The 72,089-nt window shown below is 35.3% G+C and overlaps 1 protein-coding gene and 1 pseudogene across 1 annotated transcript; both read left to right on the top strand.

Moving 5' to 3' along the window:
* The first annotated feature begins 15,481 nt into the window (after positions 1–15,481).
* Positions 15,482–15,564, top strand: LOC115958698 (annotated as a pseudogene).
* Positions 15,565–35,687: 20,123 nt separating this feature from the next.
* LOC115955218 (G-type lectin S-receptor-like serine/threonine-protein kinase At4g03230) lies at positions 35,688–44,450 on the top strand. Its single transcript, XM_031073283.1, has 10 exons — positions 35,688–36,237; positions 37,850–38,311; positions 39,008–40,944; positions 41,447–41,905; positions 42,413–42,532; positions 42,670–42,881; positions 42,973–43,183; positions 43,301–43,538; positions 43,682–43,832; positions 43,941–44,450. The coding sequence occupies exons 3-10, from the start codon at positions 39,702–39,704 to the stop codon at positions 44,241–44,243; spliced, it is 2,937 nt and encodes a 978-aa protein (XP_030929143.1). The 5' UTR covers positions 35,688–36,237; positions 37,850–38,311; positions 39,008–39,701; the 3' UTR covers positions 44,244–44,450.
* The last annotated feature ends 27,639 nt before the right edge of the window (positions 44,451–72,089 follow it).

Below are 72,089 nucleotides of genomic sequence, written 5' to 3'. Positions count from 1 at the left end.
TATTTTAACTAATTACTTTTCAAAATATACACATGATTCTCTATTCTATATTCAATTTATTTAAATATTTATTATTATTTCCATCTTCCTTTCTTTATTTTTCTTTTGTTCTCTCAACAAATGAACAAGGGCACTATATAGCAAAATGGTATTTTGGTTAATGTTTAGGGAAGTAAATGTAGGTTTTTTTTCCCCCCATATAGGGCTGTTGTCCTGTTTTAGAGAACCCATTACAAATGCTCTCTCTCTCTCTCTCTCTCTCTCTAAAAGGATAGTTGGGGGCCTTTTGGGGGGGGGGGGGGGGGGTGGAGATTTTAATTTTAGATATCTTCATTGAAAGCAATAAAATGTGTCAATTGAATTATAAGGCTTTAGGCCTAACATAAATATTAGTATATCAACATATTAGACATCGGGCAAAACAATGTTAATGTTCTTCAACTTTTGTTAATTACAATTCAAGAAACTATGTAAGTCTTTCTTACTCATGTCACACCAATTGAGACCATGCATGCCGTGGTAAGCTCTTGGGATATATGCTCTGTTAAATATACCATGGCACAAACTAGTATTCGGTGTAATGGGAATATATAACAATCCCTCACATAGGGATGAATCTTAGGTGAGTATATAGAGTGATGCTTCATTTGTGAATTGTTTAATTTTGATAGCATATTTGCATAATATTTATCAAAAAATATAATTTTTAGTAAGTTTTATGTTAAATATGTTACAAAAAGCTAAAAGCTAGTTTATTTTTTAAAAACAAGAAATTAGATTATTGAAAAAAAAAAGAAAAAAAAAAAAAAGAAAAGCTGAAACTGTAAGGTTGAATTTAATCAACTATGTGTTGGCTTTATTCTGTGACAAATTTGCTTGTAATACAGCACTTAGAAACCCTGTATTTAGGTGGGAATCATGTAAGGGTAGTGTGTGGGAAAGTGTGAAGAAATGCTCAAGAATATGCAGTGAAGCAGGAACTCGCGGCTGGATCTCGCGGGAGGCTCATGGCTTGCAAGCCGCCAAAAGTTGCACACGCGCAGAGCATGCAGGGAAGCTGAACAGTCGTGCCACCTGGAGCACTACAGGACAAAAATCTAGACTGGCCATTAAGTTTGCTCGCGGCTTGAACTCACGACTCAGTCAAGTCGCTAGCCAACCCTGTTTTGGAAAAACTGACTCTTCGCATTCCATTCTCACACTAGTATAAATATCCCTTATTCCCACAAAATATGGGTGGCCATTCAAAAAGAAAAACTCTAAGGGAGGTTTCTTCAAAACACCCACCCAATTAGAGAGAGCTACTCATTCTTAGAGAGAAATCTTTGTAGTCTCTTCTCATTCCCTCTCTCATTGTCATACCTATTGAGAGGAGATTTCTAACCAAACACTACCCATACCCATTTAGAGTGTTGAGTGTTTTTGGAGCTTTGGGAAGCATTGGAAGATGCCAAGGATGGCGGATGCGATGGATTATAGCGGAATCCGATAAGCTAGAAAAGAAAAAGGTTCGGCGCAACCTCGTTGGAGCAAGAAGCTTGGAGGGCTTAGGTACATCGGGTAGATTAGGCTTAGAGTGTCTATTACTGTTCATGTATCCCAACTATATTTTCTAGTGGATTATTGACCGCTTGGAGGGCGGCAGAGAGGTTTTACGCTGAGGGCTTCGGTTTCCTCTTTGATAACACATCGTGTGTTGTCCTTGTATTTGCATCTCTCTTCCCTTTGTCTTTACCTTTTATTTTCTGCTATAGATGTGTTTTTAATTGGCTTAGATTGTTTACCAATTCTGTTTATAACTTTTGTTCATTTTCCCCACACTAGTTGTTTGACATAAAACTTGAATTGGTTATTTTGTAATTGGGGGTCTAAACGTTCAAGAGTGTTTATACATATATTTGAACTTTCAATTGGTATCAAAGCGGGTACATTTGTTGTGGTTTAATTACCTAAGTGTGATCCTTGACCCCTTGTGTTTATTTGTCATGGATTGTGCTTTGTATGCCTCTTTGTATGATTAAGTTGGTGATGAATGTAACATGCCACGTGTTTGTGAAAATGCCTCTATGAGTGTTAATCCTCATAAGTGTGATGACATGTTATTTGAATCTATGGGTGTTGTTGACAAACTCTTGAAAAAAAATGCTAAGAAATTTCAAAAGAATTTGAGCAAGTTATTTTGTGAAAATGATGATTTGATTGCTAAGCTCAATGAATCCAACAAATTGGTTGAGAAATATAAAAAACTTGCTGAAATTTCTCTTGAAAAGCTGAAAGAGTTTGAATGTTTGAATATGGATTTGGAAGCTAAACTTGTTTTGTCTAACAAACTTGTTGATGATCTTAAATGTGAAAATAAGTCTCTTAAGATACATGCCAAGTGTTTGATTGCTGAACCTATTGTTAAAAAGGATAAAAATATTTGTTGCAATCATGTTGTAGTACTCGATTTTGTGCCTAGTGTGTGTTCTACCTTAAAGGACAAATCAGTGTACCTTAGAGTTCCAATTTTACACTATGTGTCCTAAACTATTTATTCTTAAAGAATGTCATTTCTTAATTTTAGAATCAAATGTGAGACCAGATCATAAATATTCCAAGTGAGTTATTAAATACAAAAACCAAAGAGTCTAGAATAAATAAATTGTAAAAAAAAAAAAAAAAAAGTGTTTTACAATAATTTTAGAAAAATACATGAACAATTTACATTTTATACCTAATAATATCCTTGTAAAATTTTTTAAAGAGTTAACAAAATAAAAAAATGACTATCAATAGTATTTAAATTATATTATGCATCTTATTATATATCTTTATGTGTATCCATATATATGCATGAGATTACAAACTAGTATTATATAAAACAAAATAATACAAGAGTCCACCAGCAATAAAATCTGACCATTAAGGATGAAAGATGAACTTTCAATAGTTTAAGGACCAAAAAAAAAAAAAAATAATTTAAAGTTTAGGAATAAAAAACAAATTTTTGATAAAATTTAAAGACCAAAATGGTATTTTACTCAAAAGGCGTAAATGCACTTTTAGTCCCTACATTTTGGCTTTTTTCATTTTAGTCCCTACATTTTAATTTTACCACTTTTAGTCCTTAAATCAATTAACATGTTCCATTTGGGTCCTTTCAGTTAGCCCACTACTACAAATTGCTTAGGTGCGAGACGGAATTATTAAAATAATAACAATAAATTTTATTTTACTATTAAAAATGCCACATCAACTTATAAATTAAAAAAATTTATTTATTAATTTTAACTAAATAAAAAAAATTAAAAACAGATCGTTTAAAAAAGAAATTAAATTAAAAAAAAAATTCTTTACATTATGTTCTTCCCAGTCATCATGAAGAACATGTTCATGTTCTTCCTCAAATAATATGTTTGGTTGTCGAGGAAATTAAAAAAATCAAGAACATGCCAACATGGAACACATAAAATCAAAAGGCACAGATCTACAAAATACAAAAACCTTCAAAGATTCAAAACACAAAGAACACAAAGCCAAACCCAACCCTCAATCTCTAGCAAACTTAAAACATCACATGAAAAATCAAACCCTCCATACAAACATCAAACCTAGAAACAATCCCATAAATTTCAAACCCAAATTCGAGAAACCCATAAACAAACCTAGAAATTTTAAACACACCAATCTAATAGAGACCCACTGATCTGTGAGAGATTGGAGGTAAACCACCACCGACTTTAGCCCTTCCACTATCACCAATTAATCCATCAAGCCACTGCAACCCACACCAGCGTCAAACCCATCCAAGGATCCACCCCCACCGACCATTGGACCAACCACCACTTCACAACCATTGATCCAAGAGAGAGCTTTAGAGATTTTTCAAAATCCACAATCTGAGAGAGAGACTTTAGAGATTTAGAGCTTTAGAAATATGAAAGAGAGAGGGAGATTTTGGTCTAAGAAAGAGATCATTAGAGATTTTCGTTTGGGTAAGCAAACCCAGATCTACAATCTCTCTCTCTCTTCACCCAACCTCCAACCTAATCACGCTTCTCCTCACTTGAATTCGACCATAGATACTTCCCCATCGCGAGTCCAGCATAGAATGGAATGTAAAACGCCGTAGCCGATTCCGGCTCCATAACCCGGCATTTATGGTTCAAGAGTTGGTTGTGGAAAACGATTTCTGAAATGAACTAGTCCATCCAGTACCACGCTAGAGCTAGGTTCTTCAACATGATCCCAACCAACCCAGTTGCCACCGGAACTAACCCATCGTTTTCCAAAGCGTTGCAGCATGAGGTCCATGGGTTTAACCAATTGCAATTTGCAAGAATCTTTACGTTAAATGTTGCGGGGAGGTTGTACACATAGACCTGACCTAACCCGCATTGGTCTTCCAGGTCGGGTGAGGAGAAATTGGAAGCTTGCGACAGCTAGAATTGATGGTTGTCATCGTGAGTGTGGGTGTAGGGGTGGGGGAGAGAGAGCAAGAGAGGGATAGAGCAGAGAGTGAGGATCTGTGTTTTTAATTTAATTAATTTAATTTATTTAATTTCTTTTTTAAACGATCTATTTTTGAATTTAGTTAAAATTAATAAATAAATTTTTTTAATTTATAAGCTGACGTGGCATTTTTAAAAATAAAATAAAAATTTTTATTATTATTTTAATAGTTCTGTCTGCCACCTAAGAAATTTCCAGTAGTGGGCTAACGGAAAGGACTAAAATGGAACGCGTTAATTGATTTAGGGACTAAAAGTGGTAAAATTAAAATGTAAGGACTAAAATGAAAAAAAAAAAAAAAAGTCAAAATCTAGGGACTAAAAGTGCATTTATGCCTACTAAGAATTAAAAACGAAACGTGATTTAGTGGACTGGCAAAGACCTTTGACCGTTTGACGTATTGCCAGATGCTTGCTGTTAAAATTAACCTTCTTCTTTTTTTTTCTTTTTTCTTTTTTTTTTTCTTTTTTTCTAAAGAAAGTAAAAAAGTGCTTTTACTTGATGTTGCTTTATTATTCCAAGAAACTACCACTCAAACTGGAGATTAATGGTATTTCTCTCTTTAACTTAAACTAGTATGTAACTCGCGCTACTGCACGGTAATGGATATATTATTAATCATGAGTTTATTCATGTTTGAAAGGCTCAGTTAAGTCTAAATTCATAGGATTTCAATAAAGGGAAAAATAGATCTAACCATACCCATTCTTCTTGGACTTTGGGCTGCCTTAAAGGCTTGGCCTTTCCACCTACAAACCCAGAAATAAATAAAGAAACATTAACAAAGAGTGCAGTCAAGATCTCATAGGGAAACTATACTTGAAATAAATTAATGATAAATGATATCAAAATCGAATCAACAAAGAGTCAAAGGAACCTACCCAAAAATGGCTATGGCGGTGCGAAAACAGAAGAAATAAAGTTTCACAAAAGAGGGTAGAAATAGACCTTTGCAAGAGTTCTGCTATATGTATGGAGTGCCTCATTCTTGTCCCCTGTAGACAAATAGAAAAATAAAATAATACAATTTTACATTCCAAACAACAATCATAATTATAATAAGAAAAGGTTAATACAAATCAAATTGTTGGCGTGCAATACTCAATCCAGTTTGGAGTATTCATTAAATTAGAAAGTTAACATTGACACCCAAACCAGTAGATATGAAAATTTGAAGGAAAAAAAAAAGACACCAAAATCAAAAGGAATTAAAAAACAAATGATAATAAAAAATAAAAATAAAAAATAAAAAATAAACTTAATAAAATTTAGAGAATGAATTGAAATAAGAAGAGAAGAAGAAGAAAAGAACATCACATAGGATGACAACCAAACCACATTTAAGCAAAGAAAATTCCTTGTTTCTTGGCAATACCTTCAATGGCTGTCAACCCTACGCTAAATGGGTTTCAAACGTCTTTGATCATGCCCTTTATTTCTTCGTCATTCAAGCTTAATCAAAACCAATAACCCAAATACCTAAATTAATAAAATCAACCCAAAATAACAAAACCTAAATCATATTTGATACCAATTTTTATTGTTTAAAGATACATGTATCAATAGTGGTTCAAGTAGTATTGGTGGCAAAAGGCTATGTTGAAGGTGGGAGATGGTCTAACATGGTGGTGGTCCTTAATCTCTCCTTCACAGTGCCTTACGGCACTCTCCCTCCCCCTGTCTCTTGTGAAATTAGTGATTTCATTGGGTATAAAAATAGCCTCTTTGGTTTTCATGTTTGGCTGCAAAATCAAGAAAAAAACTTACTCATCTATACAACATATGGAGTTAATCTATGAAAAGAATTTTCAATGCCATTAATCATCAATCATCAACCTGACAATAGTAAAGCTTTACTGAAAGCCTTTTTTTTTTTTAATTGCACCCAGTGGGTCTTGAACCTATGACCTCACCCTCCACTAAGAACTTATAAGGGGGGAGCTGCTAGGTGGATAGAGAAGAATTCAAATATGCCCTTAAAGCAATTAAAGATTATTCTTCCTTTAAGTTTCTTCATAGTGGACCTTTATTTGAGGAGGAATCTAGAGATATCAAATCATGATAGAAAAAGTAGGGAAATAGAGCACTCACCTGTACAACATGTGCAGCTAAACTTAAAAAAGAATTTTCTACACCATAATAAATTGCAACAAATAAACAGGGAAAAAGATGTCACACTTAGGCTCAAATGTAACTGAGCCATAAACTTGAAATTATATAATGCAAATTAGAATTTTACCCGTTAGAATATACATAACTCTTAATTCTTTTAATCGTTTGGCACAAATCAGCCTAATGGTAACTGCTCCATATATGCAAAGAAGGAAATGCCTGCAAATAGTTAAAGAAGCATGTAAAATAAATAAAACCTAAAAAAAAAAATCTTAAAATAAAAATCAGAGAAGAACAAACAGATACAACATATTGCCTTACATCTCAAATAAAGTTACAATAATTGATACAAAAATATAGAAGAAACATCAAGGAAACTTCTCACTGATTGATGCTATTTAAAACTTGGAACGAAAGTTAAGAAAATAGTTTGGAACTTCTCCACTACTGTGCCATGAGTTTCAAAAGTTTTATATAGAATAGAAAGTATGTCTTCTTTTTCCTAATCACCTCACAATCTTGGACATGAGTATTAAATGGTCAAATTTCCAAACAGAAGAAAATTAAAGCTTTGTTCAAAGGCCCATCTCATAACATTAGTTGTAGAGATAGATTTGCTACCCCTCATTAACAACATCTTCTAAGAAGGAGGCACTAACTAAAATAATGAACTATTTTATGTAGCTAGAGAAGCCTATTTACCATAGCATATATCTAGAAAGTATAAACTCTGTTGCAAATTAGATAAGAGAGTGTACCTTGGTGTGGTGAAATTCAAAACAAAGATCGGAAGTTCTTGAGAAAACTTTTAATCTTCACTCCAATTCTACTAACGCCCAAGAAGTGTGGTCTCTCAATCAGTTTCTATGAATTTGTTTAAAGGAGAATTAATGAGTGTCCAACACTCACATACACCATTTCGTGTATATTCCAAAAAATCTGTATGTTTCTCACCTTGCAACTGATTATCTAATTGGGCCGGCCTTTTGGACCTTTTCAATTGGGTTTTAGTATGTGGCTTGGAGTGGGACCAAAAGGAAATAAATAAGACACTAACTCCAATGGGCCTTGGGTTTTTCTATCAACTCTTGACAAGTCCAAAGTTATCATTAATTATATTTAATATCACTATATAAATATAATTGCACTCTAGACCTTATTAATAAATTATATCCCAAAACTTTATTGTACATGTAACCCCTTCATAAAATATTAGTAGTAATACAAAGTCATAAATGAAGACTATTACTTTGTAGATTACTACATCTTAATTATTGAGTACCCGGTTTAATCATTTTAAGTTATTCATTATATATTTATGAAGTCCAATTCCATAAATATATACTTTAATAATTTTTTACTAAAGTGGTTAGGTCTAACACTCTAAATAACCATACTCATTAAACTTATTTCAAAGGAATATTTTATATCTCTGTTAAGAGATTATGAATTCCATCTTGAGAATATATGTTCCATCAACACTAAATGTGGTTGCCCAACATACTGAGGTTTTGACCGTTACTTTAGATCTCACTCTTGATATATCAAAAGTAACCTACACTTCATGATCAGGTCCATTACTCTCTTAGGATTAAGAGTTTAAAATAGAAGTCGTGAGATTTATTATTCAATTAATAGTCATTAGGAAAATAATAAATTTCACAGTAGTCCAGTTCAATATGTCTTAACTCTTAAAGTATATCAACATATCAACTAAAAATCTCCACTTCTATAATCAAGACAAATCATCTTAGTTGATATGTTATAGTCTTCGTAGATGAAATGCCTAATTTCATCACCGACTACAAACTATAATTCTGAGTTTACAAAGAACTTATGATTTATATCTTTTGTGACTTTTCACATAAATCATATACTATACATCTCATGGACTATATGATAATATCCAAATATTCATGTTACCATTATTTCAGATAATAACAAAACAAATTTATTAATCACAATAGTAAGTCATACATAATGTCATACTTAATATCATACATAGTATTATACAATAGGATTTAAGGGTGCTAATCCTAACAAGATGAGCTTCAGAGAAAGGTTGAGATCTGAACTTCCTTTATTTTCATTTTTTATTTTTTTGAATTGAACTAAAATTGAAATTTTTTTTTTTTTTTAAATTTAGAAATACTGACATGGGTTTTTTAATTTAGAGAATGTTGACATGGCATTTAAAAAATGCCAAATAAAAAATTTTATTATTATTTTATTAGTTACATCAGTATTTACTGTGCACATAGTATATTCTGTCTGCCACCTCAGATTTTTCTGTTACTGGATTGACGGCAGGGACCAAAATAAAAATGATTTTCTGAAATTAGGGATTGACTTAGGAGCGAAATCAATTTAAAGATCAAATCGAGAATCAGTCCAAAATATAGAAACCAAAAATGCATTTCCGCCATCGATCAATTCTAATAGCACATCTTTCTCTCCCTTCCCACAAGTTGCAAAATTGTTTACAAGTGCCGACACATGTGAGAGAATTTGCTGTCGTACGTGTAAGCTAGGACTTATGATTTATTTTAAGATGAAGGGAAAGATGAGATGATTGCGTGACTGATTTACAGGTTCTGTAAACAAATACATTTAAATTTAGAACATCTGATATTAAGGGCGGTTTAGATATTGTTTATTGTTAAAATTAAAAATTAAAAATATTATAGTAAAATAATTTTTAAATATGTAAATAATATTATGAGATCCAATTTTAAAGAAAAATTCGTTAAAATTCTTATTTAGATATCATAAACTGGACATAGGATTTATAGGGAAAAAAAAAGAAAAAAAAAAACACGTAGATTGGTTTCCTTTTTAGTGTAATCCAAATTCATCCTAAATTATTTTAGATAACTTAAAAAAAAAAAAAAAAAAAAAAAAAAAAAAAAAAAAAAAAAAAAAAAAAAAAAAGCGCTAACAATGTCAACAACCGACATCCGTATCTCAAGAAATGAAAACTCTGATGTGAAAGATAGCAACCCACGATAATATGAGTGAAGTTGCAAAGAAAGAACAAGCTATACAAACTCTAGTTTATCAAAAGGCAATACGAACTCTTCACAAAAATAAAATAATTGTTTAAGTCCAAACAATTGCCCAAGGACAAGACTTGTATTGTAGTGTGGTTTGTGTGATTGAGTCCACTACTTTTGTGCACAGGAGGACACGTTGCTTTACAGAGTACTATTTGATTGAATAATTCTAATAATACACCTTTCTCCTTTCACACTTGTTGCAGAGTTGTTTCCAAGTATATGTGAGAGAATTTGGCTGTAGTGGCAAGGACTCTATGATTTTTGATTTAACACTGAGGGAAAGATGTGATGACTGTCAACTGGCGTGACTGTGGGTGAGGTGACATTATTTATGGTTTCCGCTATCAATGGTTTCCGTTGTGAAGGTTTTGTTGGGTTCGTGAATTTAAATAATAGTTTATAATTTTTTTTTAAAACCAAAACGTACTTTTAATCCCTATATTTTAGACCTTATTACAATTTAATTTTTAAATTGATTTAAGTCTAGGTCAGTCCTTGATTTTCAAAAATCATTTTTAAAATAGTCCTTACTGTCAACTCAGTGACAAAAAATACTGAGGTGACAAACGGCGTGTCTTACTTGCTAACATAGCGCTGACATGGATATTAAAATATTATTAAAAATACCACGTCAGCATCCATGTCAACGTTTTAACGACAAATCAGCATTTTAATTAATAAAAAATTAAACTAAAAAAATTCAAAATCAAAAACAAAAAAAGAGAAAACTTTTTCAGATTCTCTCTGTTTGTGTCTTTTTTTTTTTTTTCTTTCTTTTTTTCAGATCCTCTCTTTCTCTGTCTCTTCCATTTTCTCGTTGGCCAGGCAGACGATGTGAGAACGAACTCCGGCGAGACCATGATGGACTCGGTGGTCCCCAACGAAACCTCCAGCCGGATCGAGCAGCAGATCGCGACGATCACGCGCTTGTTGTTCGTATTGGTTATGCCGGAATCTTTGAACCTGGCCGACCTCGTTGTGGAGACTAGTGATTGAGCTGAGGCGAGGTCTTTGCAGTCCACGGCGACGATGAGCGGTTCAAAGCGGAGGACGAGTTCGGACTCGAGTTCGGACTCGAGTTCGGAGCAAGTTGGTGAGTCGGGGAAGAGGAGGGAGATGACCGAGTTGGGATCGGCAGGTTGTTGGAGATGAAGAGCCAGGAGCCGCCTTTGGATTTTTTGTTGTGTTGGGTTTGGTGTATGGGTTGGGAGAGGATAGAGATACGATCGGAGCAGGAGCTGGTGGTGAAGTAGCAAGGGTGGTTGTTGAGGGTGTTGATGAGAGGGAGGATGGGAGTGTCCAACGTGCCTTTCGGTGATATGTTGGTGTCTGATGATACTAGTGACGCTAGCATCACCGCTTTTTTCTGGGATTTTATAGGGGTGGGTGGTCGGTAGTGGAGGTGGAGATTGGTGTGGCCGTGGAGATCGGTGTGGCCATGTTTGTGTTTTGGAGATGGAGTTGTCTCGATGGGTTTGGTTTCGTGTTTGTGGGTTTTTTTTTTTTTTTTTTTTCCCTTATATGGATTTGTATATTTATTTCTTGGATTTATTGGGTTTGATTTACTAGAGATTTATGGGTTTGATTTCTTGGATTTATTGGGTTTGATTTACTTGATGTTTATGGGTTTGATTTCTTAGATTTATTGGGTGGTTTATGAGTTTGATTTCTTGGATTTATTAGGTTTAATTTACCAGATGTTTATGGGTTTGATTTTTTGAATTTATTGGGTTTGATTTGGGGAAGAACATGAAGCATGAAGTTCATGTCCTGGGGAAGAAGAAGAACAATGTTCTTCTGAAAAATAATGAAAAACAAACCCATTTTTTAAACTCAAATTTTTAAACTGACAAAATTTTTTTTCTTAATTTAATTAAATTAATGTTTATTTATTTATTTATTTTAAAATTTACGACCTGGATTTTTGTTTTAATTTTTTATTAATTTAAATTTGACGTGGCATTTCAAAAATGCAAAATAAGTTTTTTTAATAATATTTTATTATCCATGTCAGCAAGTAGGGCACGCCGTTTTCTGTCACTGGGTTGACGGTAGAGACTATTTTAAAAATGATTTTTGAAAATCAAGGACAGATCTAGGACTTAAATCAATTTAGGGACTAAATTGTAACAAGACCCAAACTGTAGGGACCAAAAGTGCATTTTCGTATTTTTTAAAATATGTGTGAATGAAAAAGTAAGAAAAAATATGTGTAATTTATATATGGGTCCGGTTAATGTGTGCCTTTAGGGCACACATTAAACTTTCTATTTTTGAAAATATTTTCTCGAGAATTGAAAAAGCTGTCATTACTTTTTCAATTCACGAGAAATTTTTTTCCAAAAATGGAAATTAATGGTACTATGTTACTAAAAGTCGAAATATAGCATTTAATGGTACTATGTTCAAGTTGAGCCACATCAACAGCAAGTTATTACCATTTTTTTTTCCTGAATTTACTAAAAGTTGAAACATATTATTTAATATTGCTACGTTCAAGTTGAGCCACATCAACAGCAAGTCATTACCCCCTTTTTTTCCTGTTTTTCTTGAATTTATCCTACTTACTAAAAGCTGAAGCGTAGCATTTAATGTTGCTACGCTCAGGTTGAGTCACATCAGCAGTCATGTCATTACCATTTTTTTTTTCCTGAATTTATCTTACAATTTAGAAATAGTTTTTCTAAATTTAAAAATCTATATATGACTAAAAGCTAAAACGTAATATTTAATGTTACTACGCTCAGGTTGAGCCACATTAACAGCCATGTCATTACCATTTTTTTTCCTGAATTTATCCTAATTACTAAAAGCTAAAGTGTAACATTTAATGTTGCTACGTTCAGGTTGAGCCACATTAGTAGCTATGTCATTACAATTTTTTTCCTGAATTTATCCTACAATTTATAAATAGTTTTTCTAAATTTAAAAATCCTAATAAAAATGAAATAATTCTCAACCTTATCTCTTTCATGGTTACAATTTTAGACGGTAACCCTTTGTGTTCCATGATTACAATCTCAAACAATAACCCTTCAACTTCCTAATGAAAAACTTTGGCTTTCTAATACTAAAAATCTATATCTGTTTATATATAATACAAAACACCACTCCTTAGATATAATATAAAACACCATTCCTTATTGCACTAGCCATGTTTACATTTAAAGCACTTGAAAACAAGTGTAGGTTTGGATACAAGTCCATGTCCACTTTTGGCACTGTAGCACGTTTTCAATTTTTTTTCCCCCAACTACAGTTGTTGACCAAGTCTTCTATGAATAGTACACCTGTGCACTGTTCACGTACCCACAAACTTCATTTTCAGCCACTTTTTCATTAAAAATGGGTCTCACAGTACTATTTACACATTTAAAAATTATTTTGCTACAGTGTTTTTAGTTTTCAGTTTCAGGAAAATAAATTCTATCCAAACGGACCCCAAGTGACTCTTCTTTAGTGGTTTAAACGTTTTGATATTCTTAGTAATGTTGGTGTTTGGTAGCCTATGTTAATTTAAAGAAACAATGTTTTGATTCATTAGAACGGTCTGAATCTTGGGTAGTAGTTACAAACTTGTTTCATATTCCTAACCATTAAAAAACTATATATATATATATATATATAATCTAACAGTTTATCGATATCTTTTTCTCCCTATACACTCCTCTCTCTGTTTCTCTCTCACACTCTCTTTTGAAAGCCTTCTTCTCTCTAGGCTGCCTCACAATACCTCTTTAAGAACAAACCATCTTGGATGGATGGGAAAGTCCCTCTCTAGTTTCCGCACATCCAAGTGAGTGTTGCCCTAAAATTTCCCAATTAAATTTCTGATGGTGGTTTTTGTTGTTATATTATTGCAATTTTAATGTGGTTTCCTTCCCTTTGTAAATTTGGATTTTTTTTTTTTTTTTTTTAAGGTTTCTGTTTAGGCACTGATTTGTGAGCCTTTGATTTACAGATAAATTCAAAGATTCCATAGGGATTTCAAGTGTATTTGAAAGTTTTGGGAAAACTAAGAAATAGGTATGATTTTTTTATGGTTCATTTATGGTGGGTTTGTGCATTAACAATAGAGTTTGGGAATTTCTCTGCAAATTTAAAAAATTTCATTGAGAATGAATTTGGGTCTAATTTAGAGGCGGCTTGGTGTTCTTGAGTGTAAATTTGGAAATGAATAGTGAGTATATGAATATAAGGTCGTACCTTGGAGATTTTTACTGATTTGCTTGAGTATTGGTTGTGGGATTAACATTAAACTTGAACTTGGTCCTAGCCATTTGGTATTTAATTTTGAAAGACAATTTTAGGCTTTGTGAATTAGAGGGGTTGATGTAGTACAAATATGCAGAGACAATAGAGTGTGCAACTGAATGAGCTATCTTAATTGATTCCCTTACTCCTTGCAGAAATATACTCCTATGATTGGCCACAGCCTTCACTTGCAATGTTGAGGTTGAATTACTTGAAATAGAGATCATGTCTATTGATGAAATAGAGAAGTAGAAACAAAGCAAAAAAAGCACTATTATAATAGTTAGCCTTTTCTGTTGTTCACTGCCACTGTTGTATTAACCAGAAATAGTGATCAAGCAATCATGATACATATATGTCAAATGGATCCATAAAATAATCAAATCAATTAAATATGAGTTAATAACTTTTTAATATTCCTTATTCTTATTCGAAAAAGAAAATAAAATCATTTGTATTCCCATCTTCATAACTCAAGTTGGATAACTTGCTAATAATCCAAGGAAACCCTTGACTTTAGGTATTTCCTTTATTGCGCGATCTCTAACCACACACTTTTTTTTTTGTCAAACAGTGAAAATATGTGTTTAAAATGGTGTACCAAATAGGGCCCAAGTGTTCTTATAGTTTAAGAGCTTGCTTGGGAATTATGCTAAGGACACAACTTTTGGCACAATTTTGTGCCACAACTCGCCGCAAGACAAGTTGTAATTGGTAAATATGTGTTCTCACATGACTCATTGACATACTTTTACTAATCACAACTCGCCATGTGACGAGTTGTGACACAAAATTGTGCTAAAAATTATATCTCTATCATAATTTGCTTGCTTGGTTTAAGAGTGAGTCACATTCCATTACTCATCACTTTATAACTCTTTTTTTTTTTTCTTTTTTTTTTTTTTTTTTTTTTTTTTTTTTTTTTTTTAACTTGAAAATCTTCAATATCCATCTCACCTTTATTTGGCTCATAAATAGGGATAGCAATTTTGCTCCACCCCGCTTGACCTACCCCTCCCCACTTCGCCCCGTGCGGGTTTTCCCCACCCCGCAAAGGTGGTGGGACGGGGATGGGGCGAGATTTTAGACCCACACCACGGGGCGGGATGGGGATGGGTTTACACTTTTTAGACCCACCCCGCCCCACCCCGCATTAATAAGGGTTAAATTGTAATTTTTTCATACCCTAAAACCCTATTATTTAAATAAAGATATCATTATTATACCTAACGTAGTTCTACCTCTTTTTTCTCTCTAGCAAAGTTGGAAATAAGGTACCAATTTAACATTTTTTTTTTTTGGTCTTTATTAGAAACAAATTTATATACTATTGAATTACTTGTTTCATTCATGATTCATACATCTTTCTTAACTTACTTTTCATCATGAACATAATATAATTTTTTTTTAATGAGGTACGGGTCTAAGGCTCTAAATATTTGTGTCTATGTCATTGTTTTTGTAATTTTGTGTGGGCATTTGGCTGCTTAACAACACTTCTTCTTTATGCTTGTCAAAATCCATATCTATTTTACAAGTTGGGTTTTTGTTTTTAAATTTTTGGAGAATGAGATGATGAGGAATATGTTTACCTATTGGTTTGATTGCAGATATGATGGCATCAATCATGTTAGGAACCCGGTGGTTCCTAACGGAGATTGATGGGAATTATAGAAGAATGGATGGGGATTATAGGGAAATTGACTTAATTCAAGGTAGTTACCCTCCATAGAGAGAGAGAGAGAGAGAGAGATGCACTAATGCACTAAGAAATTGGTTTATTTTTCATTTTTCCCTCATATTGGATTACAATCATGTATTTATAGGAGACTAGCTCTAATCTCATTGGCCCACATGGCCTTATCCTATTGTTTTTATTATTCCCCATATGCATTAATAATTCCAACATGTGCTAAATGTGATTAACAGGCTTGGAATTGTACCTAACTAAGTACCTAACTAACTAAATCTCAATACAACAATTATTATCCATATGCTTATAGCATTCCTAACATTTCCCTCCCCTTAAGAACACCTTGCCCACAAGGTGTTGTTGTAATCTTCATGAGGGATGATCGGCCACTACACCAATACCTCAAGGCATCTTGACTGTTGAACATGCCAACAACTCCAAAGAAATTAATCATAGGCCAAAATTTGAGTAAACAAGTTTTAGTTCGAATTAGACCAGCAAATCGAATTAGACTAGCAAATGAACACTCCCAGTAGAACCTTTACCTTTGATTTGTTGGATAATTGAAGCCATGCACAACAATCCCAACAAGAAAGTTTACTAGTACACCATCACATATGAGAGTGTGTCCCTTTGGAGCAACAAGACCGAATTCTATCATTCTTTGTTGTCTGCAGTATACATCATCTTCTTTTTTTGTGTAGACCATAGCCAAAGCACCAAGGAACTTGAAACATTTTATACCTTTCCACGTAGCCAATATTTCCTTGTCCTTTGAAAAAAATTCACCACTCCATGAAACAATTAAAATCGAAAAGGAACAATTAATGTGCGGAACATAAACAAAAGCTTAATACAGAATTAGCAAACAATCTATGCCAATTAAAATCACATCCATAGCAGAAAATAAAAGGCAAAGATAAAGGGAAGAGAGATGGAAACACAAGGACAACACATGATATGTTATTGAAGAGGAAACCGAAGCCTTCGGCGTAAAACCTCTTCGCTGCCCTCCAAGCGGTAAACAATCCACTAGAAAATGTAGTTGGGATACATGAACAACAATAGACCCTCCAAGCCTAATCTACCCAGTGTACCTAAACCCTCGAAGTTTCTTGCTCCAACAAGGTTGCGCCGAACCTATTTCTTTTCTAGGTTCCCGGATTCCGCTACTTGACCATAGCATCAACCAATGTAAATTGGTTCCTTCCTAACTACTTTCCAAAACACCAAACAGCCCTCTCACAGTAATGGATATGGTAAGAAAAGGTTTTGTTAAAATGCCTCTCAAGGATTTAATAATGGAGAGGATGAAAGTTAAGGAATTTGAAGAGTCTCTTATGTAAAGATTGTTGATGAATCAATCTTGTTTTACTCTAGAGTTTCTCTCTCAAAATTCTCTCTGGAAGCTCTCTTTCTTTCGTGGGTATAAGGGGTATTTATAATAGGGTGAGAATGGAATGTGAAATGTCAAGTTTTTCAAAACAGGGCTGGCTTGTGGCTTGGCCTTATGACTTGACTGAGTTGCGAGATCCAGCCGTGAGATAACAAAACGGCTACTTGTCCTATTTTGTCCTGTAGTGCTCCAGTTAGCATGACGCTTCAACTTCTGGCATGCTTGGCACATGTGCTGCTTCTGGCGGCTTGTAGCCGCAAGTCACCCACGAGATCCAGCCGCGAGATTCTGTTTTCTTGCACACTCTTGAGCGTTCAACACTCTATCTCACTCACTATCCTTACAAAAAACCCACCTAAATACAGGGTTACTAATTGCTGAAATACAAGCAAATTTGGCACGGAATAAAACCAACAAGATGGTTGATTAAATTTAATCTTAGAAGAGTGGGTACACTTTTATTGGTTTCATTACCATAGTGTGATCCTTAACCCCATATTAAGATGGGCCGGTCTCAATCCCTAAATGCACCTCCATATTTTGATGGTAGTAATTATGCTTTTTGGAAGGTTTGTATGAGAGCATTTTTATGTTCCATTGATGAATCAGTTTGGGATGCTGTTGATATAGGTTGGACCAGGCCTGAGAAAGCCAAATCCACATGGGATAAGGTAGCACTCGCCGCATCTAATGCTAACAGTCTGTGGTGTGTCCACAAATGAGTTTCATAGGATTTCTCACATTACCATTGCCAAGGAAGCATGGGAGATATTGGAGACCATCTACGAAGGCACGAAGAAAGTGAAAGACACCAAACTGCAGATGCTAACCACTCGGTTTGAGGAGCTCAAAATGAGTGAGGATGAGTCGTTTGACTCTTTCTATAGCAAGCTGAATGAGGTGGTTGTTAGCAAGTTCAATTTAGGGGAGAAAACGGAGGATTCTAAAATAGTAAGGAAGATCCTTCGGTCATTGTTGGAAAGTTTTTGTGCCAAAGTGACAGCGATTGAAGAGAGTAAGGACCTTGATGACATCAAAGTCCAAGAGTTGATTAGTTATCTTCAGACTTATGAAATGTTGCTGCCCACTCAACAGAAGAGCAAATCTCTTGCTCTTAAGGCCATTAATGCAAAGTTGGAAGTCCATGACTCATCAGATGAGGACGTGGTTGACAAAGATGTTGCATACATTGTGAAAAATTTCTGAAAATTCTTGAAATTTAAGAATAATGGTAAATTTGGTAATAAAGGGAAATTCCAAAGCTCAGGAAAGGAGAGAAGGGAATTTAAAAAGAAAGATGGAAAAGAGTCCCGATCTACACAAGGTGTCACTTGTTTTGAATGCAACGGGCATTGACACTTTAAGAAAGAATGTCCGAATTATTTGAAATTAAAAGGCAAGGTGTATGCCATGACACTGAGTGACTTGGATTCATCCAACTCAGATTCTGAGGAAAGCTATGACGAATAAGGGAATTATTCTACTTTTATGATTATTGCCTATGTTGAGTCTTTAGATGAGTTGAATTTGCTTATACGAGAACTTGGAGAAAATAATGATGAAGAATTATTCGAAATTGTGAAGATGAAAGCACAGCCAATCTTCAAGAAAATTATAACTCACTCCAGGAAAAGTCGGGTGAGTACATATGGGTGGTCAAGGCAGCTGTGAGAAAGATGAAGAAGGCAGAGGAGGACTATAAAAGTCTCCTAATTCGCTATAAGGAGGCTAAATATGAGATAGAAATACTGAATGGTGAGCTATCAAAAGCCTACAAAAAAGTGAGATTTCTTGAGCAAGAGGTTGTTCAAGCAAATGCCAAGATAGAGAGGGTCACTACCAAGAAGCTAGATGATGTTATTTCATCTCAAAAGCATTTTTCAAACAAATCTGGGTTGGGATATAGCGGAGGGAGTAGCTCATCTGGCAATTTCACCAAAGAAGTAAAGTTTATAAAGGCCAAAGAGCCATTTGAAGTTGACCCTGCTGCTGAGAAGCCCAATATGGAGGAGAAGAGGAATGTGGAGAACCAACGAATATTGAACAACCCTCGTAGTCAATCTGTGGGTAGGTCTAAATCTCTAGCCAAGTCTCGTCCACAACCACAAATAGGTCCTAGATCGAACTATGTGTGTCATCATTGCGGACTTTAAGGGCATACTCGACCAAATTGTCAAAAGCTGAGAGCAATGAATAGTGCAACTACTCCAAGGTCACGAGGATCTAGAAATGACAGGAGAAATTGGGCTGGTGAACCATCAAGAGATCAAAGTGGTGATCCCGGAATGATGGACGTGATGAAGATGATTGGTGCTTTCACCAACTGCTTGGAAAGCTTCACACGAAGGTTTGAAAGCCCTAACTCTCGTACCCAATCCTATAAGAAATCACCCCAAATGCAAGTGACGTGTGGGTGAAAAATGGTACTCATGCATAAGTATTACAACATGTCCATGCATCAATACTTCCTATGCTTTGTGACTTTGTTTGGTTGTTTGCTTATTAATTGTGTTAGCTGAAATTTGTTTGTCTGTTTTTTTTTTTTTTTTTTTTTTTTTTTTTTTGCATACTTTCGTTCATTTTTGTTAATTTTGATCAATCTTTTCCTTCTTCTGTGTAAAAAATCCAAAAATCACATAAAAAGTAGAAAATCAAAAAGTTTGATCGACATTGTTGAGTTTTGTCTTAAAACTTGTTTTGCCTTGTACATTTGTGCTAATGGCTTTGTGCATTTATGAGTGTAGCTTGTTCCTTTGCACTCTTATCACTGTGGAAGAAATTGTGAAATCTATATGACTGTTGTAAATAGATCTTTAAACTTGCCATGAATGATTAGTGAATAGTTATGGTAATGTTGAGACATGCATAGACTTGTGCCTATATATCTTCCCATTCTTTATTTTTTTTGTTTTTGCTAAAAAGAGCTCACCAAATGTAAATCTCCAAATGAAAAGAGATATTGAGCTACGAAAGCCTGTCGCACATACTAGTATTTGACTAGGAAAAAGGGAAAGCAACCAAAAATAAAGTGTATGATTATTCAAAAAAGCCAAAGGCTATCTCATCAAGGTGAAATATTAAATATCACTCTCACAATAAAAGGTGATTGTTTAAAAGGATCAAAAAGATCAAATGTTATGATTGAAAGTGGAGTCAAATGCAAAGCTCCAAATTATGTAATCAACTCTTGTGGGAGGTCATATATGCATACTTCTATAATTGAGATGGATCACATGATCTAGTGCTAATTGTGTATACCTTGTTTGAATTGATCATTGAAGTTTCAAATTAGACTAAGAACTATCTCATTGTTGATATCTACACACAATACACAAGTTTATGTTGAATGAATGTCATATTCATTTATGTGATTGTACTTGATAAAATATGTTTTCACATGCTTAATCTTTGTTGATTCAATCACAAAAAGATTTTTTAGTGTTTCTGAAAGTTCAAATATGTGTATAAACACCTTGAACATTTAGACCTCCAAATTACAACTTAACCAATTCAAGCATTATGTCAAACAAAAAGTGTGCGGAAAATTAACATAAGTTATAATATGGAATTGGAAAAACTATCTAAGCCAAATTAAAATCACAACTCACAGCAGATAATAAAAGGCAAAGATAAAAGGGAAGGAAGATGCAAACACAAAGACAACACGCGATGTGTTATCGAAGAGGAAACCAAAGTCCACGGCGTAAAACCTCTCCGCCGCCCTCCAAGCGGTAAACAATCCACTAGAAAATATAGTTGAGATACATGGACAGCAATAGACCCTCCAAGCCTAATCTACCCAGTGCACCTAAGCCCTCCAAGCTTCTTGCTCCAACGAGGTTGTGCCGAACCTTTTTCTTTTCTAACTTCCCGGATTCCGCTACTAGACCGTAGCATCAGCCAATGAAGATTGGTTCCTTCCTAACTACTTCCCAGAAATCCAAACAGCCCTCTCATAGTGATGAATATGGTGAGAACAAGGTTTGGTAAGAACAAAATTTGATAAAATGCCTCTCAAGGATTTGATAATGGAGAGGAAAAGAGTTGAGAAATTTGAAGAGACTCTAATGTATAGATTGTGGGTGAATCATTCTTGTTTTTCTTTAGGGTTTCTCTCTCAAAATTCTCTCTGGAAGCTCTCTTACATTTGTAGGTAAAAGGGGTATTTATACTGGAGTGGGAAAGGAATATGAAACGTCAGGATTTTCAAAATAGGGGTGGCTCGCGGCTTGACCTCGCGACTTGACTAAGTCGCGAGATCCAGTCGCGAGATAACCGTATGGCCAGTTGCCCTGTTTTGTCCTTTAGTGCTCCAGCTAGCATGATTGTTCATCTTCTGGCATGCTTGGCACGTGTGCTGCGTCTGGCAGCTTGCAGCCATGAGTCACCCGCGAGGCCAAGCCACGAGTCTCTGTTTTCTTGCACACTCTTGAGCAAACTTCACTCTATCTCACTCACTACCCTTACAACAAGCCCACCTAAATACAGGGTTACTAAATGCTGAAATACAAGAAAATTTGGCACGGAATAAAGCCAATTAGATGGTTGAATAAATTCAACCTTACAGTTTTAGTTGTTTTTGGAAAGTGTTTTGTTTTCTCAAAAACTGAAAATTTCAAAAAACAGTGTTGCCTTGTCTTGGCGACTTAGTCGCGGGTCAGTCAAGTCGCATGCCACAATCGCGAGCTCGCGGGTAAATTTTGGCAACTTGTTTGCGAGTAAAAGGTCCAATCGCGAGGGGTACACAAAGATTTTCACGGCTTAACTCGCGACTCCCTCGCGAGTTAGGCTTCCAGTAGCGAAAAACACTTAGCAAATTTCTCAAAACTTTTGGATTGAAGTGTTTTGGCGGGTGATGTTGGCGACTTCCTGGCAACTTACCTCAGTCACGAAAAATGTATGTTTTGCATAGTAAGGGTAGTTTTTAAAACCATTTTCAGTTTTCCTTCGAACTTTTTATGACTATTCACTTTCTCTTTCAACTGAAACTGACCCAAACACTCCGTGTCACTCTCTACAAACTCCATTTTCGCTTCATTTCAACTCAAAATCTTCAAGAAAAAGGTATGGGTTCTCACTTTCTCACTCAGTATTTCTTGATTTGTGCATTTCTCTCTTGATTCTATGAGTTGTTTTTCTGATTTGTGTTGGGTTGGTGTTTCAGTGTTGAGCTTTGTCCATGTTTGACTTGTTGAGGCTCTTGATTTATGTGAACTTGTTTAGGTTGCTAGATTTGTTCATTAATATTTGTCTTACTTTATGCCTAGGGTTTGTTGATTGACTTATACCCATTTCGTTTGAACACACTTTATTCAGTTGATTCAAAATGATTGTGTTTTGTTTGTTGGGTTATATTGATTTGATTCTGTGTTAGTTTATCTAGTGTGTGTATCTGTCTTGAGTTTTTTTGTGCTATTTCATACTTATCAAAATATATGTCTCATTGACATATGTCCTTTGGGTGATGCTATACTCAGCAGTATTAGAACTTTTCTGCAAAATGTTGGTTGTTCTTGAGTATCTACCAATGGGTACACTCGTTTGAGTTATTGGTTTAAGTTTTGAGGCTTTTCCTTTATACCTGACTTTAAGCCATCTTTGGTCTTGTTGCTCTACACTTATCTCTTTATGACACTAACAGAGTACTGATTTTTTTGTACACATGTACTGTGCTTTGTTGTTGTGGCCTTTTCTGCTTGTCTACAGATGGCTACTTCATCCCTAAAGAAGAAAACACCTGCCAAGAAAGTAGATAAGAGAATGAAAATGGACCATAATCTGTTTAAGTTTGTTTTCGATTTTGAGAGATACAAGAATTGTTTCTTAAAGGCAGGAATCGTACAAGAAAGGTATGTGGATTTGGAGGATTTAAGAGACACCTTTATCCCTAGTTGTTTTGAGAGGAGAGGATGGGAAAAGCTGCTAAGTGATTTCCTAGTTGTATGTGAACCCCTGATTAGGGACTTTTACTCCAATGCTGTGATAAGGGAAGATGAGTTGAGCTGTTGGGTTAGAGGAACAGAATTCACCTTAGATGCACATGACATTGATGATGTGCTAGGTCTTGAAGGGTTAGAAGATCATGATTTCGTCAACTATAAGGATAGGATGCTTTCTATTGAAACTGTACAACAGAGGATTGGTGGACAGAGAGAAGGGAAATGACTAAATACCACAGCCTTTCCAATGGACATGAGGTGTCTCACTATTATCATGATGTTTAACTTGTATCCTATAAAGAAGTTGACTACAATTAACAATGCTAGAGCAATTTTTCTAATGGAGCTCAAGGAAAAGACATTCATTGATATCAGTTCCCACATATTTGATACTATTGTGGATGAGACTAGAACCACTTCTAGGCCTAAATTGATCTTCCCTAGTCTATTCATGAGGATTTTCAGAAAGAAGGGTGTTGCAATCCCTCGAGACATCAGTACCATGTCTACACCTTCAGCAATTAACAAGCAAACCTTCAAAAGGATAAGTGTTCGTCTTCCAGGTGAAGAAGATGAAGGTGATGAAGGAGAGGGTGTTCCAACGGAGACTGAGGCAGAGGTAGCAGGTTAGGCATCAACTTCAATACCCAGAAGGAGTGGCAAGAGAACTAGAGCATCAACTTCTTTAGATATACCTCCAGATGCATTTCAGGTCATTCTGGAAAGACTTGATGGAATCAGAGAGGTCCAGATTGAGCAGTCTGAGAAGATAGCAGCCATGTAGGACCAACTTGATGTTCTCTCAGCAAAATTTGACAGCATCACCACACATCATGGGCAGTGACCCTTTGGCCATTCTAGTCAAAAAGGAGGAGAAGTTTTTGAGAAGCAGCTCTTAAGGGGGAGTACTATTTTGAGGGAAAGCAGTCAAAAACAGTGTCTATCTTATTTATTTTGTTTATGTTTATGGTTAAAGTATTATGTTTTGGATAATTGTTGTTACTATGGGTTGGTACACTGTGGTTATGGTTATTGTCTGGTTTAAACTCATAACTCATGGATGTTTTTGAAACTTGGTATATATTGATGTTTTTCAGTATATAATGTGGTTTGTACCTATGTTGCTTTTGTAAGCTTTTAGGGTTTGTTTTCATTATCTGTAGGCTTTATGGTCTGTACCATGCTTTATGCTTTGTTAAATCAGTACTTCTAGCTAAATGTCATGCATTTTCTTATTAAGTACTGTCACTCTTGTGCCCTTGTAGGATTGTTCCTAGATGCATATACTTAGTGTATTATGCATTAGTTGAGTGTTGGGCATGCAAGTGACTTGCATTGAGCTTGTTAGCTTGTATGTCCAAGTGTTCATTCCAAGTGTGAATGAGCATTGTGGTCACTACCTTGTAGTGATTACTTGTTTGATCAAGCCATGGTTTGTTTCTTAACTCCATCTTTGCTTGATCACATCATGCCTGCTTTATATGCATTTCATGCTTTTCTGCATACAATGATCATGGTGTATTGTTATGTTTTAGGAGATTCATGTTCATATGATTTAAGAGCTTCACAGTTTCTAGAGTTAGGTGTGAGTAAGTTATGTTCAACTATTTCCAACTCACATGTTATGTCTAGAGTTTGTTTTAGGGTTTTGTCACAAAATAGGCAAAGGGGGAGATTGTAAGGTTGAATTTAATCAACCATCTTGTTGGCTTTATTCCATGCCAAATTTGCTTGTAATTCAGCAATTAGTAACCCTGTATTTAGGTGGGATTTTTGTAAGGGTAGTGAGTGAGATAGTGTGAAGAAATGCTCAAGAGTGTGCAAGAAAAACAGAGACTCGCGACTGGATCTCGTGGGTGATTTACGACTGCAAGCAGCTAGAAGCTGCACACGTGCCAGGCATGCCAAAAGTTGAAGCATCATGCTAGCTAAAGCACTGCAGGACAAAATAGGACAACTGGCCGTTTAGTTATCTCGCGGCTAGATCTTACGACTCAATCAAGCCGGGAGGTCAAGCTGCGAGCCAGCCCTGTTTTGAAAAGACCTGACTCTTCACATTCCATTCTCATCTCAGTATAAATACCCTATATACCCACGAAAGAAAGAGAGCTTCTAGAGAGAATTTTGAGAGAGAAACCCTAGAGTAAAACAAGATTGATTCATCCACAATCTTTATATAAGAAACTCTTCAAATTCCTCTACTCTCTTCCTTTCCATTGTTAAATCCTTGAGAGGCCTTTTACCAAAACCTTTTCTCACCATATCCATTACTGTGAGAGGGCTGTTTGGTGTTCTGGGAAGTAGTTTGGAAGGAACCAATTTCACATTGGTTGATGATATGGTCAAGTAGTAGAATCCGAAAAGCTAGAAAAGAAATAGGTTCGGCGCAACCTCGTTGGAACAAGAAGCTTGGAGGGCTTAGGTACACTAGGTAGATTAGGCTTAGAGGGTCTATTGCTGTTCATGTATCCCAACTACATTTTCAAGTGGATTACTTACTACTTGGAGGGCGGTGGAGAGGTTTTACACCGAGGGTTTCGGTTTCCTCTTTGATAACACATCGTTTTGTTGTCCTTATGTTTGTAGCTTTCTTCCCTTAATCTTTGCCTTTTATTTTCTGTTGTGGATGTGATTTTAATTGGTTTAGATTGTTTACCAATTTTGTTTATAGCTTGTGTTCATTTTCCGCAGACTTGTTGTTTGTCATAAAGCTTGAATTGGTTATGTGGGAACCAGAGATGAGACTGTTGGGCTTGGACTCACTTGGGCTCACAATTTGTTTGTAGAGTGGGCTTCAAGATTTCCTACTCTAGGTCGTTCTCGACAGAGAGACTCAAAGCAATATTCATCCTCTCTTCCTCACTGACTGTTTTTTCTCCTTTTTTCTGAACCCCCTCCTCTTCCCAAACTTCTGCTATTTATTGCTAAGGTTAGTCGGGAGATTATGATTACAGCCACCGCTAGTGCTATTGAAGGTCCAATATTATCTGTTTTAAATGGGTGTTTAGGTGAGAGTGGGATGCAATAATTATGGCCTCAGAACTTGGTTCCAGCTTAGTCGATTGTGCTCGGTAATGCTATTCCCCGAGCATTTCATGATTTTCCCAGACAGGGTTCATATGTTTGTTCGAGAAAGCTTATGCCGAACACTTCTCAGGATTCAAGCCCCAAAACTTGTTTTTACATGAAGGCAGTTTCAAAAAGGGCTTAGGGCAATGGGGCTGTTCCATTGGGCCTGGGCCCAGGGCCCATATAGGTCTTGGGATCTCGGTGCCATACAGGTTATTTTGTAATTGGGGGTCTAAACGTTTAAAGGTGTTTTATACACTGTTTGAACTTTCACACTTAATTGTAGCCTACTTCGATTCATCAATTGAGAGTGTAGTATCAATAGATAGATGATGTGATAACCACACTCCACTTTGACAATCCCATGTAGCACACAATTTTGCAAATATATTAGCCAATGGCAACTATCTACTAATATGAAAACTAATGATCATAAATCTTTTTCTTTTTTCTTTTTTTACTTTCTTTTTAATTGGTGTTAGGTTTTAGATTGAAAAATTCCATGACAATGTAATAAATAATGATCAAGTTTGTAATATGCAGATCAATGATCAAGATTGCAATGTGAAGATGCAACGCAAAGAGACATTTTATCAGGACTTCAACTGCCTTGATTGATCAAACATCAAGTTTTGATAGACTTTCATTCTCTTCTCAATTGATTGAAAGATGATTTTTGATAGCTAATCTTATTTGATTGTGACTTGATCAATTGGAAATCATGAAAAAAAAATCTAGTGCGTTTTAATTAAAGGTGGGTTGCCTTGGTTTTCATACCATACTTGCATAACATATAAAAGACTTTCTATAAACCTAACTTCACACAAGGTTTAGAAAGATTGTGGTCGTACACCATAAACAGTGATAACCTAAACCTAATTTGTTCAACCTGTAAGTTCGAAATGTCAATATTCACTACAAAGTTGCTACCATATTGGTAATCAAAACTGAAACCACAAAGTTTATCAACCCAATATACATATCATTGTAGTATTCAAACCTTCAAGAAGAGTCATTGGAGTCGATCAAAAATTCTAGTAGTGAACATAGATGGGTTGTTCCAGAAGGGGTTCATGTACAAAGAGTTCAGACATTCTAAAACTGTTATAGGTCAATAGGGTACTGTCTAGAGTAAAGTGAGTTTAACTAGATTTTCTTAGTTGGGTTAGGTTACACTCAGAATGTTTTTTTTCCTTTGGAGTTTTTTCAAATAGTTTTTCACTTCATTACCAAATTTGAGTTACTATTGTCTCTTTGTTTACTCTTTAGATTTGGTACTTGTTGTGGTTGTGATTAACTTAACATCATTAAAAATTTTAATTAAATTGGCATAATTGCTAAATAGTTAATTAATTGACTAAAGTACAATTTTAGCCCTTAAAGTTTGGGGTTGTTTTCCGTCTGGTCCTTTATATTTTTAACTTTTCATGTTGGCCCTTCACATTTGATTTCGTTTTCATATTAACCCTGTCATCCATTTCTGATAATAATCTGACCATTAAGTGTCAAATAAGTGGCATCAATTAAATTACATTAGTGGTATTACTAGATTACTGATTGAAATGATTGATTAGGGCAATATGAATACTAAATCAAATTATAAAGACCAAAATAAAAATAATTCCAAAATTTGAGAGTAAAAGATGTACTTTAATCTAAGTAATGAGTTTACATAATATTTCTCATTAGGCATTAATCCTGAAGCAAATAGGGAACTTGAATCTAATCAAAATGTTAGATCATTTGAGAAGTTGATGAACTAGGTCCACGATATTAAACAAATAGGCATAAAAAATTAGAGCCAAGCTAAATTAGCATTGAACTGAATTTTAGTTGAAGGATCTTAGTTTAAATAATAATAAATCCTTCCAATTTATGTTCTTCTTGAATTGACAGATACAGAAGAAAACAAGATTAAAAAACAAGAAGTTAGCTGTCTTTGAAGTAAATTAGTTAAGCACAATGGATTAGAAACCAAATAAGGATTATATCTCCTGAGGAAGTCCATAATTTTGGGGTCACGACTATTCTATATATATAATAATAGATGAAGCAGAGAGAAACTCAAATTGCAATTCCAAATTAGAACTCTAATTTTGTGCCATGTGTCTACATCTATGTGGTGATCAGTTCACAATTATCCTTCCAATTGTTCAATTAGAATCTGAAATTGAAGTTGAATTTTGCTCCATGTGGCTAAATGTATATGGGCCTATTCTCATTAAAATCACTTCTATGTATCGGTTCAAGTGATTTACTGTGCTAATTAAGTTTTTTCTTGATTTTGCAATCAAACGTGAAAACCAAAGAGGCTATTTTTATACCCAATGAAATCACTAATTTCACAAGAGACAGGGGGAGGGAGAGAGTCGTAGAGATTTCTTTGGAAAATTTCATTTAATTCTTTTAATAATGATTGTTTCCTCCTTTGGTTCAGACCTGCCAGGTCCAAGCACTACAGCATTTATGATCGCTGTGTTGCTCGCTTTGACCATCATTGTGGATGGATGGTAAAATATCAAAATATTTTGTTTATTATCTTTTAATCTTTTGTAGTGAGATGGCTTTTTTTTAATTGTTAAATATTACTTTCAATTTCTACTTAGCTCTTCATTGGTGCAGAATAATTGTAAAAGGGAGAGAAACACTAGCTACTTTATGGCTTTTCTTTTGTGGTGAGTAATATTTATATTTTGAAATTTACATAGAACATGTTATCAATTGCGAATGAAGTAGATTCGTTAATTTTCCATTGCATACATGCATATTTCCATCACATCTTAGTATTTTTATTTTATTTTTCAATTTGTCTCTTTAAAGCTCTCTCTCTCTCTCTTCAAAAGCAAGTTCAGATGTCTCTCTAACTCACCCTCTCTCTTTTCCTCTCTTACTAGTGGTGGTGGTAGTCATTAGGGGTGTCAATGTTTGACCCAACCAAAGAACTCGACGCGAATTCGACACGGGTTTTTGCAGGTTAGGGTTAGGCCTTAGTGGGTTTGGGTCATAAATGGATTGACCCAAAAATGACACGATAAGAAACAGGTTATAAGCGGGTCAACTCTCGTGACCTGCAATAGACACATTTGACACGCCAATTTATTTGTGTCAACCCGAAATGACCTATTTAACATAACTTGTTTAACTCGTATAACAAATAAATATTCATTTTATTTTAGATTTGTCAAATACTTTTTATATCCAATTTATATTTTAAAAAAAGAAAAGTAAGTAATTACAAAAACTTACAAAGAATATAATTGGAAATTGAAACTTTACAAACCCTAGATATCTAAATCCTAAATATCTAAACCTTCTCATATTTTTGTAAAAAACTTATTTCTAGATGGATGTTATATGTTTGTTGAACTATATTATTTTGAATGTGGGTTGAAGATTTGAAATATATACTCTACTATTGGGATATAAAAAATAAAATATTTCTAGATAGATGTTACATTTAATATTAAGCAAGTTGAAATAGGTTGTGTCACATTCGTGTCAACCTAATACAACCCATTTATTAAGCGTGTCAAGTACGTTGGGTTAGGTCAACCCGCCTTATTAACAGGTTGGGTTAGGGTTGAAAAATCATGACACGATTATTAAATGGGTCGGGTTCGGGTTGAGTCATTTAGTTGAATACTTCTACTTTGACATGATGCGAACCCGACACGCTAACCTGAATTAACACCTCTAGTAGTCATCCCACGATGAAGGAGTAGCGACAAACGGAGTGGTAGTCGACGGACTGGACCATAAATCAAAATCTCTGAAGATCTCTAAAGCTCTAAAGCTCTAGAGCTCGAAGAGTGGTGTTTTGCTTACCCAAACAAAAATCTCTAAAGCTCTCTCTTAGATTGGTGGTGGTGGTTGTTGAGGTGGAGATCGGTGGTTGTGGGTTTAATCTGGGCTTAGATCGGTGGGGTGTGGCCATGGGTCTTCACTCTTCAGCCATGGGTCGGTGGGGAAGATGGGTTTTTAGCCATGGGACTTAGGAAAGAAGAACAAGAAAGCTATGGAGATTTGGCCATGGCGGCACACCTATTCCTGATTTGCCATGGACGAGCCACCCCAAACCCTATCTCCTCTGCCTACAGCTTCACTTGTGGTCTAATTTTCCTCTCCTTTTTGTGTGTTTGTTTCCTGAGAAAATTTCTGGGTTTATGGGTTTGCTACTTGGGTTTATTTATGGCTTTGTATCTTGGATTTATTTTTTGTTTTTCTAGATTTGATGGAGATTGGGTTTGGTTGTTGGATTTGGATTTGGGGTTTGTTAGAGATTGGTTTGGTTGCTTCTTGGATTTGGGAAGAACATGAAGAAAATTTCCTATTAGTATTTAATTTAATTTTTTCTTCTTGTTTTCATTTGTGTTCTTTTGATATGGGTTTGAGTTGCTAGGTTTGTGTTCTTGTGGTTTGAATTCTTGGTTGCTGGGTTTATATTCTTGTGATGGGTTTGAGTTCTTAGTTGCTGGGTTTGGTTTGTGAAGAACAAGTTGAGAAATATTAAGAAGAAAATTTTAATTAATTAGATTTAAGGTTTTTCTTTAATTTTTTTTAATTTTCTAATGTGGCTTTTAAAAAAAATTAAAATGCTGACATAGTATTTAAAAAATGCCAATAAAATATTTTATTATTATTTTATTGGTCATGTTAGCATTTACTATGCGCATAGTGCATTCCGTTTGTTACCTCAGATTTTTTTATTATTGGATTAATGACAAGAACCAAAATAAAAATAATTTTCAAAAATTAAAGACTAACCTAAGAGAAAAATCAATTTAAAAACTACGTCGAAAATCAACCCAAAATATAAAGACTTAAAATTCATTTTGGCAAAATAGTATTCTGTAAAGCGAAGTGTCCTCCTATGCACAAAAGCATTGGACACAAACTATACTACAATACAAGTCTCTTCCTTGGCCAATTATTTTTTACTTTAATTATTATTTTATTTCTGTGAAGAGTTCGTATCGCTGTACTTTCTTTCTTTGCAACCATACTCATGTAATTGTGGATTGCTCTTTCACATCTGATTTTTCGTTTCTCGAGAGGGTGGTCAGTTGTTGATATCATAAGAGTTGCAGAGTACGTTAAGAGAGAACATAGGTGAATAGGCGTAGCTTGGGGGTAGGGGGGCTCCCCTAGCTTTTTGAAATTCCTATTTACATACAATAACAATAAAATTATAAAAGCTTTTGTTAACGGTTGTTGTACTTGTTTAGTCTGCATATTATTATTGAGAGGAGAATTTAGCCTTTTGCCTTTATTTGACAAAAAATTTGGCAATATGTTCCTATCTGTAAACTATATAGGTACGTGCTCATATTTCGAAACTCGATTACCTTAAAATCGAGTTTCAATGAAAAACTCGATTGATTTAAAATCGAGTTATGCCGGATCAAATTTTTTTTTTTTTAAAATATATATATATATATATATATATATTGCATAGAACTCGATTTTATGGAGATCGAGTTCCAAAACACCACTATAATGCTAAAAAACGCAACTATAAAGCTCCCTCAAGCTGCCATGGGATAATCACACTTAGAAAAAAAATTTCAGGAAAATGCCGCTATAGGGCTTTAACGTCACTATAGGGCTAAAAAAAGTTACTATAGGGTTCCCTTAACCTAACATGGGATAGTCACACTTAGAAAAAAATTTGCAAGAAAACACTGCTATAGGGTTTTAAAACGTCACTATAAAGCTTAAAAACACCACTATAGGGCTCCCTGAACCTGGATGGGTAATCACACTTATTAAAAAAAATTTGTAGAAAAACGCTGCTATAGGGCTTAAAAACACCACTATAGGGCTTAAAAACGCCACTATAGGGCTGCCTTAACCTTGTATGGGGTGATCACACCAAAGTTTTTTTTGCATGGAACTCGATTTCTGGGAACTCGAGTTCCATGCAAATTTTATTTAATTTATTTTTTAAGTTTGATTGGGCATAACTTGATTTTCTACAAATCGAGTATTTAATGAAACTCAATTTTAAGGTAATTGAGTATCGAAACAGGGGCACACTCCTATATAGTTTGAAAACAGGGACATATTGCCAAATTTTTTGCCAAATTGGGGCAAAAGGCTAGATTCTCCATTATTGAGATAACCCTACTTTAATGGGGAAATGGAGAAAGACATCACCATCTGTATAATATGTGTCAGCCAGCTTATGAAACATCAAACCTCTCAACAATTTTTACCATCTCCATATTTTTTACCATTTTCTCTAGGGGTGTGCAAAAAACCGAACAACCGAAAAAACCCGCTTCAAACCGATCGAAAAACCAAAAAGTTCGGTTTGGTTTTCGGTGGTAAATTTTAATACATCGAACCGACCGAATCGAATCGAAATATATTATTATATTATATTTTATATTAAATATATAATATTTTGTAAATATTGGCTGGCAGCTTTGTGTTGGGCAGTGGACCTTTCCATTAACCATCATTTCATTTTAATACAACTCAGTGATTCACAATTAGGCAATGGCCTCCATCATTTCATTTCAAAATTCAAATGATCCGGCCAAGTAAACTAAGTAAATATAGCATTTTAAAACCCATTAGATTAATCACCTATTATTAAACTAAGTAAATATCTAATTAAACTAAATAAACGAAAACTAATTAGAGTATAAAATCAAAAGTTGGAAAACCCTACCCTACATACCCACATTTTTTAGATTTCACTCTCACGCTTTCCTCTTTCTCACGTTTAGGCTTCAGACAACCTCACTCCACGGTCCCTACCTCTCACGCTGAATCTCCCTCTACCGTTGCCTCCACACACCGCCCAAATCAAGCATCGGCCAAACACCCAAGACCCACAGACACTGGTCCACCCAGATCTCAACCCACCCCTCCCTCATCACCGATCCACCTCTCCAATCGCTAGCCATGCACAGACGAGTTCCGATCTTGACAACCGACCTAGGCCATGCTCCACCAAGCTCTCTAACACAATGGCCGATCTGGCCACCACCACTGATCGCTGATCTGGCCGCGCTTCTGCCATACTGAGTCATAGGCAGTGCCTCGGAAAGGACAGATGAGCCACATGCAAGGAAACCGACCTGGCCACCACCGCTCCATGCACTCCGATCCTCTCTTTCCCTCAATCTCTCACCCTTTCTTCCTCCTCTCACCGAGTTTGTGAATAAAAGATGTTTTTATTTTGATTTTTGGTTGTGTTAAGTGTATATTTTGAATTTTTTTTGTTATAAAACTTGTTTAGGAGTTGAGAAAATGGTTGGGAAATTGTGAAAAATTGGTGGGAAAAAAAAAAAGGCCCAATTGGCGCAAACTCCAAGCCCAAAAACTGAAACCGACCGAAATCGAAACTAACGGTTTTTCAACTATTTCGGTCGGTTTCGGTTGAGACTTTTACAAACCGAAATTTTCGGTTTCGGTTGGCCAGATAAAAAAAAAAACCTACCAAACCAAACAGTTACAGCCCTAATTTTCTCCTTGTGATTCATTCCCGCCATATGGCTTCATTGTTTGATCAATTTGTCTATTTTCTAAATTCAGAATGAAAATCAGTTTATAAAGTATAAATTGCAGATCCAAATAATAAGTGATTGAATGTGGGGGAGAGATCAATAGCAGGACAAATAAACCCGTCGTCGAAGGAGGAATGCGGCGATCTCTGGTGGTTTTGCTTCAGTCGTGTCTCTCTCTTCTTTTCATATGGGTTTAGGACTGGTATTTGGGCCAAAATTGGGAATTAACCCTGTTTCCCAAACAATATAATTAGTAGGCACTGTTACAAAACTATATTTTTTACTAACATCTCGAGTTTAAAAGACTCGATTTAGGGCCTATAAATTGAATTTCAAAGACTCGATTTTCATGGTCTGATCATGTCTGATGTGGTGTTTTTCCTTGTGGCATCCACCTGGAAATCGAGTCTCTAAGACTCGATTTATAAGCCCTTTACAAAACAAGTATAATGTTTTAAGCACACCCTTTACACCTTCTCATCAGAGAAGAAAGAGAGAGAAAAACTCACCAAGCACAACACATAAGAGAGGTTAAACCAAATTTTTAAAAAAAAAAAGTTACAAAGAACTAATCCACCAAGAAAACCCATTCTACTTAGCTTTTTCAACCCACGACAACCCACAACGATCTGAACCCAACCCACGGCTAGCCACGAGCACTGACGACCACCGATGGCCACCCATGCCCCATGACCACACACGGCCCACGCCGAGCTGAAGCCACCCACGTTGGTCTGAAGCCACCCATGCCGACTTGAAACCCACCCACCCATGGTCCCACGCCGATCTGAAGCCACCCACTCCGATCTCGATCTTCAACTGACTACAACCCATGTTTCTTTTTCTTTTCTTTTTTTTCCTCTTTCTCTCTTTCTTCTCTGATGAGAAGGTGTAAAGGGTGTGCTTAAAACATTATACTTGTTTTGTAAATGGCTTATAAATTGAGTCTTAGAGACTCAATTTTCAAGTGGATGCTATGTGGAAAAAATGCCACATTAGACGTGATCAGACCATGAAAACTGAGTCTTTGAAACTCAATTTATAGCCCAAAATTAAATCTTTGAGACTCGAGATGTTAGTAAAATATATACTTTTAAAACCATGCCTACTAACTATATAGTTAGGAAAATGGGCTTAATTCTCAATTTTGGCCCTAGTATTTGTATTGTAAACTCCATGTATGTTTCTATTTGTATATTAAAGGCATACTGATTTTTTTTTTTTTTTTTTTTTTTTTTGAGAAAGTAATGGTAAACCAATTGATGTATTTCCTAAAAAAAAAAAAAAAAAAAAAAAAAAACCAATTGATGTATTAATTTGGCAAAATTGTAAAGTTTGAGTAAATTGGCTAAAACAAAAGTTAAAAGCGGTGTCAGGGCCTCTCCTCTAAAGTTCAGGGGGTGTATGAGCATTTTTTCCTATTTCGTTTGATATCCTCATTAATATTTTTTTTTTTAATTAAATGTTTCTAAATTGACATTTATTTGTATTCCATATTTCTTTTGACAAGTTAGGTGTGAGAATGAGTGTTTCCCTAACACTATTCCTCTTTATGAGGACAATTTTATTTATTGAATTTAAGTAAATCCCAAGGGCACACGTAAGTAAATTCCAACATATATATATATATATGTTAAATTTTTTAATATAAAAAGTAGAAGAAATATAAATAATTTAATGATATGAAGGATGTAACTAAATTTAAATGTTGAATAAAATAATATGAGAATAAAAAGAAGTAAAAATAAAAGATGTAACAACAAACACCAAATTATCAAAACAATGCTATGTAATATAATAATAAAATTTTGTATATACTATCTTTAATTCTTTATAATGCAATATGATAACATTTAACAATCAAAGTGGACCAAAAAAAAAAAACTTAAAACACAAAACTAAATCGCATCAACCTAAAATAAAGTTCTAAATAACATAAATATTTATCAACCTAAAACAAATTTGCAAGAAAAATTAAAAAGTCCACCCAAAAATTGAGAGAGAAATAACATTTTTTACGAGGAAAAATTATACATAGAATGGAAAAGTGAATGGCAAATTTATGGTCAGAGGAGGATAATAAGAAGAAACAAAATAAATGAATATAAATCGAACACACAAATCGTCAACAAAGAGGGGAAGATTTACTGGAAAAGCTTGGAGAATGGTAGGTATTACTCTATCGTCACAACAACAGAAGGTCAAAATCGTCTTGATCTTGAGAAAGCAAGGTTGGTGATGAATTTTAGTGGGAAGATAGAGTATTGGGAACAGAGCACAAACGGGACTTGGTCGTTGTTTGCTGTGAATCCGAGTGACAATTTTAGTGTGTACAATTTTTGTGGAAAATTTGGTAGCTGTAATTTAAACGATAATAAATTGCCATGCAAATGTTTGCCAGGGTTCATGCCCCATGTCCCTCAGAAGTGGTATTCTGGAGATTTTTCGGATGGGTGCACCAAAAATTTGATGTCTTGTGGCGATACCTTCTTGAACTTAAAGATGATGAATATAGGCAGAAAACCAGAACAAAGTCATCAGGTCGGAAACGAAACAGAATGCAAAGAATTGTGCCTTAAAAACTGCGACTGCTCTTATACATATGATGAAAAGTCATGCTTGATTTGGACGCAGGAGCTAGTTAATCTTCAAGAGGAGTATGTTGAAGGTTATAACCTCTCCATCCGTGTAGCAATTTCGGATATAGGTAATGTACTAACTGGTCGATTTTACATAAATTGCTTAGATTTACTAACGTACTATTTTACTAAAGGAAATTTAGATAGCGTCTTGAATATGAAGTAGAAAGTTTAGAAATCTTGCCAGCTGTTTATAGTCCAAGCCAAAGTCTATACAAAATGTTAAAGAAACAGCCACTCCCTTAAGATACTGGATACAATAATAGTACTAACAACTTAGTAACTTTATTTATAATGAATTTGACAAGGAGCATGGTTCTACATAATAACCAAAATCTTGTTGAAAGTTCAAAAACGTGTACAAAAACACCTTTGAACGTTTAGACCCCCAAATAATAACTTAATCAATTCAAGCAATATGTCAAACAACTAGTGTGCGGAAACTTAACATATGCTATCAAACGAAATTGATTAAATACTATCTAAGCCATAACAGATTAATATCCACAGCAGATAAATAAAAAGGCAAAGATAGAGAGGAAGGAAGATGCAAACACAAAGATAACACGCGATGTGTTATCGAAGAAGAAACCGAAGCCCTCGGCGAAAAACCTCTCCGCCGCCCTCCAAGCGGTAATCAATCCATTAGAAAATATAGTTGGGATACAAGGACAGCAATAGACCTCCAAGCCTAATCTACCCAGTGCACCTAAGCCCTCCAAGCTTCTTGCTCCAACGAGGTTGCGCCGAACCTTTTTCTTTTCTAGCTTCCCGGGTTCCGCTACTAGACCGTAGCATCAACCAATGAAGATTGGTTCCTTCCTAACTGCTTCCCAGAAATCCAAACAGCAGACTCACAAAGATGATGATGGTGAGAACCTGGTTTGGTATAAAGCCTCTCAAGGATTTGACAATGGAGAGGAAGAGAGTTGAGGAATTTGAAGAGTCTCTAAGGTATAGATTGTGTGTGAATCAATCTAGTTTTTCTCTAGGGTTTCTCTCTCAAAATTCTCTCTGGAAGCTCTCTTTCAATCGTGGGTAATAGGGGTATTTATACTGGAGTGAGAGGAATGTGAAACGTCAGGTTTTTACAAAACAGGGGTGGCTCGCGGCTTGACCTCGCGGCTTGACTAAGTCGCGAGATCCAGTCGCGAGATAACCGTATGGCCAGTTGTCCTGTTTTGTCCTATAGTGCTCCAGCTAGCATGACTGTTCATCTTCCAGCATGCTTGGCACGTGTGCAGCTTCTGGCGGCTTGCAGCCGCGAGTCACCCGCGAGTCCCAGCCGCGACACTCTATTTTCTTGCACACTCTTGAGCAAACTTCACTCTATCTCACTCACTACCCTTACATCAAACCCACCTAAATACAGGTTACTAAATGCTGAATTACAAGCAAATTTGGCACGGAATAAAGCCAATAAGATGGTTGAATAAATTCAACCTTACACTTGTCAAGGTGAGCCGATAATTGAAAATATCAATTATCTTTACTGAACAAAAATAAAATGTTAACCTTGTCTCTGTATATTATAAACTCTCAACCATGGCCCATGGGATGATGGGCTGTCGGTTTGTGGACAGATGGATTTGCAATGATAGGAAATTTCATTACATGTATATAAGGCCAAGTCCTATTTGTTTGATTTTATTCACTATTTGAAACTTGATATTTCTGCAGAACCAACTGTACAAAATTGTGAGCCTTGTGGCACAAACATGATCCCTTATCCACTTAGCACTAGCTCAAATTGTGGTGATCCTATGTACTTCAGCTTCAATTGCAACACTACCTCTGGCCAGGTTAGCTTCAAGGCCCTCGGTGGGACATATCGAGTCGCTAGTATCTATCAAAATACATCAAAGTTTTTTATACAAGTCATGGATGTAGGAAGTTTGCGGCTAAACCAGTCATTGCCATTTAATCTAACTACTCCAAGAAACTCTAGTTCTAATGTTTCATCTAGAGTTACAGATGATGTTGAGATTGTTTGGGAGCCACCACTGGAGCCACTCTGTAATTTACCTGCAGATTGCAAGGATTGACCACATTCAACTTGCAAATCAGCAATTGATGGGAAGAGGAGGTGCCTTTGCACCAAAAGCTTTCGATGGGATGGCACAAAGTTAAGTTGTACGCAAGGTTAGGATTCTATATCATGTGCATATTGCAAATTAAAATTACTTTATTACAAATAAAGATTTAATGTTGCCCCAGCTGAGATTTTTTATTTTCTTCCTTTACTAACTGTGATAATGGTTGCTTCAGTGATTTAGCACAATGTTAGGACCTTGTGTATTTAGATAAGGACTGATTTTCAGGGGTTTTTCTTTTACTTACTTACGTGTAACGATTCTAATTTCAGTTGAACATTGGTTTGATGTGTCCATCATATTCCTAGAGGTACAATACTTCCATGACTTTATGCATGCAGGGTCCTCTTCTGAAAGGGTTGTGTTAGAAGGATACATGTTTACGTGGGTTGAAAAGTGTCCACCCATTTTAACACACTTCATCATCACCCACTCTGCATATTCCAATGAATATTTCGCCGTACGATATGTGGGTTTCTCTTTTTTCTTTCTTTTGTCAGGGTCACATGGGAACATTTCAACACACTTCATCATTCCAAAAGGAACTCGAGTTCCAAGTTAACCTTTCACAAATTTCACTTTCCAAAAATTGGTAGTTTTCAAACAATCGTAAAACTCTAGTAAAACGCTAATTTAAATTTGAGTTTTAAAAAAGTGATAGTTTGCAAACATAGGTAATACTATGGCAAAACACTAATTTTGAGAAATAGTGATATTGGGCTATTTTTGTCGCAACCTCTTTCAGTTAAACAGTGAAATTTGATGACCAAGAAGTCTTTGCGTCAATAAGCAAGAACATCAAGGGCATTTTCGTAACAAGAAAGCCAAAACAGCCGAAATTGCTGCAATTGGATGATCAGAAAAATTTCAAAACTAGTTTCAATGATAAAAAATCGAACTTTTGTATCATGTCTTCTGCTGCCTTTTCGGAATTGAGAATTCCTGACTTTGTTCCTGCATGACAGTATGCTGGCTTGCCTTTGAAGAATTGAGAATTCCTTAATCAAAATTATTTTCAATAATTTTGTTTACTTGACATATCATGTTATCTATGAAGCATGCTTATCGAAAGAACTGGGTCCACTACTTTAGCGATTTTTATTTTGTTCTTGCTTTGTTGTGCAAAGTAGGTAAGGTTTCAAAAGAAAACAATTAAAGGAAAAGGAAAAAAGAAGGGATTCAAATCAAACAGTTAAAAGTGTTTCAATTTGCATACTTTTATGGCAACCTCTTTCAGTTAGACAGTGAAATTTGATGACCAAGAAGTCTTTGCGTCAATAAGCAAGAACATGAGGGCATTTTCGTACCAAGAAAGCCAAAACAGCAGAAATTGCTGCAATTAGATGATCAGAAACCACACCGACGCTGTGCTTCTCACAACAAAGAAAATTCTGCTTGTGCGTGAGCTGTTTTTCATTTTGGTAACAGAAAGTTGAAAAATGAAAATGGGAGCAATCACCGTGATTAAGGGATGGTCCGCAAACTGCATGCTGTGTTCCATGTTCATCTTGTACATACCAGTACTGATGTGTTCCTTTCATGTTTATTGCGCTGATATAGTTTCTTTGAGGTATGACGAGTGTATTAGAGACGGTGGAGAAACTCTGGTTTCGCCTGGAAGAAAGTTTGAATTAGGATTCTTTAGTCCTGCTGGAAGTTCTGGCGACAAAAGATATGTTGGAATATGGTACATGTGGGATAAGCGAACAGTTGTATGGGTTGCCAATCGAGATGACCCGCTTATCAATACTACTACTGGAGCTTTCGGATTTGCAAAAGATGGCAATCTTCAGGTGTTGGATACGAGTAGTGGGAAGGTACATTGGTATTCGGAAGTTGATAGTTATTATTGTGATCCGTGTACAAGTACAGACTGGATTCTGAATCTTACGGATTCTGGAAACCTGGTGCTATTCGATAATGAGACAAGTCTATGGGAGAGCTTTAATAATCCAACTGATACATTTCTCCCAAACATGACTATGGATCGATACCCGAAGTTGAATTTGACTTCTTGGAAAGACCGTGATGATCCTGGAACCGGGAACTTCACGTTTATGCTAGATACAGTAGGAAATCCGAACACACAAATCATCAACAAAGAGGGGACGATTTACTGGAAAAGCTCGGAGAATGGTCCGTATTACTCTATCGTCTCAACAGAAGGTCAATATCGTTCTAGTTTTGAGGATGCAAGGTTGGTGATGAATTATAGTGGGAAGATAGAGTATTGGACACAGATCACAAACGGGACATGGTCGTTGTCATCTGCGTATCCGAGTGATAATTGTAGTGTGTACAATTTTTGTGGAAATTATGGTAGCTGTAATTTAAACAATAAATTGGCATGCAAATGTTTGCCAGGGTTCAAGCCCTATGTCGCTCAGAAGTGGCATTCTGGTGATTTTTCAGATGGGTGCACCAGAAATTCGATGTCCTGTGGCGACACCTTCTTAAACTTAAAGATGATGAAAACAAGGGGAAAACCAGAACAAAGGTATCATGTCGGAAACGAAACAGAATGCAAAGAGTTGTGCCTTAAACACTGCGACTGCAAGTCTTATTCATATAATCAATACTCAGAAATGGCATGCTGGATTTGGAAGCAGGACTTAGTTGGTCTTCAAGAGGAGTATGTTGATGGTTATAACCTCTCCATCCGCGTAGCAATTTCGGATATAGGTACTGTACTAACTGGTCGATTTTACATAAATTTGCTTGAATTTACTAACGTAGTATTGTACTTTTAGGAAATTTAGAAAGCGTCTTGAATATGAAGTAGAAAGTTTAGAAACCCTGCCAGCTGTTTATAGTCCAAACCCAAGTCTATACAAAATGTTAAAGAAACAGCCACTCTCTTGAGATGCTGGACACAATAATAGTACTAACAACTTAGTAACTTTATTTGTAATGAATTTGACAAGGAGCATGGTTCTACATAATAAACATTTTTTTTTCCAATATGAGCCAATAATTGAAAATATCAATTATCTTTACTGAACAAAAATAAAACGTTAACCTTTTCTCTGTATATGATAAACTCTCAACCATGGCCAATGGGATGACGGGCTGTCGGTTTGTGGACAGATGGATTTGCAATGATAGGCAATTTCATTATATGTATATAGGCCAAGTCCTATTTGTTTTGAGTTTATTCACTAATTGAAACTTGATATTTCTGCAGAACCAACCGTACAAAATTGTAAGCCTTGTGGCACAAACATGATCCCTTATCCACTTAGCACTAGCTCAAATTGTGGTGATCCTATGTACTTCAGTTTCAATTGCAACACCTCTGGTCAGGTTAGCTTCAAGGCCCCAAGTGGGACATATCGAGTCAGTAGTATCAATCAAAATACATCAAAGTTTTTTATCCAAGTCAAGGATGTTGGAAGTTTGCGGCTAAACCAGTCATTGCCATTTAATCTAACTACTCCAAGAAACTCCAGTTCTAATGTTTCATCTAGAGTTACAGATGATGTTGAGATTGTTTGGGAGCCACCTCTGGAGCCAATCTGTAATTTATCTGCAGATTGCTGGGATTGGCCACATTCAACTTGCAAATCAGCAATTGATGGGAAGAGGAGGTGCCTTTGCACCAAAAGCTTTCAATGGGATGGCACAAACTTAAGCTGTACACAAGGTTGGGATTCTATATCATGTGCATATTGCATATTGCAAATTAAAATTACTTTATAACAAATAAGGATTTGGTTAATGTTGCCCCAGCTGACATTTTTTATTTTCTTCCTTTACTAACTGTGATAATGGTTGCTTTAGTGATTTAGCACAATATTAGGACCTTGTGTATTTAGCTAAGGACTGATTTTCAGGGGTTTTTCTTTTACTTACGTGTGACGATTCTAATTTTACCTCCAATGTTGGCAAGTCTTTCCTAAAATTTGAAAAATCGTCTACAGCAAAGTCAATGTGATCATTACCGAGTCATATATTGTTATAGTCTGTATTTTGTATAACAATAAATATTTTTGTTTCACAAATTGATGAAAACATACATCCTTTAACGTCACTAATTATCATTTAATTATATCATTTGAGCCTATTCACTACTGTAACTAAACATGATGCGAGAGATTTCTATTTAAATTCTATACACTGAAATATGACTAGTCATCTTTCTTTGTTGTAGTTTCTTCACCATCAGAAAAAGGAATGATATTACTTCTGATTGTTGGAATAACTAGTGTGATTGTTCTGTGCGCCATTATTTTTATCTACATATGGAGAAGAAAGATGACCAAGAGACAAGGTAAGCACTTTGCAAAAAGCGTACTATGCACGTTGATTTTTTATTTTGGGTTATATTGAGTCATAAAAAAACCTGTTACAAGTTCTTCCATTTAATTAACATGTGAACTAAGATAGATTAGTGTCTTCTGAATTTAGAAAATAGACAAATTGATCAAAGAAATCGAGTACAACGCATGTTATATAGTGAAAGCTATGTCCAAGGCTTGATTGATTCAGGCGAGTTCCAAGAAGAAGATGAGAAAGGAATAGATGTACCCTTTTATGATTTGGAAAGCATACGAGTTGCTACTAATAACTTCTCAGATGAAAACAAACTTGGACAAGGAGGCTATGGGCCTGTTTACAAGGTAATCTCAGCAACATTTAGGGGTCATTAATGTACATGTCAACTAGCACTTGGTTAATGGTAATATTGTGTATTGGGAATTTTGGTCCCAGGGTAAGCTTTCAAATGGTCAAGAAATTGCAGTAAAGAGGCTTTCAAGTGTTTCAGGCCAAGGTTTACAAGAATTTAAGAATGAGGTGGTATTGATTGCAAAACTTCAACACCGGAACCTTGTCAGACTCTATGGATATTGCATAAAAGGGAATGAAAAGATTCTAATTTATGAGTACATGGCTAACAAAAGTTTAGACTTTTTCATATTTGGTTGGCTTCTAAACCTATTTCCTATATGTACTATCCATATTATGTTGATATTATTTCTTATTTTAGTTGCTAAAATTATTTTTACAAATGTGAAATGGAATTATGGAAACACACAAGATCAAAAGCAAAGCATATTTTTGGACTGGGAGATGCGTTTCAACATCATTTTTGGAATTGCTCGAGGGCTTCTTTATCTTCACCAAGACTCTAGATTAAGGATCATTCATAGAGATTTGAAAACCAGTAATGTTCTTCTAGACCATGAAATGAACCCCAAAATATCTGATTTTGGATTGGCAAGGATTGTTGGTGGCACACAAACGGAGGCAAACACAACAAAAGTAGCTGGAACTTAGTATGTTTCCTATACACAAAATGATTGTTGTAGTTGATTATTTATATATTAATGCAAATCTTCATTCCACTAACTTGTTTTAGACAGTATGCAAAAAAAAGTGTCTTGCTAATATCATAATTTATACAACTGTTGTGATGTAGTGGCTATATGTCTCCGGAGTATGCATTAGATGGAATCTTCTCAATCAAATCCGATGTATTTAGTTTTGGTGTAGTTTTACTTGAGATCATAAGTGGAAAGAAGAACACAGGTTTTTATCAGTCAAAACAAGCAATGAGCCTTCTAAGTTATGTAAGTGTGTTGAATTTTCATAACCATCTTCATTCTCATCATATTTTGTTTAATAACCTACACTTTGGTAATTTCTTACTTCATACCAATATTTGTTTACTGTCATAGGCATGGAGATTGTGGACCGATGACAAGCTGTTGGATTTAATGGACGAGACCCTACGAGATACTTGCATTGCAGATCAGTTTGTGAAGTGCCTAAATATTGGTCTCTTATGTGTACAACATGACCCAAGTGATCGCCCCACCATGTCAATTATTATCAAGATGCTTGATGGTGAAACTGCGAACCTTCCAACTCCCAAACAACCAGCCTTTTCCATAAGGAGAGACCAATCCAGCTCAATTTCTTCTAGTAGACCGGAATCGAATAATGAATTAACAAGTAGTCTAGAACTAGAAGGACGATGATGCATGGTTACGGTTCTTATGAATCTTGTCATGCTCTTTACAATTCCTTTTGCAATCTACAAGGAGATAATGTAAATATTTTTCCTTAATTAATTCCGTTTCTGGATAGTTCAGGTAACTATAAATCCTTTCCCATGTTTGTTGCAGTGGTGTTTTGAATTTGAACGGATAAAATTTGAAATGTCTTAAATTGTGGTTGGACTATTGCTATTTTAAAGAACTTCTTGTATGTTTTAGAAGACAAGAATTAACACAATTCTTGTATTTATATTTTCTATTAAATTCTGTACGTTTTTAGACTCCTTAAAACACAACCAGATTAACCTAGGTAATTAGCCAAGTGATACTTAGTCAAATTAACAAATCTAGGTTAACACAAATATATCATATCAATGTAAAGTGCGAAAAATAAAAAATACAAAGATATGATGACCCAGGAAACCAAACTGGTAAAAACTTGATGAGGATTTAACCTAACTATCCTCAAGGTAAACTTGAAATCACTATAAAAGAATTGAAGTTTATACAATAGCAACTTAGACCACTAACATTCTATTGTTACCTCGAGTAGGAAACTTACTATCATGACCACGTAATAGCTCCGAGTTCACGAACTACTTTTTTCTTGGATTCCCAGCAATTACAAGCACTCCCACTTGTGTATCTTTAAGCTCTTATTGCAGCAACTGAATCGATCACCAAGTTTTTGACATAATCTTGAAACTTGGAAACCCTAAGTATGTGTGAAGGTAAATACCTCTTGATCTCACAAAAGATTCATACACATAGCATAAGAAGCATCTCCAAAACGTGGATAGGGTTTTCCCTTTTATACTTAAGACAAAATATAAAACCCTACATGTCAAACGGGCTTGGGTTGAGTTGGAAATTTCTATAGAAAAACAATTTGCACGACTTTCGATCGATCGAGTCTAATTCTCGATTGATCGAGCCAGACAGAATTGCACAATAAATTCTGCAGTAACTCGATTCCAACTTTACATAAAAAGCAAATACTTTGAGCAAATCTAAATAAGACTAAAAGGTTTTGATCATGGTTTGCCAACATTACAAATTGAAGTTCTAATACATTTAAACCTAAAGTCTTAGAAACCAACAAACTCTCCCTTGGCAATCCGTGACAAAACACAAACTAAACAAAATTGCTCAAAGTTTACATAAAAACAACCCATTACAAAAAAAATATAGCCCAACACAAAAAACCCATCCTGACTACTATCTATCAGTTGCAAATGTAGACAGCAGCACGACTGAATCAACCTGTATATTTCCTGAAACACTCAACAAACACATAAACACATGTGTGGAAAATACAAGAAAAACAAAAATAACTTCTTGATTTCACATAACACACAATAGAGACATATATCATGAATAACTCATAAATATAAATCAATAAGCAATGTGAAACAAGAAACATATACAAATCAATGTATCTCCCCCCATCATGAATAACCCAATCAAAACAAAGAATACATCATGAGCCAAAAATGTAAATACACAATGAAGCACCTAGATACAATCTAATAGCTCCACAAATACAAAAATCTCCCCTAACTACAAAAACCCTCTACAAATGTACTCCTCCTTTTTGTGACGGAATGCCAAAGGGTAATCATAATCCATCATCAAAAGGAGGTGGCGGAGGCGATCATCTAAAATGCTCCAGATCCGCTTGCAAAGCATGAAGCTCATCAAGCAGGTCCACCAAAATCAGATCATGAGTCGCCTGAATGATCATGATAGTTTCCAACATACGTCGAATGTCTGAATCATTCGAAGTAGAAGGTGGAGGAACATTAGCAGCAGGATCAACGGGCTTCTCAACCGTAGCATCACCTGTAGAAGAAGGAGGAGGAGGAGGTATGACACCAGAAGGCTCTACCCTAGGGCGTTTAGAGCTAGCTCTCATTTGAGCAGCCCTCTGCTTGAGAAAGGTGGCACCTATGGGAGCTATGATATGGACAAGCTCAGACGCCGGAAACTCAACTAAACCAAGATGCAAAAGAATCCAATGAATAAAAACAGGGAAAAACAAAGCATAAGCAGTAGAACTACTCCTGTGAACCTTAATCAAAGAACGAATGAAAAGATGAGAAAAGCTAAATAGGAGCATCAATAACAAGGGCATACAAAAATGCACAACGCTCCAAAGGAATGGTGTGCAAATGAGAGATAGGCCAAAAAAGAATGATAAGCAATCCTAAAGAAAAGATAGTGAATCTCAATGAGCTCAGCAGTAGTGATCCGAAGATCAGAACCCCACTGGATAGAAGACCCAGTGATATAAGACATGATATCGTCCATGGGAGGAGACTCATCATAAGGGTAGACAGGATGCTGGGCCACTAGTATCCCAAGAGCATCAGCCACTACCGAAGGGGTAATGGTGTACCTTACAGCCTGTACCCAACTCCTCACAAGAGTGTTGGCATCATAGGAGTGGACAGAGAGGTTCGAATAAAACTCTCTGATCAAGGTAGCCAAAGGAGGATGAGAAATATCCAATAAAGGCAACTAGCCCCTACGCTCAAAGATACGCCTAATCTCAGGATCTAGCTCATCTAAAAGAACCTTTCTCTCAGCCCAAATGTTTCTCCTAAGGTTAAACTTCTCGTATGCTTCCTGGTTTTTCTCACTCAGGAACCTCTCACTATCAAAGGTGGGGGAAGGAGAAGAAGTGGAGGTCCTATTGGCTCTAGTTTTCGTAGGCAAGATGCTAAGGAAAGAACAAGACAAACAGAAAAGAACCAAAAAGGAAACAAGAAAAACCAAAGGCAGACTGCAAGTTAGCATAGAAAAAAAAAATTAGAAATAACAATTCTATATGATGCATGAACATTATCAACACATGATGCATGCCTTAGTGTAGTGAGAATAGATTCAATTTAGGTTTAAAATCACAAAATTGGCTTAAGCATAGAGGTTACATCAAAAACCCCAAAAATCGAAAAACCCAATTTCAAAAAACCAACAATTTGACCAAATTGATCATTATGATAGATAACAATTTGTGATGACCAAATCAATCAACCAAACAAGCCAATTTCGTCAAATTAAACTAAATTGAACAAGAACCTCAATTTGGATTCATTCAAGCCCTAGAATTTTCAATTTCTCACAAATCACCAAATTGATCGTATAGCATCTTATAAAAAAAAACCCATTGATCAATTTTAAGAAAAATAGCTTGGATCATCAAAAATCCCAAAAATCCATTGGTTCGAAATTTTCCCCAAAATGCATGATTTAATGTATGAAACATGAAAATAAATGCAAAAGGAAGGGTAAAAAGGTCTTACCGGCTTTAAAGGAGAAAAACCTTGCAAAAACTTTGGAGGAAAACAACAAAAATTGATTTGGACCCTTGACCGATCGAGGAGAGAGAGAAGAACCTTTTTGAAAAAGTTTGAAAGTGACTTAACACATGAAAAACAAAGGTTTTAAAAAACTCTCTATACGATTTTCGATTGATCGAAAATTAGGTTCGGTCGATTGAAAATCACTTTCGATTGATCCAACAGCGATCGAAACACACAGAGCCAAATCAAAATTTTAATCACAATTTTGATCGGTCGAGAAACAGGTTTGATCGATTGAAATTATGGAAAAACCAATTTTTTTAAAAACAAAGAAATATGATGCAGAAACTCCTCAAAGCATAGTAGGTTATGAATAAAATGCATGAGTATGAAATGAAATGCTTTTCAAAAACACTTGATTTGAACCCAATTTTCCCAAAATTAAGGTTTTCAAAAAATTCTCCTTAAATTCTCAAGCTTCAAACACAATTTGCATAAAGTTCAAGGAATTTTCAAACTCGGTTGGCCAGACCAAAATCACACACAATAGCATGTACAAAGTTTAGCAAAGAGTAACTTGTGTAGTGTGTACAACTAGCAAAAGTTTGAGATACATGTGAGGTGATATGTAAATAGAAATTAATCACAATTTCTACAAAATTCATCACATAGAATTTGAAAGAGACTATCACCTAAAGAGTTACATCATATAACTATCACATCTCCTAGAAAACAAGCTTGCAATTATGTAAGTTTCTTGATTTGCCTCATAATATACACATCAATTTTATTTGAGCAAAAACTAATGAAAAATAGTCGGAATAATGTACACACCAATTTTATTTGATTGTGAAGTTATTAAAGCCCAATAATGTACACACCAATTTTAGCATTTAAACCGAGGCTACACCTTATGATCTTTTAGTGCATGTGCTACACTTTCTCGAGTACAAAATCTTATGATATGCACTAAGGTGTTCATGATTGGCTAGTAAACAGTGGTGAGATGGTTATTTATGCCTTTCTCAATAAGTTCAAGTCCGACAATCAAAAGCATGTGATTTCAAGATCAAGATCATGTGATCAAAAACTATAAACATCCTCCCACACAACATGCACTACAAAGCTCAAGCAAGTAAAGTGCAATAAATGAGCTCATCCAAGCTAAACAAAGTACATAAACATGTCATGTAAAAATAAATTGGCCAACCTTGATTTCAAATCCAAGAAAATAATGCAAAACACATTTTGCTTCCTTTTTCCTTTTTTTTTAAAAATATATATATATATATATATATATATATATATATATATCAAAACAACCTAGAATGAAATGCATGAATGTTATGCAATGGAAATCCTAAAAACAAAGAAAAAAAAATAACAAAGAGCAATGGTCACAAAGAGTAGAGTAATGAAGTACAAGGACCATGAAAGCGAAGAATGATTAGGGACACATAATCACACAAATTACTTGACGAAGTGTTTCAAACTTACTTCTATAAAGAGGTTTAGTGAAGATGTCAGCATTCTGACATTCAATAGGGATATACTCAAGAGACACAATCTTTTTTCAACAAGATCCCTAATGAAGTGATATCTAATCTCTACGTGCTTAGTCTTAGAGTGTTGAACAAGGTTCTTAGAAATATCAATAGCACTAAAATTATCACAATAAACAACCATGGTATCTTGTGATATCCCATAATCATTCAAAAGCTTTTTCATCCAAAAAAGTTGTGAGTAACAACTTCCAACAGCAATATATTCTGCCTCTGCAGTAAACAAGGACACAGAATTTTGCTTTTTACTCATCCAAGCAACAAGATTGGCTCCTACATAAAAACACCCACCAGTGGTGCTCTTTCTATCATCAGCATTACTAGCCCAATCAAAATCAGAAAATCCAGCAAGAGACAGATTAGACTCTTTGCTATAAAATAATCCATAATCCATAATCACAAGTTCCACCAACATATTTTATGATTCTTTTAACAGCATTCAAATGTGAAACCTTAGGATTAGATTGAAATCTAGAACAAACACCAACACTAAAGGAAACATCAGGCCGACTAGTAGTCAAATACAAAAGACATCCAATCATGCTTCTATATAATATAACATCAACAGATTCTCCTGATGAATCATTTGTTAATTTTGCATCTGCAACCATTGGTGTTCTAGCATGGGCAGCCTTGTCCAGTCCAAATCTCTTGACTAGATTTCTTGCGTACTTTGCTTGGTTAATGTAAATTCCTAAGTCCGTTTGCTTCACCTGCAATCTCAAGAAATAAGTTAATTCACCAACCATACTCATTTCAAACGTTGCTTTCAATTCACCTGCAAAAGAGTGAGTAAGGGAATCATTAGTAGCACCAAAAACAATATCATTAACATAAATTTGAGCTACAACAAAACAATTCTTATCATTTCTTATGAAGAGAGTAGTATTTGCAAATCCCTTTTTGAATCCATGCTCAGTGAGATATGCAGTCAATCTATCATACCAAGCCCTAGGAGCTTGTTTCAAACCATAGAGGGCTCTATTCAACTTGTAGACATCATTCGGTCTATAAGGATCAACAAAACCCTTTGGTTGTTCAACATATACCTCTTCTTGCAACATCCCATTCAAGAGAGCACTCTTCACATCCATTTGATACAACTTGAAATTCAGATGGCTTGCTATGGCCAAAAGTATCCTAATGGATTCCAATCTTGCTACCGGTACAAAAGTCTCAACAAAATCAACCCTTTCCACTTGTGTGTACCCTTGCGCAACAAGTCTTGATTTATTTCTAATAACTGTACCATGTTCATTTGACTTGTTCTTAAAAATCCGCCTAATTCCAATCACATTCACTCCCTTAGGTCTAGGAACTAATTCTCACACATCATTCCGAACAAATTGGTGAAGTTCTTCATGCATGGAATTAACCCAATCAGCATCTTAAAGTGCTTCATCCACCTTTTACAGTTCAAATTGGGATAGATAGTATAAGTGAGTAATCACATTCAAGGCTTTTGATCTCAATCTCATGTTATCATTTAGACTATCCAATATATTTGTGGTAGGGTGATTCAACTTAACTCTAGAAGATGGACCTTTAACTAGAGATGTGGAGGTACCTTTCTATTCTGATGGAGAACTAAGCTCATCTTGTGCTTGTTGAGTTTCATGAATTGGTGTGGATGGTTCTGAACTTGACGGTATTGAAACCGTATCATTCAACAATAGCAGCTCTTCCTCACTATGCTTCCCCACATAATCAGTAGGAAGTGAATCATCAACTTCCATATTCCTTTCTTGAACTGGAGAACTATTTTCTGAAATACTTTCAGAAATTAATTCATCATTGATCACAACATTGGAAGATTCCATGACTGTTTTGGTTCTCAGATTATACACTCTATATGCTCTACTAGTGGAAGAGTATCCTAGAAAGTATCCCTTGTCACTCTTTGCATCAAACTTTTCTAGGTTCTCTCTATCACATAGAATGTAACAGTCACTGCCAAATATTCTAAAATATTTGACCACAGGCTTCTTTCCTCTCCAGAGTTCATAGGGAGTTTGCTTGGAATCAGGTTTGAAATACAGTCAGTTAAGTGTATGACAAGCAGTGTTGATTGCTTCTCCCCAGAAGGATTTACGCATCTTTTTATTGTGTAGCATGACACAAGCCATCTCTTGAACAACCCTATTCTTCCGTTCCACTATCCCATTCTGTTGTGGTGTTTTGGGTGATGAGAATTCTTAATGCGTGCCTTGATCATTGCAGAAGGTAGCCAGCTTTGTGTTTTCAAATTCATTTCCATGATCACTTCAGATTCTGGCTATCACAGTACCTTTCTCAACTTGCAACTTCTTGCACAAATGTATCATCTTCTCAGAAGCTTCAACTTTATCTCTCAAAAGCACAACCCATGTATATCTAGTAAAATCATCCACAACAACTAGAATATACTTCTTTCCACCCAAACTTTGAACTCTGGTAGGACCCATGAGATCAATATGCAACAACTCAAGAGGTCTGGAAGTTTGAACCTCAGTTACAAACGGATGCTTGGACTTCACTTGTTTACCTATTTGACATGGTCCACATATGTACTTTGCTATCTTCTTAAACTTGGGTAAACTAATAACTGCATCACACTTGGAAATCTTCTCTAGTTGCTTGTGACTTGCATGTCCCAATCGTTGATGCCATAAGTCAACTTGATTGATCTTTACACTAAAACACCTGTTGGTTATACTTGGTGTTATGCCATAACAGTTGTTAGCTATCCTTATACCAACACACATACAGTCACCTCCTCCATCAAGTATCTCACACTCATACTTAGTGAAAAGAACATTCAGAACATTATCACAAATCTGACTGATGTTGAGTAAATTAGCCTTCAACTCATCTACATACCAAACATCTTCAAAAACCGGCAACCCTGGAATGTCCACATGAAAGTTCAAATATGTGTATAAACACCCTTGAACGTTTAGACCCCTAATTTACAACTTAACCAATTCAGGCATTATGTCAAACAACTAGTGTGCGGAAAATGAACATAAACTATAATATAGAATTGGAAAAACTATCTAAGCCAAATTAAAATCACAACCCACAGTAGATAATAAAAAGACAAAGATGAAAGTGAAGGAAGATGCAAACACAAAGACAACACGCGATGTGTTATCGAAGAGGAAACCGAAGCCCTCGGCGCAAAACCTCTCCGCCGCCCTCCAAGCGGTAAACAATCCACTAGAAAATGTAGTTGGGATACATGGACAGCAATAGACCCTCCAAGCCTAATCTATCCAGTGCACCTAAGCCCTCCAAGTTTCTTGCTCCAACGAGGTTGCGCCGAACCTTTTTCTTTTCTAGCTTCCCGGATTCCGCTACTAGACCGTAGCATCAACCAATGTAGATTGGTTCCTTCCTAACTGCTTCCCAAAAATCCAAACAGCCCTCTCATAGTGATGAATATGATGAGAACAAAGTTTTGGTAAAATGCCTCTCAAGAATATGACAATGGAGAGGAAGAGAGTTGAGGAATTTGAAGAGACTCTAATGTATAGATTGTTGGTGAATCAATCTTGTTTTTCTTTAGGGTTTCTCTCTCAAAATTCTCTCTGGAAGCTCTCTTTCATTTGTAGGTAAAAGGGGTATTTATATTGGAGTGAGAGAGGAATGTGAAACGTCAGGATTTACAAAATAGGGGTGGCTCGCGGCTTGACCTCTTGACTAAGTCACGAGATCCAGTCGCGAGATAACCGTATGACCAGTTGTCCTATTTTGTCCTGTAGTGCTCCAGCTAGCATGACTGTTCACCTTCTGGCACGCTTGGCACGTGTACTGCGTCTGGCGGCTTAAAGCCGCGAGCCACCCATGAGAACAAGCCGTGAGTCTCATTTTTCTTGCACACTCTTGAGCAATCAACACTCTATCTCACTCACTACCCTTACAACAAACCCACCTAAATACAGGGTTACTAAATGCTGAAATACAAGCAAATTTGGCACGGAATAAAGCCAATAAAATGGTTGATTAAATTCAACCTTACAATCTCTAGACTTAACATGTGAGTTGGGAACAGTTGAACAAAATTCACTCACACCTAACTCTAGAAGCTGTGAAGCACTTGAATTATAAGAACTTGAAACTCCTAAAACACAACAATACACCATGATCATTGTATGCAGAAAAACATGAAATGCATATGAAACAAGCTTAAGGTGATCAAGCAAAGATGAAGTGAAGATTCAAATCAAGGCTTGATCAACCAAGTAATCACCACAAGGTAGTGATCACAGTGCTCATTCACACTTGGAATGAACACTTGAACATATAAGTTAACAAGAACAAGGCAAGATACTTGTATGCTCAACACTCAACCAATGCATAATACACAAAGTATATGCATTTAGGAACAATCCTACAAGGGCACAAGAGTGACAGTACATAAATCAAAATGCAAGACATTTAGATAGAAGTACTGATTTCAACATAGTATAAAAGGCTGCATTAAGCAAGGTACAAACCATAAAGCCTACAGAATATGCATAAAAACATTAACCCTAAAAGCTTACATAAGCACATGGGTACAAAGCACAAAATACTGAATATAAACTTAAACAATATAAACTAAAAGTGCTTAAAGTTTCTCCCCTTCAAAGTGATGAGAGGCTGTGATGCACTTGGAACATATATACTTGTAACCTGAAACACTTGCACAAAACACATTAAATCCTCAAGGTAAAGCAAGTAATAAAAGGACAAGTATAATGTAACAAGTAAATTGTGATCAAGTAAATATGATGTGAAACATGTGAGCAACTTGATCATACACCAAAATAGTCATATAAAAATGACTACAATGATCACATAACAAAGCAAATGATCATCTGAACATGCATTCAATGAAGCACAATAACATAGGGATATATGCATTTCCAAAACAAAAATATGATGCGATGAGAACCACAAAGCATAACTTAAAGTACCATAAAGCCAACAAGAAAACAAACAGAACAAAGTTTTCTTATGATCTCAAAGTCTTCTCCCCCTTGGTATATGCATCTCCCCTATGGAATAACTCTCCCCCTACAAATGTGCATGAGAAATAGAATTTTTCCCCCTAAAGATGTGCACAAGAGTCATATAGAAATGACAAAACACTCCGGTATACTCTCTAGAGTATACTCTCCCCCTTTTTGTCAGGAATAGACAAAGGGTCAAGGAGAAACGAGGGCAAGAGATGAAGGAACGAACAATGATAATGATGCATGAGGGATGTGAGATGAATGAGAAAATGAAGCTCAAATCAAAGACAAAGTAAAATGCTACAGAGCATAAGGTAGACATGACAAGCTAGGATGAAGAAGCAAGGTCAAGACCAATGCATGACAAGGGTAGCAAGGGTGTGTGCAAGAGGTGGCTAAGTGCAATGCATGACCAATGCATGAAAAATGCACATGTGGGGCAAGGTGTGTTAAATACATAACCAATGAACCAAATATGTTCCAAATGAGGAGACATGAGAAACCCCAAAGTTTGGTACTCATCGGAGTCCATACAAGCGAGAAAATGTCTAAGAGGTATTTTATCAAACACCTAGCATACACACTATGAACAATAATGTGAAACAATGCATGAACATCATGAAATCCACCCTTAATACATGTTCTATCTGCCACAAGGGGCCAACATCCAAAGCAAATCAGCAAAAGAAACCAAACCTATGAAGAAATTTGACAAAAATTAAGTTTTCCCAACCCTTATGATAAAAATCCCAACCAAGAGCACAAAACTCTCCAAAACATAATCTAAGGATCAAAATTAATGAAAAGAGTTTATAAATACCTTAGAAATGTTAATGGAATGAAAAATCATTCAAATTGGTTGGGTTTTGATGTAAAAATATTGAAAGAGGGGTTTTAGAGAGGATGGGAGAGGTTTAAAACAAGTTTCCCACAAAAAACCCTTTAAAAAGCTGTTTCTGGGTGTTTCGCGACTGGGCGAGTCGCGAGGTTCAGTCGCAAAAATTTTTGCGAGTCGCGAGTGAGTCGCGAGCAAGCCGCAAGTTGCGAGTTTCAGTCGCGAAAATTTTTGCGAGTCGCGAGTGAGTCGTGAGCAAGCCGCGAGTGAGTTGCCAAAAGCTTCTGGATGAACTCGCGACTGGGGTTTCGTGACTGGCGAGTCGCCAGCTGAGCTGCGAAAAACTCTAAAACCTGTTTTTCAATACAGAACATGGTTAAACAATGAAAAACAAAGAAAAAACTAAACATGAACATAAAGAGTGATAAAAATCACTTTCAAAAACATATAAAATGATCAAAAATCTTTTTGGAATGAACCATATATGATTGAGCGCACACATATCACATTTAGACAAGTACAATCTAACAAATGAATAAGACATTTATTGAACATTAGGCATGTGTGTTGTGTGTGTGTATCAAATGTGGAATAGTCCTTAGTTTAGAGTGAAATTTCAATGATCAATTCAATCAAGTCATACACAACTAGTACTAAGTTAAGTGGTCTGTCTCAATTATAGAAATGAACATATATGACCTCCCACAAGAAAATGATTACATAAGATTGAAACTTTTCATTTGACTTCTTTACAATTCATAACATTTGATCATTTTGAATCAAAACATCTCATTTTGAGATTGATGCCTGAAATTTGTGATATTTCAATTTGGTGAACAAGTCTTTGGCTTTTTAGACATCATACATTTTCATATAAGTCGCTTTCCCTTTTTCCTAGTCGAATACTAGTATGTGCGACGGCTTTTGCAGCTCATTATCTCTTTTCATTTTGAGATTTACATTTATTGAGCTCTTTAAGCAATAAAAATAAAAGAGTGGGAAGAGATATAAGCACAAGTCTACGCATGTATTAAAACCAACATGACTATTGATTAATCATTCATGACAAGCTTGAAGATCGATCTACAACAATCACACAAAGATGTCAAGATTTTTCCCACAAAGATATAAGTGCAAAAATAACAAGCTAAGCTCGTAAATGCACAAAGCCATTTGTATAAAGGTACAAGGCCAAACTCACATGTGATATGTACTCAAACATATACGATCAAACTTTTTAAATTTTTCACTTTTTATGTGGTTTTGGATTTTTTACTCACACAAAACTGAAATATAAAAGTAAGATAAAAAACAAAACAATGCATACAAAAAAATGCAAGATGCATAAAATGCATGAAAATATGACATTTAATGCATGAAGGGTCCTATAAAGATCGAAAGAATTAGATCAAGGACCAAAAAGAGCAAAAGCTCAATCATATGAACCCTTCCTCATCCAAACGGAACGATTGTTTGGAATGAGTATCTCAAGAGAAGCGAGATGACGGTTGGAAGAATGAGAACCGGAGATGCACATAGTCAAGGAGTTAAGAGCATTAAACATTTTCTTTAACAACATGCTATTTTCACTCAAAACCGGTTTACTCTTTTTAGCACTTCCAAAAAGCTCAAGTTTCTCTTTTCTTTTGATTCTTTTAAAAGCATGAAACTTAGAGCATTGAGGTCTTAGATGACCAAAGGCACCACAATGGTGACAAATAATGTGTTTAGGTCTACTAGGCTTTTTGGGAAGTGTTAGGTTCTAAATGTTTAGAACAATTGGCAAATCGTGAACACAAACTTGTCTAGATATAGATCTTAGAGTCTATAGGTTTTATTAGACAATGCTCAAGGTGATTCAAGTCAAGATTCAAGAACATACAAGCTACAGGAAGAAGATTTCATAATCTGTCTGGTTCAATCGATCGAAAGACAGGCTCGACCGATCGAAAGTCGTATCTGCAGAATTTTAATTAAGCCCAAACAGCAGTCCAAGCCCATTTAGGATTAGGGTTTCTAATCTACTTCTCCCAGTATATAAAGGAAACCCTAAGCACGTTTTTATGTGGCTTTTCAGAGAGAAAAGAGTGTGTCTCTTTTGTATTTAGGGTTTTGTTCCTAAAAAACTCTCTTATGTCTTCTACCGGTGCTATTCCTTGAAGAATCTCAAGATCCGGTATTGTAGAAGTTGCTGCCTTCTCTAGTCATCAAAGGTGTTGATGATCTAAACCTTCAAGGGTGGTCTTGGAGTCACAAACAGGAGAGTTTGTGTTGCTAAACCTTTGAGTGGGATCTCAAAGTCACAAACGGGGGTGTTTGTGTTTTGCAAAGGTCAAAGAAAGAAGGAGTCCGTGGATTCGGAGCTTGCACGTGGTCGTGTCAGTAAGTTCTACTGGTTGGTAGCATTAGGAAGTCAAGCGGGGGTGCTTATAAGTCCTTTTGTATGAATTTCGATTCTTTCAAGATAGTGGATTCAGGTTTACCTTGAGGATAGCTAGGTCAAATCCTCCCCAGGTTTTTTACCGGTTTGGTTTTCCTGGGTTATCATATCGTTGTGTCATTTATTTTCCACTGCTATACATTGATATGATATATTTGTGTTAACCTAGACTTGTTAATTTGACTAAGTAATCACTTGGCTAATTACCTAGGTTAATTTGTTTGTGGTTTTAAGGGGTCTAAAAACTGACAAGAAGGGATCTAGCAACATGGTTTTGTTCCCTCTTCAACTTATGACATTGAGGTCTTATATGACCAATCATACCACAATAGTGGCAAGTTGGAACAAACTTAGATCCATCCAAAGCCTTAGGTTGAGACCTAAACAGAGGCTTTGACTTAACAGCATTTCTCTCCACATTTTGATTTCTTTTGTGTGGAGGAACGTACACCGATTTGTCCTTAGAGGTAGAATACACAATAGGCACAAGATCAGGTACCACAACATGATTGCAACAAATATTATCATCCCTTTTATCAATGGGTTCAGCAATCAAACACTTGGCATGCATTTTAAGAGATTCATTTTCACATTTTAACTCATCAACAAGTTTGTTAGACAAAACAAGTTTAGCATCCAAGTCCATATTCAAACATTCAAACTCTTTTAGTTTTTCAAGAGAATCTTCAGCAAGTTTTTTATATTTCTCAACCAATTTGTTGGATTCATTGAGCTTAGCAATCAAATCATCATTTTCACAAAATAACTTGCTTAAATTCTTTTGAAACTTCTTAGCATTTTTCTTCAAGAGTTTGTCAACAATACCCATAGATTCAAATAACATGTCATCACACTTATGAGGATTAACACTTATAGAGGCATTTTCACAAACACGTGGCATGTTACATTCATCACCAACCAAATCATGGAAAGAGGTATACAAAGCACAATCCATGGCAAATAAACATAAGGGGTCAAGGATCACACTTAGGTATTTAAACCACAACAAGTGTACCAGCTCTGATACCAATTGAAAGTTCAAATATGTGTATAAACACCCTTGAACGTTTAGACCCCCAATTTACAACTTAATCAATTCAAGCATTATGTCAAACAACTAGTGTGCGGAAAATGAACATAAGCTATAATATAGAATTGGAAAAACTATGTAAGTCAAATTAAAATCACAACCCACAGCAGATAATAAAAATTCAAAGATGAAAGGGAAGGAAGATGCAAACACAAAGACAACACGCGATGTGTTATCGAAGAGGAAACCGAAGCCCTCGGCGTAAAACCTATCCGCCGCCCCCCAAGTGGTAAACAATCCACTAGAAAATGTAGTTGGGATACATGGACAGCAATAGACCCTCCAAGCCTAATCTACCCAGTGCACCTAAGCCCTCCAAGCTTCTTGCTCCAACGAGGTTGCGCCAAACCTTTTTCCTTTTTAGTTTCCCGGATTTTGCTACTAGATCGTAGCATCAACCAATGTAGATTGGTTCCTTCCTAACTGCTTCCCAGAAATCCAAATTGCCCTCTCACAGTGATGAATATGGTGAGAATCAGGTTTTGGTAAAATGTCTCTCAAGAATATGACAATGGAGAGGAAGAGAGTTGAGGAATTTGAAGAGACTCTAATGTATAGATTGTTGGTGAATCAATCTTGTTTTTCTTTAGGGTTTCTCTCACAAAATTCTCTTTGGAAGCTCTCTTTCATTTGTGGGTAAAAGGGGTATTTATACTAGAGTGAGAGAGGAATGTGAAACGTCAGGATTTACAAAACAGGGGTGGCTCGCGGCTTGACCTCGCAACTTGATTGAGTCGCGAGATCCAGTCGCAAGATAACCGTATGGCCAATTGTCCTGTAGTGCTCTAGCTAGCATGATTGTTCACCTTCTGGCACGCTTGGCATGTGTGCTGCATTTGGCGGCTTGAAACCGCGAGCCACCCATGAGAACAAGCCGCGAGTCTCTGTTTTCTTGCACACTCTTAAGTAATCAACACTTTATCTCACTCACTACCCTTACAACAAACCCACCTAAATATAGGGTTATTAAATGCTGAAATACAAGTGAATTTGACACAGAATAAAGCCAATAAAATGGTTGATTAAATTCAACCTTACACCACAGTTCCAATGCCGCTGATCACAGATTTGCTTCCATCTCCAAACGTGACTGTCCCAACTTTTCCTTCAAAGAGTGTCTTCAACCAAGCTTTATTTCCTATCATGTGCCTGGAATAACCACTATCCAAATATCAAAGACAAGAATCACGTGCCTTTAAGGCGGTTAAAGCAATATAGCACACATAATTATCATCACATGTAATTATACCAAGATGCCTAAGGAAAGATTTAACAAAATCAACAAGTGACAGAAAATACAAGTAGACAAGATGGCATATAAGCAAAACGATATTCCAAGTATCCATAACAACAGGGGTTAAGGATTAGCTCGTAGATCAAAAAGATCTACAACAAGAGAGTTATCTGCTTTAATACCACTTGTATGTTTTTAGACCCCTTAAAACACAACCAGATTAACCTAGGTAATTAGCCAAGTGATTACTTAGTCAAATTAACAAATTTAGGTTAACACAAATATATCATATTAATGTAAAGTGCGGAAAATAAAGAACATAAAGATATGATGACCTAGGAAACCAAACTAGTAAAAACCTAGGAAAGATTTAACCTAGTTATCCTCAAGGTAAACCTAAATCCACTATGAAAGAATTGAAGTTTACACAATAGCGACTTAGACCACTAACATCCTATTGCTACCTCGAGTAGGAAACTTACTACCACGACCATGTAACAACTCCGAATCCATGGACTACTTCTTTCTTGGATTCCCAGCAATTACAAGCACTCTCGCTTGTGTATCTATAAGCTCTTATTGCAGCAACTGAATCGATCACCAAGTTCTTGACATAATTTTGAAACTTGGAAACCCTAAGTATGTGTGAAGGTAAACACCTCTTGATCTCACAAAAGATTCACACACACAGCATAAAGAGCATCTCCGAAATGTGGTTAGGGTTTTCCCTTTTATACTTAAGACAAAACATAAAACCGTACACGTCAAACGGGCTTGGGCTGAGTTGAAAATTTCTGCAGAAAAAAAATCTGCACGACTTTCGATTGATCAAGTCTAATTCTCAATCGATCGAGCCAGACAGAAATGCACAATAAATTCTGCAGTAACTTGATTCTAACTTTACATTAGAAACAAATACTTTGAGCAAGTCTAAACAAGACCAAAACGTTTTGATCATGGTTTGTCAACATTACAAATTGAAGTTCTAATATATTTAAACCTAAAGTCTTAGAACCCAACAAATTCATTACCGTATTTACCCAAAGATCCCCTTCCTTGCTTCTAGCAGGGAATTGTGTAAGGTTTGTATTAGTGGTTCAAAACTTAGGAAGATGGCTTGGGTTGCTTAGAACAACAAACAGGTGGATAACTCCTCTGCAAAGAACTCAAAGTTCTCAAAATAGCACTTAATTAGGCCAATCAATTCACTAATCAAAATCAATCAAGCATAAAAATGAAGTCTATATGCCTACTTATACAACTATTACTGCATAATGGTCACTAGTTGGCTGTTAAGTGTTACAATATTGTTAAGAACTAACTGAAATATCAATCTATTCTTGTACGGGACTCAGTTAAAACTACAATAAGAGGGCTGTTTGGTAACATATGCAGTACAATAACTAACCACATATGCATCAGCTATCTTCCTAACTTCCAAATTCCTTCTAGAAGCTTCCAACAACCTAGTAGTGGTGAAGTTTTCTAATTAGGGACTTATGCTGTAACATAAGTGCTTGCACTTGAATTTGAAATCCAACTACTTGCCCTTGTAAGCATACATGATGCTCTGCATCAGCTTCTCTACTGAATAAAATTCATTCATGCTATACTCTATAAACAACAGTCTATTACGCAATTTTTTTTATAAAGTAATAAAAATTTAAAAAGGTCGTCAATAATGGTTTAACTAGTTTGACACTTTCTATTGTGTTCATGACATCCAAGCAAGGCCAACTAGAGCATATAAGCAAAGGCAATGTTCTAGGGCACCAAAGGCCCCCTTTTTTAACTAATACTATAATATAATAGAACAAGACTTAGGGTACAATACTTAGGTACTGTTCTTGGTTCCATTATTAAGATTCTGCCATGTGAATTTTTTCTCATGGAATGGAAGTGTATGTTTTAATTAAATAGCCACATGACTGAATCTTAAGCTTCGTTTGGATAGCGGCTGGCATCCGGCGTCCAGCATTTCACCTCCTTTTTTTTTTTTTTTTTTGACCAGCGCTTCTTGCACTGTTCATGGGACATGAATAGTGCATTAAGGCAAAGCTACAGTGTTTTCAGCAGTGAACAGTGTAAGGTTGAGTTTAATCAACCATTTTATTGGCTTTATTTCGTGCCAATTTGCTTGTAATTCAGCATTTAGAAACCCTGTATTTAGGTGGGATTCATGTAAGGGTAGTGTGTGAGAGAGTGTGAAGAAAAGCTTAAAAGTGTGCACTCAGCAGGGCCTCGCGACTGGATCTCGCGATTGGCTTGCGGTTGGCAAGTCGCCAAAGAAGGCACACATGTGAAGCATGCAGGGGAGCTGAAGAGTCACGCTAGCTGGAGCACTACAGGACAAAACTTCCAATCTGGCCAGGCAGTTAGCTCGAGACTCAGTTAAGTTGCGAGGCCAAGTCGCCAGACCACTTGTTTGGGAAAAACTGACCTTTCACATTCCAAACATACACCAGTATAAATACCCCTTATACCCACGTATTGTAGAGAGCTTCCAGAGAAAATTTTGAGAGAAAAACCCTAGAGAAAAAAAAGATTAACTCATCCATAATCTTCATCCTTTGATTCTCTAAAATTCCTCTACTCTCACCCTCTCCATTGTTACATCCTTGAAAGGTACATTTAGCCAAATTCTTTTCTCACCATACCCATATTTGTGAGAAGGTTATTTGGTGTTTGGGAAGCATTTAGGAAGGGCTCAATTGATATTGGTTGATGCTATGGGCTATAGCGGAATCCGGTAAGCTAGAGAAGACAAAGGTTCGGCGTAACCTCGTTGGAGCAAGAAGCTTAGAAGGCTTAGGTACACTGGGTAGATTAGGCTTGGAGGGTCTTCTGCTGTTCATATATCCCAACTTCATTCTCTAGTGGATTATTGACCACTTGGAGGGTGGCGGAGAGGTTTTACGTCGAGGACTTTGGTTTCCTCTTCGATAACACATCGCTGTGTTGTCTTTGTGTTTGCATCTCTCTTCCCTTAATCTTTGCCATTCAATTTATGCTATGGTTGTGATTTTATTTGGTTTAGATTGTTTTATCAATTCTGTTTTAGCCTATTTTCATATTCTGCACATACATTGTTTGATAATAAGCTTGAATTGGTAATTTGTAATTTTGGGGTCTAAACGTTCAAGGTGTTTTACATACTATTTGAACATTCAAACAGTAACCCAAAAATTATTTTTTTATTATTTTCAGTAATAATTTTTCAGTTTTCATTAAAATAAGCGGTATCCAAACACACACTTTAGAAGGAAACCTAAGGAACAGTACCTAAAGTATTGTACCTAAGTTTTGTCCAATATAATATAATATATGTATGTGTACATTTTAATTAAAGCTTCTTCTTCTTTTTTTTTTTTTTTTTTTTTTTTTTTTTTTTTTTTTTGAGATAAATTAAGGCTTCTTTAGGCCTTTACCTAAATAATAATATAATAGTAATAAGGCCCTTTTCTTGAAGATGAAGGTGAAGAGACAAAATTAAAATTAGACAAAACACATGTAACAAAATTAACGCATTTATTGAAATTTGGTAAATTCTAAATTAATACTAGAAAAATTCATTATCTAACTTTTACCTCTTGAAATTTGCGAAAAGAGAGACTATTTATCTCTAAGAACAAACACCCCCCCCCCACACAAAAAATCATTCTCTCTATCTCTCCATCTTAATCCTTGGAAAAAAAAAATTCCAAATTTTTTCTCAATGCTCATCTTAGTGTTTTTCATCTTGATCTTTTTCTTGTTAAGCTTTCTTGGTACTAGCGGCTCATCTAGGTGGACGGTGTGTGTGATGTGCCTACTTCGATTTTCAGGTGGCTTCCAGCATTCAATTTATAACACTCTCCCTTTCTTCTTTTTAAATTGAGTTATAAAAGCACTAGCATTAGATGTGCTAAATGCTAAATATTTAGTATTTAGCATACCAATGATCAAACACCAGAAGACCACCTACATTATATGTGTAATATGCCTAAAAAAATAGCATGGTGCTAAAGTACCCTAGTAGAAGGGTATTGTAGCACCATGCTATTTTTTATACTTAGTTTTTTAATTATATTTTCTCTCTCTGCTCTCTTCATCAATTCTCCACTTCTCCTCTAGAATCTTTTTTTTTTCTTTTCTTTTAACCTATCTGTCTATTTTCTTTGCCTCTATCTGTTTCTCAACCATCCCTCTCTCACTCTCTACCTCTCGCCATGCTGCCAATTCTACTAACCTCACTCTTTGGATTTTGAGTCGATTTTGGTGATTTTGGGTTGATTTAATTTTGGGTTTTTGGTGGTTTTGGACTGGTGTTGATTGGTTGATTCTGGGTTGTTTTTATATTAGTCAGTGGTGATTGGGTTAACTTTGTGTGATGTTTGGTTGATTTTGGTGGCAACTGGTGGTAATGGTTTGCATTTTGTAGTACTGGTGGGTTGTGGGTGGTGGCTAGGTTTTGTATTTTTTTAATACCAGCGGGTATTTTTTTTAATATATTTTAATCTGTCATAAAGATAAAATAGAAGTTGGGATATAGGGTGTATTATTAAATGTTATGCTAAAATAGATTAAGTGACTTTTTGGTGTGCTAAAGTAGCATTTTGTGTGTGTGGAGAAAAATAGTGTTTTTTCCTATTTTAACTAATTACTTTTCAAAATATACACATGATTCTCTATTCAATTTATTTAAATATTTATTATTATTATTTCCATCCTCCTTTCTTTATTTTTCTTATTTTCTCTCAGCAAATGAACAAGAGCACTATATAACAAAATGGTGTTTTGGATAATGTGTAGGGAAGCAAATGTGGGTTTTTTTTTTCATATAGGGCTGTTGTCATTTTAAAGAACCCATTGTAAATGCTCTCTCTCTCTCTCCAAGGATAGTTGGGGGCCTTTTGGGGGGGGGGGGGAATTTGAATTTTAAATATCTTCATTGAAAGCATTAAAATGTGTCAATTGTATTACAAGGCTTTAAGCCTAGCTACATAAATATTAGTATATCAACATATTAGACATTGGGCAAAACAATGTTAATGTTCTTCAACTTTTGTTAACTACATTTTATGAAACTATGTAAGTCTTTCTTACTCATGTCACATCAATTGAGACCATGCATACCGTGGTAAGCTCTTGGGATATATACCCTGTGAAATATACCATGGGACAAACTGGTATTTGGTGTAATGAGAATACACAACAATACCTCACATAGGGATGGATCTTAGGTGAGTATATAGAGTGATTCTTCTTTTGTGAATTGTTTAATTTTGATAGCTTATTTGCATAATATTATGTTTTATGTTAAATATGTTATAAAAAGTTAAAAACTAGTTTATTTTTAAAAAGCTAAAAACTAGATTATAATAATAATTATCTAATCTAATACTATATATAATAGCAGAAGCCTTTAAAGAGGTGCTGACACATTAGGAAAAATGCCTATCTAAAAAACTGACACGTATAGAGTTTAAACTTGAAAAACCGCACGGTGCGTTTGGAAAGATTCCTTTTCAGACAATAACACGCTTATCCAAAAAGAAAAGAAAAGAAAAAGAAATGCAAGCCCTTATAAAAACACCAACCGCTTTCCACATAACAAAAGAAAAAACAAAAAATCAAAAACCCTAAAACCCAAATCGTATTTCCTGATCAAAATTTAGACTCACTCAGACTAGCGATACTTCGCTGCACCTTTAAACACACAGACTGGACTTACGTGTTCCAACTTATCAAACAGACGAAAAATAAAACCTCTGTAACAGTGAAAACCTCTGCGACGGTGGAAATCTCTGTTCGTTCTCTGCAACAGACAATTTAGAAGCCATCCCGTCTTTGCTCTTCAACAACAAATGATTCAGAAGGTAGACATTTTCCCCATTTTTTGTTTTCCTATTCAATTGCCGTTTCTAGGGTTTCCAGGGAAAAAAAGGGTATAGTCAAAGGTAGGCATTTTTTCCCCATTTTCCCCTAATTTCTCATTTTTTTTTTTCAATTTCTTGAATCCTGTTTTGTTCGATTGTAGTATAAACAGACGAAATATAAAACCTCTGCAACAGTGAAAACCTCTGCAACGATGGAAACCTCTGTTCGTTCTCTGCAACAGACGATTTAGAAACTATCCCATCTTTGCTCTTCAACAACAAACAATTAAGAAGGTAGACATTTTTCCCTCTTTTTTGTTTTCTATTCATTTGCTGTTTCTAGGGTTTCCAGGAAAAAATGGGTATAGTTGAAGGTAGACATTTTTTCCTCCTTTTTCCCTAATTTCTCATTTATTTTTACAATTTCTTGAATCTTGTTTTGTTCGATTGTAGTATTGATTAAATTTAGTTTTAGTTTGGTAGATTTTTGTTTAAATTGTATTTGTTTTTTAAAAACTAAATGCTTGGAATATACAATCGCCTTTGTTGTTTTCCTTTTTTGATATTTAATTTTATTTTTATTTCTCTATTGAAATATGCCTCTATTGATATTTATTTTCATTTTTTGATTTATTAGAAAGTAGGAATTGCTTTTATTTTTTGTTTACTTATTTGTGTTTGTGTTGGTTGATTTTTGAGATATTTTACTTTGTAATCTTTGAGGGTTGTATAACTACTAATTACAATTTCAAGCCAGTTTTGAATATTTAGTTTGTGGTCCTTAGCATAAAGTGTTTCATGTATAGTAGTTGTTGATTTTTATAATTCACAAAATTTATCATATGTGCATGCACCCACCATTTGGTGTTAGTTTTTGAGATTTTATTGAAAATTTAGCTTTGCAACTCAATAAACTGCTCAAATGTATTTTTAAATTGAGATCCATGGAGGAGTGTACCAACTGTAGGTTTCACAATAGTAACTTTTTGTAATACAGTTTCTAAAATTTTGAAACCTACCTAACTTTTAATGGTTGGTTATCTTTTAAACTTAATAATTAATTTATAATTTTTGGGTTTTTTGTTTTCTCCATTACCTGCTCTGTTATTTGTAAGGGGGGGGGGGGTGAGAGTGAGTGTGGAATTTTGAATATTTGCTCAAGGTTATTTTTTGTTTACTTTGAAGAGTTTGTTAATGACCATATTTATGAGACTAATTCTTTAAGTAACATGCATGGTTTATGTGAAGGTACAATTTTCCTGCAGTTGCATTGTTCATATCTGTTTGGTTCTTTAATCTGTTTCTTCAACTGTTTTTTAAATATATTATTATATTTAGGGATTCTAATTATAGTATACTTTTGAAAAAAAAATTGTTATAAATTTTATTTTTTAAAACCTTTTTGTATAATTGATATCTGCATTTGTAATTAGTGTTTTGCAAAAAAATAGTCTTACACTTCTTTTGTAATAAAGGCATTTTCTTTGTTGTTGGTGTAAAAGCAAAGCCTTTTTGGTTGATGTGCTCATCCAAAAGTATGCATTTATAGGCTTTCAATTACTATTATAAGTGTGATGAAAAATATTAAAATATAGCAAGATGCTAACTTCTGTTTTTTGCTTGACTTTTGTGATTCATTAGATTGATTAGAAAAGCTTTGAGGAATTAAAAAGCTTTTTTCGGTTTTTGAAGTGGTGCTTCAGTTTTATTTGTGTCTACATAATTTCAAAATCATATAATTATGATACAATTTTGTTTCAGTTTTGATAAAGTAATTTAAATTGAAGTATTTCATTGAAGTTGGTATTGTCATTGTAATTCTATCGTGCTCTATCTTGACTGATAGTTTGTACCTGTTGGATGAACATTCTGTGGGTTTGGATGGTTGTTTATGACGTAATCCATAAGAATTACCCCATACTAGCTTCTTATCTTAGCATTAAAATTTGATTTTCAAATTTTAATTCAGATTTCAAGTTTCAAAGAATACATCTGAATTAATTCTATCTTTACACCAAATTTCATGATTTTAAACATATTTAGCACACTCACTTCTATTCTTGCCTTTGTATTTTTCTTCTTAGTATTTTATTGTACTATTGTTTTTCTTCTGATTTATTGTTTTGATTTACTGGAATGCTTACTATTATTTTTTTAAATTTTCCTTCTTGATGTTTATTCCAAAATTGTTCTATTAGACTTGGTATCTTTTATTTTTTGTACTGCTCAGGCTATTTGGTTCAGTTTATTGGCAATGTTTTTAAATATGCAATTGTTGTTGTTGTTAGCTTTACTTATTTTCTTTTTCTTTTTTTTTTTCCTTTGATTTTGATAGTTTTTAGACCCCTTAAAACACAATTGGATTAACCTAGTTAATTAGCCAAGTTGTTACTTAGTCCAAATTCCAAGTCTAGGTTATCACAATCAAACAATCATATCATGCATAGCAGCGAAAAATAAATAACACAAAATATGATCACCCAGGAAACCAAACCGGTAAAAACCTGGGGAGGATTTAACCTAGCTATCCTCAAGGTAAAAAGCAAATCCACTAGAAAGAATCGAAGTTCATACAATAAGACTTACAAGCTCCCACGCTCGACTTCTTATTGCTACCAACCGGTAGAACTTACTGACACGATCACGTGCAAGCTCCGAATCCACGGACTCCTTCTTTCTTTGGCCTTTGCAAAACACAAACACCCCCGTTTGTGACTTTGAGATCCCACTCAAAGGTTTAGCAACACAAACTCTCCTGTTTGTAACTCCAAGACCACCCTTGAAGGTTTAGATCATCAACACCTTTGATGACAAGAGAAGGCAGAAACTTCTACAATACCGGATCTTGAGATTCAACAAGTAATAGCACCGGTAGAAGACATAAGAGAGCTTTTGGGCACCAAAACCTAGATCTACAAAAGAGGCACAAGATGCTCTCTAATCTCTCTAAAAAATTCTCAAAACCCCACCTAGGGTTAGCTTATAATGTCCTTTAAATATTGGAAAAAACGGCTCACGATTTGGGCTTCAAACGAATAAGTTATGGCCTTTTTACGTTTTGCAGATTTTGCTGATATGCAATTTTCGATCAATCAAAAATCCCTAGCATCAATCGAACCAACCAGCGGGTAACTTATTTGTTTTTTTTCTGAACTTGAGTTTTTTGTCTTGGGCTTCAGTGTAGACCATTCTAAACTATTGAGACTTAGTTTTTGTCATGTTTTGTCATGGTTTGCCAACATTACAAACTCAAAACCTAACAATCTTCCCCTTTGGCAATCCGTGACAAAACACACATACAACATAATGCCCATATACAATAAAATGCCCAAATATATCACAAATCCCAATCTAAGACTCCTAACCTAGAAGTTGCAAGAAGAGGTAGAAGGTCTTGATCAGAATGTACTTGTCTTTCCTGAAACACTCAACAAACACATCACTATATGTGTGGAAAGAAAGACATATAAACAATAACATGAAACAGAATATAAAAAAAATAAATTAACTCTCCCCCTAAGTTAGATACAGCAAAATTTTTTTTATATTCTCCCCCTAAACAAAACAAATAGGTCATTTATGTCTCCCCCTTTTTGTCACGTATTGACAAAGACTATCTAATCAGAAGATAGACAGAAAATATACGCAACAGAGTAAGAGAAAATAGAGACAACTCCCCCTAGGAAGAGCAACAATTCCCCCTAAGAACCACAAAGGTTAAAAAAATTTCTCCCCCTATAAAAATAGGAAAAACAAAATAAGTTTTGGGAAAAACAGTTTTGGGGAAAAACAAAGGGGGTGGGGATAAATAAAAAGACACAAACCAAGTTTTTCAACCAATTGTCCTCAAAAACACTAACATTAAGCACATTTTGCATCAAAATCAAGGAACTTTAATCTTAGATGGCCACAACAAGATCACACACAATATAATGTACCAAGTTTAGCAAAGAGTAACTTGTGTAGTGTGTGCAACTAGCAAAAACTTGAGATACATGTGAGGTGATATATAAACAGAAATCAATCACAAAGTCTGCAAAATTCATCACATAGAATTTAAAAGAGACTATCACCTAAAGAGTTACATCATATAACTCCCACATCTCCTAGATCATAAGCTTGCAATCATGTAAGTTTCTTGTATTTATGCCTCATAATATACATACCAATTTTAAGTTATGTGAGTTTGGCATTAAGCCTAATAGTACACATCAATTTTGAGTTTAAGAATTAAGCAATTTAACCCGAGGCTTCACCTTATGTTCTTTTTGTGCATGTGCTACACTTTCTCGAGCACAAAATCTTATGATATGCACTAAGGTGTTCATGATTGGCTAGTGAACAGTGGTGAGATGGTTATTTATGCCTTTCTCTAAAGGTTCAAGTTCGACAGTCAAAGACATGTGACTTCAAGATCAAGACAAAGTGATCAAAACCATAAACATCTTTCCCACACAACATGCACTACAAAGCTCAAACTAGAAAAGTACAATAAAAGCTCATCCAAGCTAAACAAGGTACATAAACATGTTATGTAAATATAGTATGGCCAATCCTTGATTATAAATCTAAGATGTGAAATATAAAACACAAAAATCTTTTTGGTTTTAAAAAATTTATGACCAAAAACAAAAAGCACACATTATGCTAAATGAATAATGCAAATGCAATGCATGACAGTACTTAACTAAGCTATAGAGGGTACACAAACAAGAAATATCAATTTCTTAATTAACCCATGAGTACATGTACAAACTAGTATATACTCACACAAAATCAGAAATAGCTTAGCACTTATTTAACACATACTATTCAAGTTTCTCCACAATGTCAAGCATGTTCTAAATCAAGAGAGAGATATCATAACTCATGTAATCCTCAAGAAAAATAAAACTAGACACAAAATAAAATATTTTTGTTTTTTTGAAATTTTTTCAATGTTTTTGGATTTTTTTTTTTATAAGAAAAACTAAAAAACAAAACAACAAAAACAAAACATGTCCACAAACAATTGAAAGAATTAAATCAGGGACAAGTCAGCAACACTCACCTTAGAGAATTTTTTCTCACCCATATAGTACAAGTCTTTGGCTTTGTAGATGAAAATCCATGTGAAGCAGAGTGTATTTGAGGGATTACACCAATCTTCTGAGAAAAACTGAAATCCTGCAAATTCCTTTCACAAGCCAACAAGCTCAAATTTTTCAAAAGAATATGAAACAATTTATATGGACTTATGGCAGGAGAAATATCATCACATATCCTAGATTGAAACACTGAATGCTTAAATTTCAATTTATAACAATTAGGACGAATGTGACCGGAGACACCACAAAAGTGACAAACAGGAATAAATTTAGGAACATCAGTATTCCTAACAACAAGTCTAGTCTCAAATTTTGGTTTTTGCCTCAACAAGGAACAATTTGGTCTAATATGACCAACTACACCACAAAGATGACAAGTAGGCACAAAAACAGATTTACTATGCTCTCTAACAATAGGTTTAGACTTAGGTTTAGAAACTTCAGCGTCAACATCAGAACTTTTACCTTTGTCTAACCTAGCAAAATAAACCTTTTCTTTATTATTCCTCTTAAAAGGAGGGATATAAACTTTCTCAGTTTTAGGCTTAAGAGAAACAGAAATACTTCTGTTATCAACAACAGGCTTGGTACTAGTCAAATTTTCAATTTTAACTTTAGATTCAACTAACTCTTGTTCCAAACTTTTCATCTTCTCATCTTGAGAGGAAATTTGATTTCTCAAAAATTCATTCTTTTTATTAGATTCATCTAATCTAACAACCAATTCCTCTTTTTCAAGATTAGCCAATTTTAACTCTTCCTTTAATTTCTTAGCAATTTTCATAGATTTCAATAATTCCTTACGAAGAGTTTCACAAGCATCAATAAAATCAACAGAAGCATGAGCAGAAACATGATCAGAAAGACACTTCAAATTATTCATGACAACAGGGGTCAAGGATTAGCTCTTAGATCAAAAGATCTAAAACAAAAGAGCAACCCGCTCTGATACCACTTGATAGTTTTTAGACCCCTTAAAACACAATTGGATTAACCTAATTAATTAGCCAAGTTGTTACTTAGTCCAAATTCCAAGTCTAGGTTATCACAATCAAACAATCATATCATGCATAGCAGCGGAAAATAAATAACACAAGATATGATCACCCAGGAAACCAAACCGGTAAAAACCTGGGGAGGATTTAACCTAGCTATCCTCAAGGTAAAAAGCAAATCCACTAGAAAGAATCGAAGTTCATACAATAAGACTTACAAGCTCCCACGCTTGACTTCTTATTGCTACCAACCGGTAGAACTTACTGACACGACCACGTACGTGCAAGCTCCGAATCCACGGACTCCTTCTTTCTTTGGCCTTTGCAAAATACAAACACCCCCGTTTGTGACTTTGAGATCCCACTCAAAGGTTTAGCAACACAAACTCTCCTGTTTGTAACTCCAAGACCACCCTTGAAGGTTTAGATCATCAACACCTTTG

The sequence above is a fragment of the Quercus lobata genome, chromosome 8 (genome assembly GCF_001633185.2).
Source record: "Quercus lobata isolate SW786 chromosome 8, ValleyOak3.0 Primary Assembly, whole genome shotgun sequence".
Lineage (NCBI taxonomy): Eukaryota > Viridiplantae > Streptophyta > Magnoliopsida > Fagales > Fagaceae > Quercus > Quercus lobata.
The sequence above is the reverse complement of the archived record's forward strand: the minus strand, read 5'-3'. Positions and strand labels throughout refer to the sequence as shown.

Bases quoted from the DNA above. Each gene is read 5' to 3' on its own strand.
- LOC115955218 (XM_031073283.1), top strand. From the start codon at position 39,702: ATGAAAATGGGAGCAATCACCGTGATTAAGGGATGGTCCGCAAACTGC. The intron at 40,945-41,446 runs GTACTGTACTAA...ATATTTCTGCAG, and splicing joins CGTAGCAATTTCGGATATAG to AACCAACCGTACAAAATTGT. The intron at 42,882-42,972 runs GTAATCTCAGCA...TTTTGGTCCCAG, and splicing joins GCTATGGGCCTGTTTACAAG to GGTAAGCTTTCAAATGGTCA.